This window comes from Asparagus officinalis, chromosome 8 (genome assembly GCF_001876935.1).
Source record: "Asparagus officinalis chromosome 8, Aspof.V1, whole genome shotgun sequence".
Classification (NCBI taxonomy): Eukaryota; Viridiplantae; Streptophyta; class Magnoliopsida; order Asparagales; family Asparagaceae; genus Asparagus; species Asparagus officinalis.
In genome coordinates this window covers 45,532,628-45,604,716 of record NC_033801.1, presented here as the reverse complement: position 1 = coordinate 45,604,716, position 72,089 = coordinate 45,532,628, and the positions used below count along the sequence as shown (strand labels likewise).

General features: G+C 39.2%; 1 protein-coding gene and 1 pseudogene across 3 annotated transcripts; one reads left to right on the top strand and one right to left on the bottom strand.

Moving 5' to 3' along the window:
• Nucleotides 21,481–26,473, top strand: LOC109821196 (annotated as a pseudogene).
• LOC109820152 (adenine phosphoribosyltransferase 5-like) lies at nt 34,615–50,823 on the bottom strand. Of its 3 annotated transcripts, XM_020386250.1 has the most exons (7): nt 50,609–50,823; nt 50,408–50,518; nt 46,742–46,834; nt 45,540–45,689; nt 44,397–44,455; nt 35,049–35,119; nt 34,615–34,706 (listed from the first exon to the last, which is right to left on the bottom strand). In XM_020386250.1, the coding sequence occupies exons 1-6, from the start codon at nt 50,691–50,693 to the stop codon at nt 35,063–35,065; spliced, it is 555 nt and encodes a 184-aa protein (XP_020241839.1). In that variant the 5' UTR covers nt 50,694–50,823; the 3' UTR covers nt 34,615–34,706; nt 35,049–35,062. The 3 variants fall into 3 exon arrangements, with proteins under 3 accessions (XP_020241839.1, XP_020241840.1, XP_020241841.1); XM_020386251.1 differs by lacking the exon at nt 35,049–35,119 and having other exon boundaries at nt 34,616–34,706; XM_020386252.1 differs by lacking the exon at nt 34,615–34,706 and having other exon boundaries at nt 35,058–35,114.

Genomic DNA, 72,089 nt, shown 5'->3' with positions numbered 1-72,089 from the left:
AATATAATGCATATTTATATCAAAAATACAACTTACTTAAACAATGTTTGAATATGCTTACCAGATGATGGATCTTCTCGATCCCGAGGAAAAGATAGTCTCCTAATTCTTTGGCTCATCTGCAACTTAAATTATTAATCTAACATAATTGAAGAATTTCATAAATGCATACAAGATATCAAGTCGAATTTACATAAGGATCTTTGTATTCAATCTCCTACATTTCAGATATCAAGTCGAATTTGCATAAGGATCTTTGTATTCAATCTCCTACATTATATATATCAAGTCGAATTTGTAAAGTATACATATTAAAATTGACATTATGAGGGTATGAGTAATTAAGAAAAATTTCTCCTTCCGCCTCATTTGGGTCATCAGCATCGTCCGAGTTTTCATCAAGAGCAAGTTGAACAAGAGTCCTCGGCTCCTTATACAATACGACCCAGACATTCGTCTTCCTCAGATCTTTGACGTAAAAGCACTGAGTAGCCTGATTTGCAAACATAAACTTCATATCACGATATATCTCCTTATCTAGTTTTACAAGATGAAAACCATATGCTTTCCTAGTACTGTCTGCATGACACTAACGAACCTTAAACATCACATAACTACGTACATTTTTTGTACCGTACGCATAGAATATCTCCATAATATCTTCTACTTGTTCGTAATAAATTACATCACCAAGTATCGGATTTTGTTCAGTTGAGCTTGAATAACATTCTTGAGAAAATGCAGCCATGACCCCACTATTTTGGGTAACCCTCTCCTCCTCAAGCCCTACCCGTTAAAATAAACACTCATTTACATGATATCCGCTACATTGTTTAACTGTGTTGTGCGATCCATGTGAGTGAATACTTATCTCTCCTGACACTGGCAAGCTAGCACATATTTGTCTTTCTACCTAATTGCACATCCAACAAAAATTAGCGTTAAATAGTTAGCCTTGTTTATTCCCAAAATTAATGTAAAATAAAATACACTTAACTTACTTCAGCTATGACCCACTCGGCAAAATGTTTTTCATGAATTTTAGCAATTTGATTTCGTGCTGACACACCAATTATTTTTAAATGCAACTCCTCCAAATGTCGTCTGTTGATACAAAAAATTAGAGTTCTACTATTGATATAATTCAAAAAAAATTATATTTGTTAAAGTTAATTTCTTACTTGCGGTAATCTTCAAAGATTTGTAGGTTCTGCAATAAGAAGGTATGAGCCTGATTCAAGTCAATTCTGGAATAGTCTTTGTTCATCTTGGTACTTCCATGAAAGGTGACATCTGTATTACTATTTATCTCCTTATTTTTTGTATGTATACCTTGTATATACCGAGAGGTAAACATCATGCATTCATTTACCACGTAACGATCAGCAATTGAACCTTTAGGATGAGCCCGATTTCGCATTATGTGTTTCAAGAAACCTAAATATCTAAAGACAACATTAATATGAGTTGTTAATATAAAGCAGTTACATGTAATGTAAATAGACTTAGTTGAATTTTGACTAACCTCTCCATGGGATACATCCAACGATAGTTAACTGGTCCTCCGAGTAATGCCTCATCTACAAGATGATGTATGAGATGGACTATGATCATAAAAATGATGGAGGGAAGAATATCTCAATTTTGCAGAGGGTTTCATTCATTTCTGCTTTTAGTGCCTTAAATTTATCAATATTGATAACATTTGAGCATAACTTTTTAAAAAATCCACAGAATTCAATTATAACGTTTGCTACTTCTTCATCGGTCATGCTGTTACGAAGTGCTATCGGAAGCAATTGGTGAAGAAGGATATGATAATCATGAGTCTTAAGTCCTAAAAGTTTTCGCTCTTTCACTTGTATATTATTTGAAATATTAGAGCAGTAGCCATCTGGTGACTTCACTGACTTAAGAACCTCACAGAATCTCTGCATCTCAACTTTTGACATTGTAATACGAGCTGAAGGCAACTCAAAATTTTCATTGGCGAATTCTTGTGCTTGCAGATCATGTCGGATGTTCAACGCATTCAAGTCTTGTCGAGCCCTTAAATCATCCTTTGATTTCTTACCATCTTGTAGGAGTATGAACAATAAGTTATCATATATATTCTTTTCAATATGCATTACATCTAAATTGTGTCGGAGTTTGAGCTTGTGCCAGTAAGCAACTAAAAGAATATACTAAATTTTGTCCATCCTGTCGGCAAATCCTCAGCATGTGTGACATTTAAACTTCGCACTTGCCTCTTTCGTTTAGGTTCCCTCTTCATGATGGAAGTGCGTCTTGGAGCAAGAATTTCCTCTTTTGTAAATCGGCTCTTCTGAACTTGAATTTAGGATATCCCTCAAACAAGTTCACAATTTCATCTCTAGTCATTTCACACGGCTCCCCTCTTTTCTCTTCTTGGCCATCAAACTTATTTGCCCATTTTTTCCCCCTGGATTTATGTCCTTTTCGTAACCATCTTCTATTAAATCAATAACACATTTGGACTGCAGCCTTATGTGAAACCAGAGGCGTCACACTAACAAGAAATTTGTTATTAGGAAGACCTCTAATGTCCCACACAAAAAGTAAATATATGAGAACGTAACATTTTCTCCAAACTTTTAGCTTAAATATTCTTTCCATCATTCACAGAGAACATAATATAATTGGCAAATGTATAACATTCAACATCCAAGAAATCAAAAAAGCCAAAACAACTGAAGAGATCTGAATAAATATTCTCTTGGACCATAAGCATCATTTCTTCTTGAACAAAATGAATCATTTCCTCATTTTCATGGATTGGAGTTTAACCTTTATCACATTGATCAACATAAATGTTCTGGCCTCGGCCTCTACCAAAATTACTAACAAACTTAGGATTTCTAGCAATTGAAAACCCCAAACTTTTTTCTCTCTTGAAGGATGATAATCATATTTTTATTATAATTTTATATTCTCATTATCTATTTTACATGAATAAATATACCATTAATAACTGTTGTTAGATTAGTTTGCACATAATTGAATGAAAATATAAATAAATATTATTAAATATAAAAACCCCTCAAAAATCTCTCTTCTCTATTTTGTAGCATTTTTGAAGCCCAAAATGAATGAAGCCCATCAAGCAAAGATGGCCCAAAGGAAAAAGAAAATAAAACAAAGCACATTTCCACATCATGCACCAAGAATAGGATCTTCATTTTTTTCAGGTGAATTTTGAAGGCCCAAAGCCCATCAACAAATACACCCATGAGCTCTCATTTGATTGCTGCAGAAATGTGAATTGGACTAGAGAGTTGAATTTTCATCAATTGGGCCAGACCAAAGACTTGCTGCTCTTCATTTTCTAAAAATCAAGGGAAGCTCCAATGGGCCAAAGACTTGCTGCTCTTCATTTTCTAAAAAATCAAGGGAAACTCCAATGGGCCAAGAACCTGCTGCATGAATAAGAGACTGGACTTTCATTTTTGTTTTGAACTCAAAGACCGGACATAATTTTCATCAAATGAAGCAAATGGACCGGACTACTGCAATTGGATTTTGATTTTCATTCGAAAATCAAATAAATCATATGGGCCTCCTATGTTGGGCTAGAGAAGAACAAAAAGCAAATTCAAAGGTGATGATTGTTTTGCTTGGGGCTCAAGACAAATCCAATGGCTCATATTCATTAATGATTACTATAAATAGGGGTAGAGAGTGAGGGGTTAAGGGTGTGAAAATTTTTGTAACTCCTTTTGGAGAGGAGGGCTACTCTAAATTGAGAAGGCCTTCCAAAATTATAACTTTAGTTGCAATTAATAATAATAATTTTTTCACCACTTTAAATTTTTCTCTTCTTCTCTTTGTTGGAAGATGAAGATGAAGATGAAGATGGAGAATTATTTGAAGGTTTGCATTTCTTTTCTTTTTCTCTTTTATTGCTTATTAGTTTAGATTTATTTCTATGCTTGTAGTTAGATTTTATTTTCTTATTAAATAGCCAAGAGGCTAGAACTCTATTGCCTTAGATTTATTTTATGCTTATAGAGTAGATTTATTTTCTTGCATTTAATTCTTGTAATTTTATTTTGTAGTTTATATTTTGTAATTTATTTTGTAGTTAGATTTTAATTTCTTATACTATTCACCTTGAGGCTAGAACCCTCTTGGGTTTAGTTTTTCTTTTTGTTTATTTTTATTTTGTTTGATTCGCCTTTAGGCTAGAACCCTCTAGGGAATCACCCTTTTCTAAGAAGTGAGTTCAATTTTAGATTACCCATATCTATAATTGAATCCACCATCTTTAATTTCTTGTATTTTCTTTTATTCTAGAATTTTGTTTTTCATTCTTGATTTTTTATTTATTTCTTGATTTTATTCATTTTTCCTTCTCACCTTATTGATCATACTCATTCTTTTTCAAATCCACTCTCACTTACACTTTGCACCTATTTACACACCATTTTTACTATCTTAATCTCTTCACAATCACATTCACTCATCAATCTTATTTGTCACGCACACAACATAAGAACCGATTTTATATTTTCTCCTACAAAACACCTTCCTCGTGGGATCGATATCTTAAATACTATAACTTGACACGGTTGTGCACTTGCAACCTTTTTGGTACATGTTTATGCCGCATCAAAGGACCCCAAGATCGATGTCATCCTTGATCGTGTTGCTAAAAATAAACTAGAGATTGAGATCATTACCATTTCCCCTCCCTCATCTTAGGCTTTCAGTATGCAATCTTTCACTTCATGATCACTTTCTTGACTTTAGAACGAGCGCCTCAATCTGTCGTAAGATCTCACCATGTCACTAGTGGAAAAACAGGCATCGTTGACGGGCATTCCCGTCAGGAATGCTTAAAATATGCCTGAAAATATGCCTTTATCTTTTTTGCTGTATACGTTGTTTAGCCTACAAGTACAATGGTTATATATATTTCTTTCTTTAGTTTCAGACCTTTTGAGAGGAAAAAGCTAGCATTGGCGTGATCTTTCCTCTTTTCTTTTTGACAAAATGGGTGTCTTCGCAAATTATTAACTAAGAGAGTTACTCAAGAGACATGAATATAATTATTGAAAATGCATAACAAAATTGATCTCATGTAAGAATTGAAGTTATATATTTCTTGAACTTTTAACAAGAACAATAAATAGATGCATTTTAGGGGCTGTTTGATTTAACTCAAAAATAGCTTGAAAATTATTCCTACCAAATTAGTTAGAATACTATTGTAAATGAATCCTACCAAATTAGTTAGAATACTATTGTAAATGAATGAGACCCCCTGCCTAATTCCTCTGTCCGAGTCTATAAGTTCCTACTGGCTTTAAATAAGTTTGCATACATTAAAACCCATCAATTAATATCCAATTTTCAACTGAAAAATCAAACAAGAACAAAAATTACCGCTTGGATCTCCTGCAATCCAAGAAAATGTAAGCCTCTCTTGGACCTCCTGCAATGCAATCTTAGAAATCAAATCTCAGATTAGAAACAACAACAAAACCTAAAATCACAACAAAAAAATTATAAAAATTTTGAAAAAAAACAAGGAATCATACGCGACTCGAGAGAATATGACAGAGCTCAGGCGAACCCTCTGTTCGAGTCAGCGCGGGGGTGGTGCAGCGGTCGATGGTGAGCTCGGTTCCACGGCCGGTGGAGTCGAAGAGGGGGAGGGGAAGGTGATGGCTCGGGCAAGGCCGGCCTCGAGGGCGAGGAGATCGCCGGCGCCGAGTTGAAAAACTGAGAGTGGGGAAGTCGTTCGCTGAGCTGAGCGGCGGCGATGAAAACTGCTTAGGGTTTTTCTCCGATGAAAATTACAACGCGACATTTATATAACTCACATCGCTGATGGGAATCCCGTCAGCGATGTTTTAACCCGTCAGCGATGTTTTCATCGCTGACGGCAGAGAAGAAACGCTGACCGCAACATCATTGACGGGAATTCCTGTCAGTGATATAAACAACGCTGATGGGAATTTCCCGTCAGCGATGTTGCCGTCAGCAATAGTCCTATTTCCACTAGTGTGTTGACTATCAGATCCACAACAATAGCATAGTCGATAACTAAGAACTTCTTCAATCAAGAGGGGTGGTCTTGAATTTTGCTTCATAGAAATCTTAGCCCAATTTTATGTTACAAATATGATATATAACAAGGTGGAATATACATATCGTGACTACTAATTGAAATTAATCAAAGTTTAAAAGAATACCTAAAATGCTTTCCAAAGTTCTTCAATATTCTGTCCTAAGATCAAAGCAAAATAGATTCTTCATGAAAAAAATCCTCCAATTGAAATTCATTTGTCACCGAAGATGAGCAATACTGAGACATAAGTTCTTAAATTTCTTATTCTTTTCTGTTATTCTCTTATTCTCATAAGGCTACATGTGAATCCTATATATAGGATTAAACTTGCATTATAGATTTTAAGTTAAAATAATTCTCAATTGTTCAAAACTCTTTTCCATAACAATTAAAGATAAAGTATTCTTTCCATAACATTTAAAAATAAAATATTCTTTCTATAATAATTAAAGATAGAATACTCCTTCTGTAATAACTAAGGATAGAAATAGAATTATATTACATGTATATCTCTTGTAATAACATTAGTGAGACCAATTGAGTCCCATATCGAGAATTAATAATTGATCAAATTAATAATTTTAATTTAACAATCAAATCCCTATCTAACCAACTGTTCATAAAAGTTCTTCCATAATGAGATTAATTATTTATAAATAATATCTTACATTCGGTCCCCTCCAATATCATTTATTTTAGGCAACTCTTTTGAGCAAGACAATTCGCTTATTTGCTCGTGCCATTGTAATTCCCATGAACATGGATAAAATTAATTTTAAAACATCAAAATATTTTATTTTTATAAGAAAATAAATTTTGAAAAATATTTTGTAAAACCACCTGCTAGCAGGAATTTAATAGCTTCATGGGAATGTATAATAAAGTAACTCATCATAATGAGCATACATGATCCTATCTAGATATCCATCATTGCTTTTAATAAAATTTAGCAACTCAAAGTTTCAGGTTGTGTGGCGCTTGCTAAACAAGTTTAACCATAACATCAAAGCATACTAACTTATCAAATCGGAAATGACAATATTATCAAGTCAAAGGGAACATGTAGCAATTTAAATTATCTATCTCTTAGGTTACTCGTCCTAGAGAATTTAAATATGATCTAGTGCTACACACATCACAATGTGTGTTTATGACATACACCTATGGAATCCCCATTCTCGGTGGTTGAGACCTACCACTACATCTCACTTATCGGTGTTATGTATAATAACCTATTATAACAAAGATATCCCTTAGTAGTTAAAGGTGAAACACAAGTTTAAGAAATTTCTAAGTTAAATCACATCCCCAACAAATGACCATCACAATGCATGATCTAACAAAATAACTTTTATTGATACTAGAACAATTATGGAAATGATACCCAAATTATATGTGCACCAATAATATCTTTATTAATATTTAAAAATATTACATAAACTTATATTGGATAATCAAATGCATATTATCACTACTCTAGCGATCTCCCACTTGTCCTAACATCCAATCAGATATAATTCTAACTGCCATTTGTCAAAATATTTTATGACAAAGGTTTTATAAAAGGATATTAAATGCTATATGTTTAGTCATCTTTTAAATACAATATATTTCCTTTTGTTAACCTTTAACAAGATAATATTTCTTTCTAACTTTTTGTAACAGCTCCACTATTATCAAATAACAGTGAGAAAGAAATACATTAAGGAATAATATTAAGTTTATGGAGAAACTGATTTATCCATGTTCCTTCTTTAATGGCTTCAAGTACACTATATGTTCTGCTATTATTATTGATGATATAAATATAACTCGAAATAGATTTTCTATTATTAGTGTTGGATTGAAAACTACTTACAAGATCAATTATTCTAAAATGCTCAATCTTCTTTTGGACACATTTCCTTAAACAGTGAATATTTATGTCTTCTACAAATCATTCCTTTCTTAGAATCTTGTTAAGTTGAACCTTCTATGAATCTTATCCATATAAGTATATTAAGACAATCCTATGTATCTCTTTCTCTATCTATGTAGAGTTTGAGATCCAAGATATAGAATGTTTAAAGAAAATCTTTTGTAAAGAACTTATTGAAAAGCCATACTTTTAATCATGATATTAAAATACTTTTTTAATGAATAATATGTCACCAACATGCAACGGTAGGAATATAATAGAATTATTTCATTGTTTTTAATACACACAAGTTTGCCTTTGAAGGATTTGATCAAAATCAATTTCCTTAATCGTTTCATTAAAATGAATATTTCAATTATTAGATGATAGTTTAAGTTCATAACTTGATTTATTCAATCAATCAATCTTATCTTCTTGAATTTTACATACTTAATTCTATAATCTCTATATGTAAATAACTTCTTTAAGATATGCATTCAAAAGATTATTTTGAAATCCATTTGTCAATATCTCATATTCATAACATGCTGAAATAGCTAAATGGATCCTTGTGAACTATAGTATTACAATTGTAGAAAAGGTTTCTTCAAAATTAATAATCATTTTTCATCAAATATATATAACGTCAACTCACTTACAATAAATTATGTCCAACATGACCTTTATAAAAGTTTTAGGATTTTTATTCTCCTTATTTCTTTCCATCAAATATGTTTTTAATATGGTTATCGTACTATATAGGTGGATAAAAATCCTATTTGGTCTTTTAACTATTATTAGTGTATTAAATAATAAATTTAGTAAGTAAATCTACATTTACTTTATTACTTGAGCTCCCACTGAATTCATAGAATCTTCAACTCATTTAAAGTTTCTTCCATTAGATTAAATAAGTCTCTCACTAAAGAAAATAAGTTTTCTTCTATAGTTATATCGATCTTTGATCAACAAATTTGATTTTATAAAAGAACACATTTCTAATATCAATTATTGTTTGAAAACTATACTAAGATTATCAATATAATACATAGTATTTTTTTTCGGATAACCTGCTAATGGCTATTATTTATCTTAGATTCCAATTTACTCATATTTTATTCTCTAACAAGAATGTGACAACTCCAAATCTCTAAATATCATACACTTAATTTTCTTCATATCGATATCTAATATGGAGTGGAAGAAAAAAAATTGGTAGGAATTCTCTATAATAAATAATTTGCAATCTCCAATGCGTAACCCATAAGAAAGTAGGAGTAAGTAAATGCCTAAGCATAAGTCCAACCATATCAAATGAGGATACTCTGTAACCACCAGGGCACCCTTGGACACCTTCCAGCTTCTCTTCTCGAAGGATACTCTGTAACCGGAGTCAGTCAGTTGCCCGACTGATATAAGATTTCGCCTGAGATCTGGTACATGCCGAACATCATTCAGCGTCAAGGTGGTCCCGCCCTCCATCTTGAGGGTACAATTTCCCTTTCCGGAAACCTTACAAGGTTGATCGTCGCCAAGTTAGACTGTCCCCAAGTCCTTCTTCACGAACGATGAAAGCAGCTTTTGTTGTGAGGTTGCATGAAAAGATGCGCCAGAGTCGATGACCCACGCATCACTTTTGTCTTCTAGGGATAGGAGAAGTGCATCCGAATCCGTCTCGTGCATGAGATTGGCTGCACTGTCAGCCCGATCATCCCCTGCTGATGCTTGAACAGTAACTCTGCAGTCCCGTGCAAAGTGGCCCTTCTTACCGCATCTGAAGCACTTCCCTTCACCGTAATCATTCGGGTTAGACCCTTTAGACTTCCCTCTGGATTTTGATTGGCCTCGTCGTCCCCTACCCTTCTTCTGTGCACACCCTCGTGCCTCAACATGCAGAGCACTCCCACTGCTAGAGGCCTCAGCTCCTGAGACTTTGCGGCGAGATTCTTCATCCAGAATTGCCCCAACCACTGTGTCGAGATTCATCTTGTCATTGCCATTAGCGTTGCTCATCGCCATTACCATATTCTCCCATGAATCTGGTAGACAAGAAAGTAGCAGAAGAGCTTGGATCTCGTTGTCGAACTTTAGATCTACTGCAGCAAGCTGTTGCACCACAGCCTGAAATTCGTTCAAGAAGTCCGCCACGCGAGCTCCTTGCTGCATCTTGAGATTGAATAGCTTCTTCATCAGGTACACCTTATTTGAAGCAGACAGCTTCTCATACAGCGCCTCCAAGGCCTCCATCAACTCCTTGGTGGTGGTCGCATGCGAGACGTTGTAAGTCACATTCTGGTGAAGGTTGAGCCTGATGGTGGAAAGTGCTTTACGATCGATCACCTTCCACTTATCGTCGTCCATCTTCTCAGGTTTCCCCGCCTCTCCTTGGAGGGGTAGGAAGAGATCCTTCTGGTACAAATAGTCTTCTATTTGCATCCTTCAATACCTGAAATTTTGGCCGCCGAACTTCTCAATTCGAAGTCTGTTGTCTTCAACTGTAGATCCCATGGCGAAAGATTACGTCTTTCCCGTATTTGTGAATAGTACCGTATCCGTGAATAGTATCGTATCCGCGAATAGTACCGTATCCATGAATAGTACTATATCCGTGAATAGTACCGTACACGTGAATAGTGCCGTACACGTGAATAGTATCGTACACGTGAATACTGCTCAATGCCTTAAAAGAGTAAATATTAATCTAACTTATTTTTTGATGTGGAGGATCCACTTTTAGTGGCAGCCACAGAGCATACGATAAGCAGATATATATATTCTAAGTCAGGCTCTGATACCAGTTTGTTAGGATTCACCCCAATAATAAAGCCTCGAACGGAGACTTAATCACAAAATAAAGGCACAAAATTCAACACAAAGTACTCACAGATATACGTGGTTCACTCCTTCGGAGCTACTCCACGGTGCAATGACGACGCCAAATTCTTTTATATCCCAAAAGAATTGATCCAAGAGAACACCCTCTCTTGATCAGATACACTCCAAGAACTCTCACAAACTCTCTCTTTATTTTCTCTTACTCTTCTATAAGAGGAGTTGTTTCTGGGATGAGATTTCCTTAAGAGTTTAGGGCCCTATTTATAGTGTTTGAGAAATACTATGCACAAATAAAATATTATTAGTGGGACCCGCCACTAATAATAAATAATTGTGGGACCCGCTACCTTTTCTCATTTTTCAAACAAAGTTGGCCACCAACTTTGATTTGTCAAAATAGGTGGGCTGTGCTTTCGGCTAACAGCCTCTCCCAATACTATCCCAAGAACCAATCTTGTCCATGATGCAGGTTCTCTTTTCTTTTAATTTCTGGAGTTTAAGCTTATTGAGATTGAAGAATAGGAATATATCTGGAACTAAATTTTAAGTGTGCTCTAGGAATTCATTACTTGCATTTTCACCATCTGTCATCTAGTATTTTGCATAAAGGTTAAATTTGTAAATCGATATGGGTGGTTGGCTTTTGTTCATTTTTTTTTCAGTTTTGAGCCTTTTGGCATTCAAAATATGAAGATATCATTCGATCCGTCCATTTCTAAGTAAACTTTTGCGTATTCTTTGAGTTTAAGGATTGCCCATCCTATCTTTGATAGTTTCTCAGCGTTATAGAAGCTGTAGAATTATCTTTTTGGGAAATTGGGTTTTCTTCATTTTAAGATTAGGTTTCTCTAAATTGTGGATTTTGGATTAATGGGTTCACTTTTATGGTTTAGAGTTTGAATTCAGTTATTGTGTATTCTACCATTCATATTGTGTCTATGTGACACATTAACTTGTGGGAATATTTGTCTGAAAATTGGTTCTCTTTAGCTCCGATAAAGTTTAAGTTTGATCTATTGCTTTGAAGTTAATTGATACCTACCACCTTTTCCTTTTGATCTTCCTTCTTTAATGGATTGAATACCTTGTCCTAGATTTATTTGCATTGTAAATATATAACTAGCAAATTAAGTAAGTAATCTTGTTATATTTTGTCAATTTGGTGTATCCCTTTGTACAATTTCTTCACCTTAGATCCAACTCCAAAAACCATATTAGAAGTTAACTTTATATTTCCTTAATTCTGAAGTAAATTTTGAAGTGACTGTAGAACCCCCAATGAGTTCATGAAGCTGCAACTTCCACATGCGCCAGCTATATGGCTTCAATGCTTGTTGTATATGCCTCTTTCAAACATTGCACTACAAAGCCTTATAGAAGAGCAACTAGCGTGCACCCCATGCAAAGCACAATCCCATGTTTTTTAAGCACTGCATTTTGAACTTGCCTTCCTCTAAGTTTTAACACATTTGATTTAATTATTGTACGCTTAAAATTAGAAATCATATCTACTCCTATATACTTAAAGAATGATCTAAGTTTTAACTTAAAATTAGAAATCATATCTACTCCTATATACTTAAAGAATGATCTAAGTTTTAATACATTTGATTTATAAATCATATCCACTCCTCTATACTTGAATATACTTAAAGAATGATCTAAGTTTTAATACATTTGATTTATAAATCATATCCACTCCTCTATACTTGAAAAAGAATCCACGTTTTAATACATTTAATTTGATTTACTATTTATAATATAATAAATTACTATAGAATGAATAACAACTTTAAGTATAGAGGCTCAAATCTGATTCACTGCTTATGATACAGTAAATTACTGTAGCATAAATAGCATCTTCGAGTGGCGAGGGCCAGATTTGGTTTACTGTTCATACTACAGGAACTCACTGTAGTATGAACAGTGATTCTTTGGATCATCTTATAAGTATAGAAGAGTAGATAAGCCTTATGGAAGAGCAACCGATAGTGTATCCATGACAGATCCTTCAATGAAATGCTTTCCGGGTTCATCATTGATCACGATGATTGCAATCTGAAGGTAATTGACTGCATTTAACCACCATGATCTTATCCAGCCTTCATCAATATTGTCATGGTTTTGTTTCATTAATCCCCTGCATCCACCACTCTGTTGATACGCAGATCAATCACTCTGATGTTGATGATCTTTCCTTGATGGCATATTTACCAACGCAATGGCATATCTCGTCCTAATAGATCCATCAATTACCGTAATGATATCAACATCCTACAATTCTGAACTGCCGCATCTTTTAATAGTATTTTCTTCTTCTTCTTTTACTGACTTTGCTTTATGTGTTTTACTCTTTGATTCAATCTGCTATTCTGATACCAATTTGTTGTGGCCCAAACATGCAATGAAAGACCTTAACAGATCTCCTTAGACACATCTACACACTTACAACACAGAAGAAGACATCAAACTTATGTGGCTCAGCCGATTGTGGCTGAGGAAAATAGAGAAAACCCTAGATCTTATTATGAAACCTCTTGGGCTTATATAGGCCCCTACAAACATAACTTACAAATAAACCCCTAAAGATTATCAATATGTCAACACTCCTCCTCAAGATGGGCGAAAGATATCTACTAAGTCCATCTTGTCACATCCTCTAATCATATCTACTGAGCTAAGTCTCTTAGTTAGACAGTCTGCTGTCTAGTCCTTAGTTGGGACATGACTTAACTCCAGTAGTCCACTGTTCAACTTCTCTTTGATGAAGAACCTATCGATCTCGATGTGTTTGGTTCTATCATGTTGCACTGGGTTGTTGGCTATACTGATGGCTGACTTGTTATCACACCACAGCTTCATCTTGGCTCCCTGATCCAGCTTCAGTTCCACCAGTATATTTTTCAACCATAACAATTCTGTAACTCCTAATGTCATAGCTCTATACTCTGTTTCAGCTGTTGATCTTGTCACCACTGACTGCTTCTTGCTCTTCCACGAGACCAAGTTGCCTCCTATAATGATACAATATCCTGAGGTGGACCTCCTGTCATCAGCACAGCTTGCCCAATCAGAGTCACAGTAACCTTCAATACTCACATGTTCATTCTTCCTGAATATCAGCCCTTTTTCTGAAGCACTCTTCAAATACCTTAGAATTTGGTATACTGCGTACATATGACCCTTTCTAGGATCATGCATGTAGCGGCTCACCATGCTCACTGCAAAAGAAATATCGGGACGTGTGTGACTCAAATAGATCAACCTGCCCACCTGCCTCTGGTATCTGTCACGATCAACTGGTTCTCCAGCCTCAGCACCCAGCTTGAACTTCTGATCGATCTGTGTAGTTGCAGGTTGCATCCTAACATCCCTGTCTCCTTGAGAAGATCCAGTGCATACTTCCTTTGGGAGAGGACAATCTCTTCCGCTCCTCGAGCTATCTCTATTCCAAGAAAGTATCGAAGCAAGCTAAGATCTTTCACCTCGAATTCCTTCCGCTCCTCGAGCTATCTCTATTCCAAGAAAGTATCGAAGCAAGCTAAGATCTTTCACCTCGAATTCTTTTCCCAGTCTCACTTTGAGTTGGGCAATCTTCTTCTCACCATCCCCTGTAATAATCATATCATCCACATATACCGTAAGCATGGTAATGTGGCCTTCACTCCGTCGAAAGAACACGGTATGATCGGCATTAATTTGATGGTACCCCATACCTATCATAGCCCTCCTGAATCTGTTGAACCAAGCACGGGGAGACTGCTTCAGCCCATAGAGAGACTTCTTCAATCTGCAGACCTTGCCCATTGTCTGATCTGTGTCAAATCCTGGTGGTATCTCCATGTATACCTCTTCTACTAGATCTTCATGAAGAAATGTATTCTTCACATCTAGTTGGTGTAGCTTCCATCCACCATTTACTGCCAGAGAGATAAAGGTCCTAACAGTGTTCATCTTCGCCACTAGTGCAAAGGTCTTATCATAGTCGATGTCATATGTCTAACTGTACCCTTTTGCCACCAGACGAGCCTTGTAGCGCTCAACCTATCCATCTGGATTCTATTTCACAGTAAAGACCCACTTACATCCAACTACTCTCTTCCCTTCTGGTAGTTTTACTAACTCCCAAGTGCGGTTCTTCTCGAGAGCCCCTAGCTCTTCGTGCATAGTCGCTTTCCACTTTGGGTCCTTCTTAGCAACCTGCCAGCTGTTAGGTACAGTAATAGAGTCTAATAATGTAATGAATGCTCCATGTGTAGGATGGATGTTAGAATATGATACAAACTGGGCAAGATCCCAACCATATCTATCGGGAGGATTTCCCGCGTTGCTGCAAGTAGTCCTCCGTACTGACATTGGTGTAGGAGGAGTAATAGGAGGAGTAAGTAGAGGAATGATATCACCTTGGGAGGAATCTGGTGGTGGTGTAGGTGTCTCAGGAATCAGGGCAGGCGTTGGCAAGGGACTTGGCATCAGTGGCACTGTAGGTACTGTTCCCGTAATTTGTTTGCCCTTCCTAGTATAGATAAGTAGCTCCCCCTGAGCCGTGGGCCTAACACCTCTTGTCTCATTCTCATCTTCTTCTTCATTCTCCTGCTCCTCCTCAACCAATTCTCCCTCCCAAGAAATTGATACAGAAATTGATTTCTCCACATTGTTCACCGATCTCTCACCATTCTCCTCCTCTCGCCTCATACTTCCAGTATTGGGCGAGTTACCAACGGATGAAGTTACCTTCCGGGTGTAATATGGCTCGAGTTCTTGAAAGTACACATCCATGCTCTCAAATAACCTTTTTTCCACTGGGCTCCAGCAAACATATCCCTTCTGAGTAGCAGAATATCCCACAAATATGCACTTCACCGCTCTAGAGGCAAGCTTCCCGACGGATGACCTGTTGTCCTTCACAAAGCACACACAGCCAAACACTTTAAGTGAAAGAATCCCACCATTATCTCCCTTCAACGTCTCACACGGAGACATCCAATCCATCACTCTCGAGGGCATTCTGTTGATCAGCGCTGTTGCGGTCAACACTGCTTGCCCCCACAATGTTTCTGAGACATTCATGGAGATCATCATGCTTCTAGCAACCTCTAAAAGATATCTTTTCTTCCTTTTCGCTACCTCGTTCTGAGCTGGTGTGTATGTACATGTTGTCTGGTGCTGTATTCCCTGAGCTGACAAATATTCTTCAAGCGCTCTGTTGGTATACTCTGTCCTATTATCCAACCTTAATACCTTTACCACTGTTCCGTATTGAGTATGAACATTCCTATGAAAGTTTTGGAAGCAACCAAACACTTCACTCTTATTTTTCATCAGGTATAACCAAGTAACACGAGAGAAACAATCAATAAAGGTAACAAAATACTTGTATCCATTCATAGAACTTGTGGAACAAGACCCCCAAACATCTGAATGTATCAGGTCAAATGCATGAGAACTTCTATGACCAGAACTAACATAAGAGCTTCTAGTAAGCTTTCCAAACTCACATGCATCACACACAAGTTTCTGTTTATTTGCTTTCTCAAATAAAGATGGATACAATCTACTGTTTATTTGCTTTCTCAAATAAAGATGGATACAATCTACTTAAAACACTAAAGGATGAGTGTCCCAAACGTTGGTGATGAAGCATCAATACACTCTCAGCACTCATCTCAGATCCTACTCCTGCTCTCTCTACGATTAATACCAACGCTGAATCCAGCCCTTCACGATCCAAGTACCACAGTCCACTACTCCACGTGCCAGTCCCAAGTCTCCGTCCTGTCCCCTTCTCCTGGAAGATCACCTTAGGAATGTTAAAAGAAACAATGTATTTTAGTTGGAGAATGATAGCACTAATGGACAAAAGATTGACTAGAAAGAAAGGAGCATGCAAAACATTAGACAACATTACAGAACCTATACAATTGACTGTACCCTTACCAACCACTGACTGAAATATACCATTAGTTGTTTGGATACTATCAGCCGATGTTAGGTGAGTGTATGATAAGAACTCACTAGCATTACCTGTCACATGTCGAGACGCACCGGAGTCGACTATCCATTTTGATGATCTATCGGGAGATATAGAAGCAAGAGCATATATGTCATCAGTACCTTTGGTCGGATGAGCATAAGTAGCGGTGTTACCTTTGGCAAAGAACGAAGTGGATGCTTCCTCAGTCCCACTCCTACTGTCTCCATCTCCTGCTACTTTCTACTTCCTCCTGAGTATCTCCAGGAGAGCATGATCCTCCTCAGTAAAGACCACCTCAGCTGCTTCCTCTCCCTCTGCTACCATCAAATTCGCCCGGTTACCTGTTCCTCTTCCACCTCGTCGACCCCCACGGCCACGACCACGACCTCTGAACTGTCCACGTCCATCTGATTCTCCTTCCTTGGGTGTCTTGGTGTAAGCATGTCTTAGATGACCCACTTCACTACAATTGTAGCACTGCCGAGTTTCCCCCTTGGATCTAGTGTTGTTAGAGGCCGCCAGTGCTGACTTCACCACAGGAAGTCCACCTGTCCCTGCCTGTAGCCTAATGCATGTCTCCTCCTGAATCATGGCTGAGACTGCCTCCTCAAGTGTGGGAATCTTTGGTTGAGCTAGCAGCAATGCAGTCCTCTGAGCAAACTCCGATGCCAGCTCCTTGATGAACACCATAGTCCTTTCCTGTAGGAAGGCCTCTCGCTCCTTACATTCTGGGTCCTTGCAGCTCGCTCGAGGTAAAAAATGATCATAATCTATCCACAGACGCTCCAACTCTGTGGCATACTCCTATACAATCCTCTCACCCTGGACTGTGGCATCAATCTCTCCCTTGATCTGGAACACCCTCAGATTATTCCCCACCCTATCATAGGTCCTCCTCAACTTCTCCCAGACATCCTTCACCTTCCCGATGCCATCTACTGTGGCGGCGATGGACTGGACCAAAGAGTTGAGGAGCCAGATGTACACCAACATATGAGTGGACTTCAACTCATCTCTTCTCGTCGAGCCCGCAGCCGGCTCTGTTTTCTCTCCTGTCAAATATCCCTCTAGGTTCCTCCCTGCATGGGTGTATCTCACCCGCCGTGACCAACTCAGGTAAGTAGCGAGTCCATCAAGCTTCAGATCGATGGTTGGAAGCTCCAACTTTGCCGGTGGCCTTGTCGCGTTCTCACCAGCCGACAACTTCATCAGCTACATCAAAGTTGAGACCTCCGCAGGATTCAACTTCTTGATGATATCCTCCATTGATCAAGCTTTAGATTAAAAACATGTTCTCCTTTCTTCTCTTCAAACCCTTGTTGTGTGCAGTAAAAATTTCGGCAGCACTTCTGCCGCACAACAAGAGGAAGATCTCAACTAAATCCTTGTTTCTCAAAGAAAACAAGAATTGAAAGTGATATATCTCAACAACGTGGGATATACACTCTTCCTCTCATCAGCTCTAAGACTGATATGTCGAGGGAATCTAACAAGCCACACATCCTCTCATCAATTCCATGACTGATATGTCGAGGGAATCCAACAAGCTACACATCAACGGTTGAGGCAGCAACATAACAATGGAGGCTTAGAGGGTAGAGGGTAGCGGGGGGGATGGGTAGGTGCTCACTCCTCAAGATGGGGCGAAAGATATCTAGCTAAGTCCATCTTGTCACATCCTCTAATCATAATGCTACGTCGAGCTAGTCTCTTAGTTAGACGGGTGAGTCTGCTGTCTAGTCCTTAGTTTGGGACATTGACTTACTCCAGTAGTCACTGATTCAACTTCTCTTTGATGAAGAACTATCGATCTCGATGTGTTTGTTCTATCATGTTGCACTGGGTTTGTTGCTATACTGATGGCTGACTTGTTTCACCACCACAGCTCATCTTGGCTCCTGATCCAGCTTCAGTTCGGCCGCAGTATATTTTTGCAACCATAACAATTCTGTAAGCTCCTAAATGTCATAGCTCTATACTTGTTTCGCTTGGTTGATTACTTGTCACAACTGACTGCTTTCTTGCTCTTCCAACGAGACCAAGTGCCCTGCGCTATAGATACTACATATCCTGAGGTGGGACCTCTGTCAATCAGGCAGAGCTTGCCCAATCAGAGTCACAGTAACCATTCAAGTACTCACATGCTTCATTCTTCCTTGAAATAATATCACCGCCTTTTTCTGAAGCTACTCTTCAAATACGGTTAGAATTTGTATACTGCGTAGCATAGTGACCTTTCTAGTCATGCGATGTAGCGGCTGCACCATGCTACGGTGGAGAAATATGCGGGACGTGTGTGACTGCAAAATAGTCAAACCTGCCACCTGCCTTGGTATGCGTGTCACGATCAGACTGTTCTCGTCAGCTTCAGCAGCCCAGCTTTGAACTTCTGATCGGATCTGTGTAAGTTCCAGGTGCATCCAAATCCCTGTCTCACGTTGAGAAGATCAGTGCATACTTCCTTTGGGAGACGGAACAACTTCTCCGCTCCTCGGAGCTATCCTATTCCAAGAAAGTATGAAGGCAAGCTACAGATCTTTCACGCTCGAAATTCTTGCCAGTCTGCACTTTTGAGTGGGCAATCTTCTTCTCACCATCCCTGTAATAATGCATATGCATCCAACATATACGTAAGGCAGTGGTAAGTGTGGCCTCCTCCGTTCGAAAAGAACACGTATGTAATCGCATTAAATGTTTGTGGACGCATACCTATCATAGAGCCCTCCTGAATTGTTGAAGGCAGAGGCACGGGGGACTGCTTCAGCCGCATAAGAGAGACTTCTTCAATGCTGCAGACCTTGCCGCATTCTGATCTGTGTCAAATCTGGTGGTAATCTCCATGTATACCTTCGTTGCTAGCTAGATCTTCATGAAGAAATGTATTCTTCACATCTAGTTGGTGTAGCTCCATCACACATTACTGCCAGAGAGATAGAAGGTCGCTAACAGTGTTCATCTCGGCCACTAGTGCAAAGGTCTTTATCATAGTCGATGTTATGTCTAAACTGTACCCTGTGCCACCAGAGCGAGCTTGTAGCGCTCACACTATCCAACTGGATCTATGTTTTCAACAGTAAAGCCAGTTACATCCAACTACTCTCTTCCTTCTGGTACGTTTTGCTAAGCTCCCAGTGCGGTTCTTCTCGAGAGCCCCTAGCTCTCGTGCAAGTCGCTTTCCCGCTTTGGTCCTTCCTTTAGCACACGTGGCGGCAGCTGTTAGGTAAGGTAATAGAGTCTAATAAATGTATGAATGTCCATGTGTAAAGGAATGGATGTTAGAATTATGATACAAACTGGGAACACATGATCTATCGGCAGGATTTCCCGCGTTGCTGGCCAAGTAGTCCTCGTAGAATTGGTTGGTAGGTAGGAGTAATAGGAGAGTAAGTAGAGGGAATGAATATACCTTGGAAGGAATGCTGGTGGTGGGGGTAGGGTCTCAGGAATAGGCAGGCGTTTGGCAAGGGTTGGCATCAAGTTGGCAGCTGTGAAGAGGTGCTGTTCCCTAATTTGTGCCCTTCCTAGTAGATATGATAAGTAGCGTCCCCTGAGCGCCGTTGGGCCCTAAACAAGTCTTGTCTCATTGCTCATCTCTCTTCATTCTGCCTGCTCCTCCTCAACGGCAATTCGTCCCTGCCCAAGAAATTGAATTAGCAGAAATTTGATTTCTCCAGCATTGTTCACGTCGACTCTTACCATATCTCCTCCTCTCGCGCTCATACTTCCAGTATATGTGGGCGAGAGTTACCAACGATGAAGTTAACCTTCCGGTGTAATATGGCTCGAGTTCTTTTGAAGAAGTACACCCATCCATGCCTCAATAACCTTTTTTCCACTGGCTCCATCGCGCCCCGCCCAACATATGCCTTCTGAGTAGCAGAATATCCCACAAATAGCACTTACCCGGTCTATGAGGGCAGCTCCCAACGGAATGACCTGTTGTCCTTCACAAGCACACACAGCCAAAACCTTTAAGTGAAAGAATCCACGCATTATCTCCCTTCAAACGTCTCACACGGGAGACAATCCATCATCACCTCGAGGGATTCTGTTGATCAGCGCTGTTGCGCGTCAACACTGCTTGCCCACAGATGTTTCTGAGACATTCATGGAGATCATTCATGCTTCTAGCAACCTCTAGGAAAATAGAGAAAACCCTAGATCTTATTATGAAACCTCTTGGGCTTATATAGGCCCCTACAAACATAACTTACAAATAAACCCTTAAAGATTATCAATATGTCAACAGTGGCTACGTCCACGAAGAGAGGCAGAGAGAGATTTCATTACTACAATACAAAGTACAAACTATTTATGAACACCTCATGTTCGTCAAGTTTCCGGTGAAATTCTTATGTCGATGATATCAATCCTTGCTATCTAGAGAAGAAATCCACAAGCACACTTTACTGAAGAGAAACCTCTCTTTAACTATCTTATTGGTATTTGTGGTGTCTGATAGAAGGCTTCTCTTCAGCATACTCCTTCGTCGCCATGGAAGATCTTATAGAAGTCTATCTCAGTCCTTCAATTTCTTCTAGAGATCCTAGATTAGAATACAGCCTTTCATATGCCTTAAATTGATCTTCGACCACTGGACCTCAAATTCTAAATGAACCTTTAATCTTAACATTCATGGCATCCTCCAAATCTTTTTCCCTTCAAATAATGAAGCTATCTATGGATAAGAAGCACAGAAGCCTGAAACCAGATGCTCTCCAGGGTCACCAAGAGTGGGTGGTAAGGACGTTTACCGGTAAACTTTATTTAGGGTTAATTGAGCATATCCCCCTGTACTATTGCCAAATTGAACTTAATGCCCCTGTAATTCAATTGTTGCGGATAAACCCCATGAGTGAAATTTTTTTGAACCTTTTCACGGGGTCTATCTGCAACAGTAGATTCCATCTACAACAACAGAACTCTTTCAATGGGTCTATCTGCAATAATAGCACTACAGGGTCCTAAGTTCAATTTGGCAGTAGTACAGGGGGCCTATTTGCAATTAACCTTTTTTCTTTTACTTTCAACATTTCCCTCTTTTAGCGTAGAGACAGGCAGCTGATTACCTTTATTTCCGGGCTGAAGTTAACTTCCTTGGGGAGCTGCATCATCCAAACCTTGTTAAGCTCATAGGGTACTGCATTGAAGATGACCAAAGGATGCTTGTCTATGAATTTGTGGCACGCGGGAGTCTTGAAAACCACCTCTTCCGAAGTGAGTATGAGCTAATGCTGAATTAGTTTTACTTTGTAAAGAATATTCTTTATGCAGAATTGTGGACAACTTTTGATTTATACTTCTGTTTAGCTGTTCAAATAATATTGGCCATTGGATGTGCATGAGGCATAAAATAGAATCTGCTAAAGAGTTCTTAGTCAATTATTGAAACCAACCTTATCAAAAAACAACTATTAATAAAGAAAACTGGTTTGAAGTAATTTTTTCATGAATATATACTAGTATTCTAAAGAGGTGGTAGGCAAATTTAAAAATACCTAAAATTTGGAGGGTATATATCTAAATAATCCAAAAGAATTGCGAGCATAGCCTTAAACAATTTGCGAGGTCTTCCAAGTACTTCTGCCAGTTATTTTTTGGAAAATACTTTTACTGATATTGTGATGCTTGAAGCGACTTTACCTCTTCCATGGTCGAGCAGGATAAAGATTGCTGTTGGTGCTGCTAGGGCTTGGCCTTTCTCCATGGAGCGGGAGAACCAGTTATCTATAGGGATTTTAAGGCATCAAACATTCTTCTTGATTCTGTATGTTCTGCAAATATATTAAATTTCCTGAATTTGCGAGTCCATATGATTTGTTATTTGACACTCTCAACTATTTCGTAGGAGTATAATGCAAATTTTCAGATTTTGGGTTGGCGACAGCTGGACTCCAAGGAGATAAAGCACATGTTTCTACTAGAGTTGTGGGTACTTATGGCTATGCAGCACCAGAATATGTTATGACAGGTATGCACTAAAAATGGTCCACTTCTATTTTTCGTAGAAGGTTACTTCTTTTGGCGATAAGGTCCTAGCTATTTTTATCGTTAAGTCTCATATTTTTTATTAGAAGATGTTATTTTTTAGGTGGATTATTTTTAAGCTGCTATCCATTTCATAATCTTGGAGATACTTCTGTGAATAATTTCTAGCAACCGCAAACATATGCAAGGTTTTCGATGGCCGATAGCGTTGCGTAGCGGTGAGGCATCGCTATTTAGGGCTATTGCAGCAAAATAGCGGTAAAAAGCGTAAAGTCAAATAACATTCTAATCTAGATATGTATAAATATTCAAAAGTATAAGAAAAATCAAAGAAAAATCTAGAAAATTTAAAAGTGCATATTTGATGATTTAAAGAGATCCTAAACATAAAATATATACGTAACCGTTACATAATACCGAAGACGACTGGAGGGGGAGCCAAAGAGGCCTCCTCGAGAAGAGGAGCTGAATTACGAGAGGACTGCGGTAGGAGGAGCTCACAGCGAAGGTGGTGAGAAGAAGTATCGAGGGAGGTGCCGAAGGCTATGGAAGGTGGCAGGAATTCGCTAGAAATCACGGGTGACTGTGGGATGCAGTGGTTGCAGATTTTGCCTGCAATTGCCCTCTATTCACCGCTATGGCGCGCTATTGGCCGTTTTTGCACGCGGAAAGTGCATATTCTGCAATATGTTACCGATATTGGGCGATAGCATTGTAGGCTGTCTAAAAATCACAATGAATAGCTGACCCCTATCAAGCTCCGACAAGGGAAGTCACAATCAGACGACTTTCTAATCACTGCATCCGCAACTCCACAATCGCCACAAACACGACCTCATTTCTGAGATGATTGATCTTGATGGCTGCGACAACAACACGACTAATATTATATTAGCAATTATTGGAGATGCTGATGAGCAGTGTAATGATTTTAGAAATGAAAGGTTGGACTTAGTTGGTGAGTTGCTTGGTAGAGAGCTGTGGGCAAATATCCATCTAAAGACACTATGGATGTTGATTCCCGTCAAGTTCCTACAACGAAAGTTACAATCAAATAGCTTTCGCGCTGACAATCGAAAATTGGTGAGTTGCTTGGTAGAGAGCTGTGGGCAAATATTCATCTTCAAAACACTATGGATGTTGATTCCCGTCAAGCTCTCACAATGAAAGCTACAACCAAATAGCTTTCAGGTCGACAATCGAAAGCGGAAAATAGAGGACTTTTCACATAAGATCGAGAAGAGTTACAATTCAACAACACTTCCGATAACTGATGAAAACTCTATTCAGCAGTCTTCACAACATACGGTGAAAGTTACAATCTGACGACTTTCATACCCTACAACAGCTAAAGCCAGGATTACCGAACAACGGTCCTCGCAACGCTTCACAGAAGAAGTTACAAGTCAAAAAGCTCCTTCCGAAACGCGGATGTCATCCCCGCGTTACAACTTGGGAAGTGCAGGCCACCCCCGCGTCTCCAAGATACAAGCTGAACGTGAGCGACCCTCGCGTTCGTAGGGGTCCAGCCAACACCGACCCCCGCGTTTCCAAGCAGGCAGCAAGCCAAAACGCGAGCGACCCTCGCGTTCAACGATGTCCAGCTAACACCCAACCTCGCGTCTCAATTCTAAGAGGCGAAGTTGGGTGCTAAACGCCAGATTGGGCGTTTAACTCGTTCAAACACAAGTTGAACGGTTTCAGAACCGTTTATCCCACGATCTGAGGGATTTTCGCCCACGTAGGAGCGGATATAGGGGTCAGTTACAACCTCCTATCCCCCTATAAAAACTCAACAAACTCAACTGAGTAAAGGGGTTCGATTGGCTTGGCTCAGATCGACCACAGGAGACTGGCGGAGGGTTGGATTCTGAGGATCTCAACCACTCGGTTCGGTGATTCAACAGCAGCAGCATTAAAATCCCTGGAGATAGGATTTTTGAATCAAGTCAGAAGATCAAATCTGGGAGGATTCTGCTACAACAGAATAACAGCTTGATCATTAACCGAATTTTTGGTTCTAACAACTCTATTCACAGAGTTCAAACTCGTTCAGAGTTCTTAAACTCATTCAGAGTTATTTATCAAACTTTCCACAGAAGTTCATCATTCCCACGAGATAAGAGACGGTCGGATCGTCAACGGAGAACAAATTCGACGCGAGCAATCGAAGGAGGCATTCCATCGCTACCGAGAAGAACCCAGTTTTAAACAAAGGAGAGAATCAAACTCGTTTTCTTCTCTTTTGTAATCAAGTTGTAATCGGAATCAAAGAAATATAAATCAATTTTCTTTATTCGTTTCATTGCAATTTTTCCTACATACAAGTAGTGATTGTATTGCTGGGGACTAGCTTTTCCGATGAGGAAGTGGTGGCGCAGTCTGACGTCCACCTCATGGGGATTATTAGCAGTGTTATTTACCGCTATTATATTTATAACAGTGAGCATATGATTCACACTATGCATTTTCAACAATGTGATTTTATGCACTTCGACATATTTCAGAAATTTGGATAGTTGCAAGATTACCAATGTTTCACTAGGAATGTTGTGGTACCTGTATTATGGAATTTATTTTGTTTGACCAATCTATACAGGTGTTCTGAAAGTATAATTTTATATTATGCCTTGAGCACCTATAGTTATCGCATATTTTTGAATATATTTATTTCTTTTATTTTTTAGTTGTTCAGTCAGAAATTTTGCAATCAGATATTTTTCTAAGTCCTAGCTTAAACCTTAACAAGTTGGATCATATACTCGCATTTACTTTTCTAATTTGTTTGTATTAAGTTTGGATACCAGAACGTGAAGAGTGGAATTAGATTGATAATCATGAAAAGAAACTCAAAGCATGATGATTAAAGTGAACTAGGATTTGTTTAATCAAATCCAAACAGTTGAGACAAATTTTGATTTTATTCAGAATTTTCAGGTGTGGCATTCCAGTAAGACCAAGCTGAACTTTGAAACCTTTGCGATTTCCAATGAAATTAATAATTCTTTCTTATAAGCCCATATGATCAAGTTGACTTTGTAGAGCATAAATGTTATATATGCATACTTTTTGTATGATGAAAAACTGGCTGTCTTGCCCTTGTAGAACCGCTGAATTGGTAATATGTATACAATTCTTCCTTTCTATTTATTATAATCTCATCTAGAAAGAAAACTGTGTATCAGTACAGGTTCTTTGAAAAAGAACTAATTTCCTTCATTCATATCGATATTCCTTGTAACTCTCATATTCATCTTTTATTGTATCTGAAGAAAAAAATGCTACTCAGGGATCACTTGACATCTAAAAGTGATGTCTATATATAGCTTCGGTGTCGTGTTGCTTGAGATGTTAACAGGCCGAAGATCCATGGACAAGAAGCGACCCAATGGCGAGTAAAATCTAGTTGCATGGGCACGGCCTCTTTTAGGGGATCGCTGAAGGCTTTACCAACTAGTAGACCCTCGTCTTGAGTACAACTGTTTTGATCAAAGGAGCTCAGAAGGCTGCTCAGATATCCTACTACTGTCTTAGTAGGGATCCCAAGTCTCGCCCCTCAATGGATGAAGTCGTGAAGGCTCTAACACCACTTCAAGGTCTTAATGACTTAAACCATTTTATCATTTCGCTCACGTCCTGTACAGGGAGGTCTCTAAATACTGAAAATCTCGAATCTTGTACTTAACGTTGGGTAAATTTCACTTAACGCCCCTGAACTTTAGGGTGTTTTGCACATAACTCCCCTGAACTATATCTATTCCACTAATGCCCCTTGAACTTTGGGGTGTCTCACTTAATCCTCCGGGCTTTGATGTTTATTCGACACACCCCTCTAATTTCATTACCCATTCATGGTGAAATGACGAAAATAACCTTTTTGAAATGTTACCCCCAAAAACGAAAAAAGGAAATAGGGTCTTTTTTAGTAAACTTAGGGGAATATTCATCCTTTGTTGTCACGTGCTTGCCAGGGCACATGACTTGTTCAAAATTCACGGTGTTTGTTTCCGGAGTGGGGCCATGGGGCTGTTAAATGAGACAAGTTCGGCAGATTAAGTGGAAAGAAACAAAGTTCAGGAGGCTAAGTGGAATTTACTCGTTTACATTTGATGACCATGGCACATGTATATTAGCATGACATTTTTCATGGAATTTTGCTTACCTTTTTCTTTGTTATAGGTAAGTTGCGTCGCTGATGGTGATGTGCCTCCCTTGTGCCGCTTCCAATAAAAGTATAATGAATTGAGCACTAATGCCAACAGTAATTGCATTATATGAGGTTAAGATACGTTTGTATTATTTCTGAGGGTGATGCCCTTGTAGCACAGAAAACTGGCATCCTATTTGTGATGCAAGCCTGAGTATTCTTTTGCTTTGTCAGTCTTGATAGGATACTCTTATATTTTGATCCAAGTATTTCACTTTCACTTCAATACTGGTCTTTTTGGTTAACTGAACGTTAGAAGCAAGAAAATCTATAGTAGCTTAGAGATTTGCTGGGTACAATTGTCTTTAGCTGAACAATTACTTGTTGGAGTTGTAACTTAAAAACTTGGGTTTGTAGAGGAAAAGAGGAAAAGTTTAGTCCCACACTGGAAAAGAGATGGGAAGATAAGCTCTTTATAAGCCTTCCCTTTCTCTTCTATGCCTAGAAGAAAATAAAGGTTATGCTCCACACCACACGCGCGCGCGCCGGCCGGGCCGAGCTTGGGTTCGGGTCGGGTCGGGTGGCGTGCGCACACGACCTGCGGACACGAATGCAGCTCACACGACCTGCGGACACGAATGCAGCTCCGGATTAATGGGTTCTTAATCTGCTACATTTTTATTTTTGAACAATTAAAATGTAATATTTATTTTTGAACAATTAAAATGTGATAAACATTTTGTAACGGTTAGGATTAAATATTTTGTAACTGCTATAATTAAAATACCGTGGATTTATGGATCTAAATGACAGAAAACAGCTAACATTAATACATTAATGGGCGAGTAATTAAAATGTGTTAATTGCGGGATTTATGAATAACGGTTGTTTTAACCCTATAAAACGACCTAAACCCAAAGAGTTTTACACAGTGAAAACGCAAATTCTCCTCTTCTTCTCTGCTCTTTTCTTCCTCTTACGTTTACTTGCTATTACATTTTGCTGGTTCCCTGAAAGTCTAGAAGAGTTCGCAAAGCCTTCTTGAAGCTCGTGCCAACGAGAAGGAGGTCGCCTGACTGAGGGTCGTTGTATCTCCAGGAACTTTTGCCGCATAGCCCTGTACGAGAGGGGGCAATTAGATTTTTGGGACAGTGCGTTGCACGCCTCAACCATCAGGCCGTATTTCTAACTCTATTTTTTTTTTGAATTAATTTCATTTCTGAGTTATAATATTTATCTGATATTATCTGATTTAATTATCAACTGTTTCAAACTAAAGTTCGTGCTAATTATTGTCTAAACAGCTCATATTCCCAACAATCCAAGAATCTAAATGTGTGTTGTTTAGAATAGTAACATGATTAACATTCTGGTTTTTATGTTAATGCTGTCTGCGGTTCTAAAATACAAAATGTTACACTGCATGATAATTCTATTGTATGAATGTTTTATATATTTCTGTTGCATTATAATAACAAAACTATTTATTCATCATCAGATTATGGCTACAAGTGAAATTATGTCGGCTAAACCAGAGAAGTTTGATGGAAACAATTTCCGTCGTTGGCAAAACCAAATAAGATTTTGGTTAAGAACTCTAAATCTAATAAGTGTCATAGAACCAGACAACTCATCTTCATCTAGACCAGTTACTAGACAATCTTCCTCATCTTCCTCCACAGATTTCATTCCTATCCCGAGAACACCTCAAGAAATAGAGTATCATTGTCTACATAGAATCTTAGGAGCTTTATCTGATAGGTTATATGATATATATTATACTATTACTAATGCTAAAGTTCTGTGGGAAACACTAGAGAAAAAGTATGGTTTAGATGATACGGGAATTAAAAGATTTAAAGCTTCTGATTTTAACAAATTTAAAATGGTAGATTCTAAACCAATGAATGAGCAAATTCATGAATTTGAACATATAGTTCACCAATTAAAAGTGAATGGATCTATCTTAGATAAAACGTTTCAGACAGCCTGTCTTATAGACAAACTTCCCGAGTCCTGGTCAAATTTTGCCAAAAACCTTAACCATACCCAAGGAGATCTTACCCTATCGAAGGAGATCTTACCCTAGAGCAAGTGTTGAATTCCTTTAGAATTGAAGAGCAACATAGACTCAGGGAGAAAAATGTGACAAAATCCGAACCCAAAGAACCCAAAGTAAACAATGTTGAATCCAAACCCTTTCCCCAACACAAGAAACGTTCCTTCCACCAAAATCAAAATAAAACATTTAAGAAGAAATCATTTCATCAAAATAATAACCCTGTCCACTTTCAAAAGAAGGAATGAGCTGAACGTCGAGCCTGTTTCCTTTGTGGACGAACCAACCACCTTGCTAAGGACTGCTTTTACAAGAAGACAGAACCACCCAAGCCTAGGAAGGGAGGACCTCCACCTAATAAGTCACAAATAAACATGGTGACTTCCAGTTCAGCTGAGATTGCTTTCAGGTCTGTTCTCTTCACCCCTGAAGTAAACATGACCTTTCAAGCAAATGATTGGTGGATTGACACTGGAGCTAATATTCACGTTTGCTCTAATCAATCTTTGTTTTCCACCTATCAGGTCTCAAGTAGAGGAACTATGACAATGAGAAATAATAATGTGGCTCATGTATCTGGAATAGGTCGGATCAACCTAAAGCTGACTTCGGATAAGACTTTGATCCTGCAGGATGTCCATCATGTACCAGACATTAGGAGAAATTTAATTAGCGGATCTTTATTAGTGCAACAAGGTTACAAACATATTTTTGAATCAAATAAAGTTGTAATAACTAGTGTTTGGTAACCAAAGTGTTTCTTTTTGTAGTGTTTTTTTAAAAAACATCACACCATGGTGTTTATTTTTCAAACGTGTTTTCAAAACACCATTTATAGTTATTATTTATATAGCGACGGCGGCGGAAGGCGCGGCGGCCCGCCGGCGGGCGACGACTCAGCGACGACCGACGACGACTTACGGCCGACGAGCGGCGGGACAGACGACCACTCGAGCGGTGCTCGCGGCGTTGTCGCGACCGGCGGCGACGATGGCCCGGCGACGGCAGGCGGCGGCGGCGGACGGCCGACCGGCAGCCGGCAGGCGGCGACGGCGGCGGCGCGGGCGGGCGGCGACAGAGCGCCGCGGCGGCAGGCGGCGGGGCAGCGCGACCGACGACGGCAGCAGTGGCAGCGACCACGCGGCGGCTAGCGGTGGCGGCGAGGCGGGTGGCAGCAATGGCGGCCGGGTGGTGACGGGCGGAACAAGCGGACGACCGACAGCTGCGTCGGCGGGCGGCGAAACGCCAGCGAGCGCAGCGGCGGGCGCGGCGGGACGGCGACGGGCAGCCCGGCTTAGATGAAAAAACGGAGCAGCGGACGGCGGACGACGACCGAACGGGGCACCGCGGGAGAGCGACGGCGACGGACGCGGAGGGCGCGCAGCGGCGGGTGGTGCGGTGGGCCGGCGAAAGCCGACGCAGCAGCCAGTGGCTCGAGACGGGCGGCGTCGACGGCGGTGGCTTTCAAATGAAAAAACAGAATCTCAAAATACCTTTTTGGTGTTTTAAGAAAAGTATTTTTTTTTTGGATTTTGTAAAGGGTCAAGACAAAAAATCGCCCCTGTTGCCAAACAAGTTTCATTGTTTTTTAAAAAACAAAAACGAAACTGGCAAAGGTTTTTTATGTGATGGTCTTTTTAAATTGAATGTTATGAATTCTACTCTTGCATCTCCAATAGCTTTGAATATCGAACCTTCTATCACTTTGCATCAAAGATTAGGACATGTGAATTATAATTTAATTAAAAGATTGATGCATCTCAATATAATTCCAAAGCTTAATATAAAAGATGATGAAAAATGTGAAATATGTGTAGAAGCCAAACTTCCTAAGAAACCATTTAAAACTATTGATAGAGATTCTGAGATATTAGATGGAATTTTTATTGGCTATGCTTCTGATAGTAATGCAAATAGATTTTTAATAATCAACTCTGACATTAATGAGATAGCCAACAACACCATAATTGAAGCTAGGGATGCACATTACTTTAAAAACATTTTTCCTTACAAGACCAGAGTAAACAACACAGACCCTAGCTCTAGTAATTCAGACTTTAGTTCTAACCAAGGTGAAACTAGTTCTAAACAAATTAGGCCACTGGAATGTCCAGAGGAGCCTAGGAGAAGTAAAAGAACTAGAATAGAAAAGGTCCATGAAGATTTCTATGCATTACTTGTAGAAGATTCTCCAATTACATTTGAGGATGCAATGAAATCAGTAGATGCTCCATTTTGGAAGGAAGCTATAAATAATGAGATTCAATCTATAGTTCAAAATCATACTTGGGAACTCACTGATCTTCCTCCAGGATGTAAAACTATAGAATGTAAATGGGTGTTTAAGAAGAAACTTAGACCTGATGGAAAAATAGATAAATATAAAGCCAGATTAGTAGCTAAAGGATATACCCAAAAGTCTGGTATTGATTATTTTGATGTCTATTCTCCAGTAGCTAGGATTACTACCATTAGAGTCCTCATAGCTCTAGCATCCATACACAAATTAATAATACATCAAATGGATGTTAAAACTGCATTTTTAAATGGAGACTTAGATGAAGAAATCTATATGGATCAACCTGAGGGATTTATAGCTTCTGGACAAGAAAAGAAAGTATGCAAGCTTATTAGATCACTATATGGTCTCAAACAAGCCCCAAAACAATGGCATATGAAATTTGATGAAATTATACTATCTTATGGATTTGTAATTAATCAAACAGATGAGTGTGTATATCATAAAATAGATAAAAACAACAAAATTGTGATATTATGCCTATATGTTGATGACATTCTTATTTTTGGTTCTGACATACAAATCATAAATGATATCAAACACTTTTTATCACAAAATTTTGACATGAAAGATTTAGGTCAAGCTGACCTAATTCTTAATACTAAAATCATGAAAAATGAGAATGGATATGTGCTATCACAATCACACTACATAGAGAAAATCCTTAAGAATTTTTATGATCCAAACTGTCAACCTGTTTCCACTCCATATGATCCTAATGTACATCTAAAGAAAAATACAGGTCATCCTCAATTACAAAGAGAATATGCACAAATAATTGGATCATTAGGATTTCTAACAAACTACACAAGACCTGACATTGCTTATGCAGTAAATAGACTTAGTAGATATACATCAAATCCTGATAAGGGTCATTAGGATGCTCTAGAAAGAGTTCTGAGATATCTAAAAGGAACTATGAATTATGGTTTACACTATAAAGGTTATCCATCTGTACTAGAAGGTTATTCAGATGCAAAATGGATTAGTGACTCAGTAGATGTAAAATCCACCACTGGTTTTGTGTTCCTTTTAGGAGGAGGGGCTATGTCCTGGAAATCTACTAAACAAACTGTAATGGCTAGAAGTACAATGGAATCAGAAATGATAGCTCTTGATACTACTAGTATAGAAGCTGAATGGTTGAAAGATTTACTAACTGAAATTCCACTAATGCAAAAACCATTACCAGCCATTTCTATTCATTGTGATTGCAGGTCAGCGATTGACAAATGCCATCAAGAGAATGCAAATGTGAAGATGAATCGACACTTGAAAGTGCGACATAAATCCTTGAGATATAAGATGAAAAACCATATAATAGCCTTAGATTTTGTAAGATCAGAGAAAAATCTTGCAGATCACTTAACTAAAGGCTTATCTAGGGCAGTGGTCCTAGAATCATCGAGGGGGATGGGGTTAAGCCCATAAGAAAAATCACTGTAGTGGCAACCCAACCTCGCAGAGGTTCAATGGGTAGAAACAATTTGAATGAGTGATTAATTGTGAGGAGCACTGAATTTATTTGCTCATATCCCTAGGGTTATCAGTGCTCATAAAAAGCAAGTAAAAGGTTGAGTTAAACTCTTAATGAATCCAAGACCCATGAGGCAGGATGCTTACTTGCTCGCATCCTTATTAGGATTCACCTATGTGTGTAGTTGTGAGGTCGCGATTATGGGATCAGGGCTGCTCCCTAGTAACACACATGAAAGATACCTGTGCAAGGCCGATAATAGCGTAACCCGTTTAGAAATCTTCAAAACTGTACTATGTGTGTTTTCTGTAGAAATCCGATAAATGGGACTGGTTCAAGGCGTAGTCCATCAAGCTCTCGCGGATCTATACAACTGTCACTAAGTGAAGGTTCAAACCGAAAGGTACCTCCACCTATTACATAGTATAAGGGAACCAGGAATCTTATTTATTTATTTTTATTTTACTCTTAGTTCTGAGTTATTTTAAGTTTTAAGTTATGTGGGGGATTGTTGGAGTTGTAACTTAAAACTTGGGTTTGTAGAGAAAAAGAGGAAAATTTTAGTCCCACATTGAAAAAAAGATGGGAAGATAAGCTCTTTATAAGCCTTCCCTTTCTCTTCTATGCCTAGAAGAAAATAAAGGTTATGCTCAACACCACACGCGCGCGCCGGCCGGGCCGGGCTCGGGCTTGGGTTCGGGTCGGGTGGCGCGCGCACACGACCTGCGGACACGAATGCAGCTCCGGATTAATGGGTTCTTAATCTGCTACATTTTTATTTTTGAACAATTAAAATGTGATAAATATTTTGTAACGGTTAGGATTAAATATTTTGTAACTGCTATAATTAAAATACCGCGGATTTATGGATCTAAATGACAGTAAACGGCTAACATTAATACATTAATGGGCGAGTAATTAAAACGTGTTAATTGTGGGATTTATGAATAACGGCTATTTAACCCTATAAAAGGACCTAAACCCAAAGAGTTTTACACAATGAAAACGCAAATTCTCCTCTTCTTCTCTGTTCTTTTCTTCCTCTTACGTTTACTTGCTATTACATTTTGTTGGTTCCTTGAAAGTCTTGAAGAGTTCGCAAAGCCTTCTTGAAGCTCGTGCCAACGAGAAGGAGGTCGCCTGACCGAGGATCGTTGTATCTCCAAGAACCTTTACCGCGTAACCCTGTACGAGAAGGGGCAATTAGATTCTTAGGACAGTACGTTGCACGCCTCGACCATCAGGCCGTATTTCTAACTCCATTTTTTTTGTTTGAATTAATTTCATTTCTGAATTATAATATTTCTCTGATATTATCTGATTTAATTATCAACTGTTTTAAACTAAAGTTCGTGCTAATTATTGTCTAAACAGCTCATATTCCCAACATTACTATGAAAACATCCTAGTATAAATGATGCAGACGATCAATTCTGAAGTTACTCAGCAAAAGTTTTTTCCCCTTCGTTATCTTTGCTTACAAGGAGTTGATCCAGAACTCAATTCGACCCACCATAGTCTGCATAATCATCTTTGTATTCTGAACCAACCCATGTTTTCCCAGAATTTTCGTGGTTTTGTTCTGCAACAGTTTAGTCCAATTTTGAGAGTACTGTTTGTGATATAGATAAAATTATTCGCAGAAAAGAATACTGACAAATGTCAACGCTATAGCATACTGCAAGACTGTAAAGATCACGTCACGCATTAAAGCTTCGCCCAAGGACTATAATTAAAAGAAAGAACAGGAACTAGTTATCAATGATCAGACATCGAAAGAAACCGTTTTGTTTATTCAGAATTAAAAGGTTGAATATGCATAGGCCTAAATTCTCCTGCTGACAAGGATCAAACTATTGTGCTCCCGTTTGCCTCAACAATGACCAGTTATTCCTTGCTACATCGGCTTCCAAATTTGACAGAACGTGATGGTTCCCTGCGTAGTAAAACCAATATATTGTTAGCATGAAAAATTGAAAGAGAATAACTAGTTTGGAGGTTAAAAATCAAGCTCTCTCTTGTTAATTCTAAAAACTAGTTCTCATGTGAGATCCATGACCGCATCACAATCAGCTATATTCACTATAACGTTTTGTTAAGAGTACTGTATATCATGATTCCTAAGATCTATTTAATTGATAAGTAGGACATGTATGTTTATTTGAATGAAAAGGCATATTGCGAAAAAAAAAATTATCTACACTGTCTAAAATGTAATCATCTCAAATAGATGTAAAATTTAGAGTACTAAATGACCTGCTGATATATTGATTAGTACCTGATTGTATTATTTTATCGACGGCATTCCACAAGTGTAAATACTGGCTTTCCATTGAGCCTACATCTACCCTATAAATAAGATACCAAACAAGTAATTAAAAATGCACAAAATGATTAATAAACATACAGAAAAGAAAACACAATAACTCTCTCAAAACAAAACAAAAAACATTATAACGGGTTTTGTATTATGAATGCATTTAAGAAATCAAAAAAACCATTAAACCCCTAGGAACTGTCCATATTAGTCATGAATACTTGAGAAGGCAAGAAACGTTACAACATGAGTTGTCATATGCATAACAGCGTCCACGACATACTAGATATGCAGACCATTACAAGAAACATGGATACGATAGCTGAGAAAGTTTGTTATGTTAGGATGAGTGTTAGAAATCACGCAAAGAGAACATAATTGCAAGAAGAGAGGCTTCAAGAGATGATATGCCAATGTAATCACCTAACTTCAATAATGCTTAACGAGAAAATTTATCACGAACGGGGAAATGATGATGTGAACTCTGCACGACAATGATATGGTATTTGATACTATCACCATAATGCCACAACCAATATTTTTAGATAAATTAGTATGACTTAGAAACAAACTAAGCCATGCCAAACAAGAAAAATAAAACCAATATTACGACACTTAAACAACTTAATCCAAGAACCAGGACATAAAAGATTATAATAATCAGCACAAACAGTAAGAAAACAAATAACACCAATTATATTGGCAGTTTCCGGGTTCATGGTTCTCATTCATATTTCTCTAGTATACTCCTAACTGTAGACGCAGCTTATAAATAGCTTTCTCAAAATTTATAAGCAATTCTTTTTCAATCCACATGCTGTGTTTTTTCCCTCTTGCGAATAAATCTACATAATCTTTCTAAATTTTCTAGGCCCCCACTTTGGGTTGGCATAGATGAGACTAAATATCACATCATGATTAAATCTGCGTTAAACTGGCAATTTGATGTAAGCAACTGACTACTGAAACTAGTTTTTGAACTGTAATTCTGCCATTGATGGTGGAATCTCAATAAAATGTTGAAGGAAGACAGAAAAATTAAAAGAAAAATATTATGAAAAAGTATAAAAATAAAGATATATTTTCACCCCACTTTTTCATAGCCTTTGTAGTAAGGAACTTAGAGAAACTAAATAATGAATATCATACTTACCGTTCAAGCAAAGGGGATCATACTCAGGAATTTGTGAAAGCTAACTTTTTCTCTTGATTGAGGTTCAAGTTTTTCAGTCCAAAACTAACTTGAGATTACAAGTGAAAAAAAAAACGTGTTTTGAAGTGGAAATTAAGAATGACAGACCATAGAGTAAATAGACGATGGTCCAGAAATCATTTAGATGAAGATTGGTGGGTACCAACTCAAACTCCAAGTCGGGTGCGAGTTTGAAGGCTAGACCTAATCCTAATAGTTTTCTTAGAGGCCAAGTTAAATTGGCAGGCAAGTCAGAGGTGTCTTTAAATAAAACGTCCTATTTAGGGTTTCAGAATAGAGAGAATGAGACAGACAATATTCTTGTAATCAGAGTTTTAGAGGTGTAACCGGCTTCAAGGGTATTATGAGAGAGGGGGTTTGGAAGTCCTTGTCTGTGCAGAAGATTGTAATTTGAAGGTGATAGTGGATTAATTTTGATCCCGTGGCTTTTCCCTATTAAGGATTTTTCACGTTAAATCTCGTGTGATTATATTTACTACGTTTAGTGATTTTTGGGGTTTTTGCGAGATCTAAAAATCCCAACAAGTGGTATCAGAACGGGGTTGGACAGTTCGTGGAGGTTTGACCGGTGTGCAATTGGTGAACGCATCAGCGGTCGAAGCGCGGTGATCAACATCGAGGGAATAAAAAAAAGTCACTGCAGCAGGGAATATTGTAGCGGCGGCGGGAACACTCTTCACGTGGGTGAGGGTTTGCTTACAAACGATTAAATCAAATCCGACAGTGCAGATTGATTTGTCTTTTGATCAATGATTTAAAGGCGGATTTTGGTGATCCAAGGGTCATTCCTAGGATTTTTCGACGTGCTGAGTTCGTTTTTAATGTTGGTTTTATCAAATTCAATCCCTGCAGTGACTGATTTGAATTTTGATTGTGCTTGAGGATGATGATTTTTTCGGGTTCGAAGTTTGATATTCCGCTATTCAATGACAAGACAAATTTTACAGTATGACAGTGTACGGTTCAAGATATTTTTATACAGTAGGGTGTTGATCAAGCTTTGGAGAAGAAACCTGAAGGATAGAATGATGTTGAATAAAGTTCCATACAAAAGAGGGCGGTTAGCACAATTCGTCTAGCACTCACCCCCGAGATTAAGTACAATGTTATGCAAGAGATCACACCAAGGGGCTGTGGGGAAGGCTCGAGAGGATTTATGAGTCGAAATCGATGACCAACCGATTATGTTTGAGGATGAAGCTTTATTTATTGAATATGGAAGAAGGTACTGTAACTCAAGACCACATCAATGTCTTTAATCAGCTAGTTTGCCAATTTATGAATATTGATGAGGAGATTAAAGAAGAAGAGCATACACTACTCCTATTGTCTTCCTTACCGAAGTCGTACAAGCCATTAGTTTAGATGATAATTATAGGAAAACAGACTTTGAAGTTTGACGATATGACAGTACTCCTACGTGAAAATGAAAGAATAATGGGAAAAAAGCACATCTAATAATGGTAAGAGTGCACTAGATTCTGAAGGTTTTAATAGAGGGAGGAATAAGGGGAGATGTGACAGTTATCGAGAAAGATCAAAATCTCGATCCCGAGACGACAAGCGAAAGGGAGTGCTATTATTGTGGAGAGAAGGGTCACATTCAGTTCAGATGTTTCCAGATGCGAGATGATTTAAAGAAAATTAGACAGATGAATCTTCAATAAAATGGAAAGAAGACGGACTCATCGGTGGTTGAGTGATAAAGACGTGGTGTTGTTGATGCAGAGTACAAATACTGATGCAAGTAACACTTGGGTGTTAGATTCTGTAACCTCTATGCACGTTTGTAACAACAAAAATTATTTTAACATATTGAAGACAGATGAATAATTTGACGACATGATTGTTGAAAACAACGAGAAGATGAAGGTTGAAGGCGTTGGAAGTGTTCACCTCAAGATTCACACTGAGAAAGTGGGAATTCTTCATCATGTGAGATATGTGCCGTCATGTGGTGCTAATTTAATTTCGTTGGGTGAGATGACATCGCATGGATACAAGTATGTGAGTAAAAGAGTGGTACAAAGTATATAAAGATGGTGATTGAATTTTACGAGGAAGGAATGTTGTGCGCCGCGGAAGCCCTAAATTGACAAATCGAAGGCACACACAAGATATACGTGGTTCGGCAATATGCCTACGTCCACGGGGCAAGGAGAGGGAAGCTTTACTATTCAAATCAAAGGGGAGTACAAGTTAGGGTTACAAATCTTACCCAAAAACCCTCAAATAAGACCAAAAGATCTCTCAAATAGACTCCAACAATAGAAGCCCTCAAATCTCCCTTTGCTCAGCTCAAAATCGCCCAAACTCTGACCCTAAAAACGAGTTTAGGGTATTTATACAACTCCCAAGCGAAACGGGTCTGGAAACCTGAACCAACTGAAACCCGCTTCGTCGGTCGACCGGGTCGGTCGACCGCGATCAATTCCGGTCGACCGACCCGGTCCCACCTCGGCGAACGTTTATCCCAAAACTGAGCCGACACCAAAACACCCCCAATCAACTTCAACCGGCTGCATCTGCAAGACTGCCTACGTATCCTCTTGCCCAAGGAATCAAGCCGAACGTAGTTCATCCAAATGGCCGCCAACGGCCTCAACAACGAAGAATGTTCAATAAATTCAAACAGTGACCAAACTTCACACCTGGTACAACTTTGGTCAACATATCAGCAGGGTTATCCTTAGTGTGGACCTTCTCCAACGTGACATCACCATCATCCAATACGTCACGTACAAAATGAAATCTGACATCAATGTGCTTCGTGCGAGCATGGTAGACTTGGTTCTTCGCCAAATAGATAGCTGACATACTATCACAATGTACCTGAATGGTCTCCTGTGCAATCCCCAAATCATCCAACAAGCCATGTAGCCACAAAGCCTCCTTCACTGCTTCAGTCACCGCCATATATTCCGCCTCCGTAGTAGAAAGCGCCACTGTAGACTGAAGAGTGCATCGCCAACACACCGGTGCACTAGCCAATGTAAAAACATAACCTGTAGTGGACCGACGCTTATCAAGATCTCCAGCATAGTCAGAATCCACGTAGCCAACACAATCCTGCCCTGTCTCATCATTCTTCGCAAATATCAACCCAACATCCACGGTACCCTTAATATACCGTAGAATCCACTTCACGGCCTCCCAATGCCCCTTCCCGGGGTTGTGCATGTACCTAGATACCATGCTCACAGCCTGTGACAAATCTGGCCTCGTACACACCATAGCATACATCAAGCTACCCACTGCGCTGGCGTATGGAACCTTGGACATGTAGTCCCTATCCTCCACTGAAACTGGTGACATCAAAGCTGAAAGCTTAAAGTGGGGAGCTAATGGAGTACTCACCACCTTGGTATTACCCTCAAAGCTGAATTTCTTCAGCATCTTTTGCAAGTAACTCCTCTGTGTAAGCTTTAATCTCCCCTTCACCCTGTCTCGCTCAATCTCCATACCAAGTATCTTCTTAGCCTCTCCCAGATCCTTCATCTCAAACTCAGATGACAACTCCTTTTTCAGTTTCCCAATAGCTGAAGTGTTCCTGGAAGCTATGAGCATATCATCAACATACAATAACAAATAAATATGCTCACCATCCTGTAGCTTGCGCATATAAACACACGGGTCATAAGGGCTCCTCGTGTATCCTCGGCCAATCATAAAGCTATCAAATCTCTTATACCACTGTCGCGGTGATTGCTTCAGTGTAGCTTGCGCATATAAACACACGGGTCATAAGGGCTCCTCGTGTATCCTCGGCCAATCATAAAGCTATCAAATCTCTTATACCACTGTCGCGGTGATTGCTTCAGTCCATACAGAGATTTTCTCAATTTGCACACCAAATCTTCTCTTCCTGCAGCTTTAAACCCCATTGGTTGTGTCATGTAGATCTCCTCATCTAAATCTCCATGTAGAAAGGCCGTCTTCACGTCCATTTGGACCAAATCTAAGTCCAGTTGTGCCACCAAAGCCAATAGTATCCGAATAGATGAATGTTTCACAACGGGTGAGAACACCTCGTTGTAATCAACACCCTCAAGCTGTGCATATCCCTTGGCAACCAATCTGGCCTTGAATCGAATGTCCCCAATAGAAGATCCCTCTTTCTTAGCATACACCCACTTGCAACCAATAGCTTTCTTACCCTTCGGTAGCTTTGCAAGTTTCCAAGTGTCGTTCTTCTGAAGAGATTGCATCTCCTCCTTCATAGCATTCCTCCACCTAATGGAATCAGGGCTGGACTCTGCCTCCCTGAATGTGGCAGGAATCAAATCATCAACGACCTCCACCGATAAAGCATATGCCACCATGACATCATCATATCTAGCTGGCCGACGAATCTCTCTCCTCGGTCTGTCTGCTGCAATAGACCCCTGAGCATGACCCTGCTCCTGAGTCTCACCATCCACTGTATCCTCCTCATGCCCGACTGTCATCTCATCTCCTTCATGTGTCACCTCTGTAGGAGTCTCAATAGGAACAGTGCTAACTGGAGTGGGTGGAGTCACATCATACTCCACCTGCTGCGATATCCTCTCTGTCTGATCTTCCTCCACCTGCTGAGGAACTCGAGGCTTCATCATGTATGCCTCATCGAATGTGACATCTCTGCTAATGATCATCTTCTTATCTTGTGGATCCCATAACTTGAAGCCTTTTACACCTTCTCTAAATCCCACAAAGATAGCCTTCCTCGCTCTCGGATTCAACTTCCCATCACTAACATGGAAATAAACTGGACACCCAAAAATCCGAAGAGTCTCATAATCACTAGCCACAGTACCAGACCAACGCTCCAAGGGAGTCTTCCCCTCTATCGCAGTGCACGGCAACCTGTTAATGAGATGGCTCGCATAAACTAACGCCTCGGCCCAAAAGGATCTAGCCAAACCACTCTGCGTCATCATACATCGCACCTTCTCCAGCAAGGTACGGTTCAGCCTCTCTGCCACCCCATTCTGTTGCGGTGTCTCTCTAACTGTGAAGTGTCTTCTAATGCCGTGATCCCGGCAAAACTGCAGAAATGGATCACTCTTATACTCTCCACCATTGTCTGAACGAAGAGTCTTCACCTTTCTACCTGTCTGCAGCTCCACTTTCTTCTTCCACTCCACAAATATATCCAGGACCTCATGTTTATGCTTCATGGTATATACCCAATTCCTTCTGGAATAATCATCAATGAAAGTGACGAAATAGTTTGCCCCACCAAGCGATGTGTGCTTAGAAGGGCCCCAAACATCTGTATGAATATAGTCTAATAAGGGCCCCAAACATCTGTGTGAATGTAGTCTAATATACCTTGGGTGTTGTGAATTGCGGTGCCAAACTTCACTTTAGTCTTCTTCCCAAGTATGCAATGCTCACACATATCCATCTTGCAGGTCTTTGCACCTTTCAATAGCCCCTGTTTTGCCAATGACTGAAGGGACTTTTCACCTGTGTGTCCAAGCCTCATGTGCCATAGTGTGGTAGTGTCCTCCTCTGTGGTAATAGAAACTGCCAGACCCCCTGTTACTGTCTTGCCCTTCAAGTAGTATAAGTTGTTTTCCCTGACACCTCGCATCACCACCATAGAACCCTTCATGACCTTCACACTAGCATCTTCTAGGATCACTCTATAACCGGATGCCTCCAAAGTCCCAAGAGAAATGAGGTTCTTCGTCAACTGTGGCACGAACCTCACATCTTTCAATTCCCTAGTCACCCCATCATGCATTCTGATTCTGACTGAGCCAATCCCACTAATAGGACAAACGTGATCGTTCCCCATGAGCACCACGTCTCCTCTCTTCAACTCCTCAAAGTTGGTAAACCAATCCCTCTTGGGGCAAATGTGAAATGTGGCTCCCGAATCAAGCATCCACTCCGAAGAGTCGGCATAACAAACTGACGGCAGTACGGGACAAGAATAACCGGAAGAATCTGAATCTGAAATGTCGCCAACAACCTTAGCAACATTAACCTCTGAAGCTTGTACAGCTTTCCCCCTTTGCTTCCCGGCTCTATCCTTCAACTTTGGGCACTCATTCTTCCAATGTCCCTCTTCTTTGCAAAAGGCACATTGATTTCTACCAACACTTTTATGGCCACCCCTATTCTTTGATTTTGAGCGGTTGAACTTTTGACGATTTGGACTACGGCCACGAACTGCTAATGCATCACCCGATGCCTTCTCAGAGGGCTCACCATCATTCTTCCTCAGCTCATAGTTCACCAATGCCGAGGTTACCTCCTTGTAGCTAACTGTAGTTCGCCCATTTATCATAGTGAGAACAAAAGTACTAAACTCATCATCCGGCAACGAACACAATAGTAACATCGCCTTATCTTCATCTTCCACCATGATATCAACATTGGCCATATCCGAAATAAGCTTTGTAAAGTTATTGACATGCTCCCGAATGGAAACCCCTCTCTTCATCTTGAATTGGTAGAACCTCTTCTTCAAATGAAGCCTATTCTCAATGCTCTTCGTCAAATATTTTTCATTGAGCGTTTCCCACAATCTCTTTGCCGACGTCTCATTCATCACATCATAAATGAGATCCGGCGTTAGGCATGATCGAATAACTCCACAAGCCCTACTGTTCATTTTCTTCCAAACCCTATCATCAATCTCCTCGGGTTTCTCTTGAAATTCAAGAGTCTCCTCCAAATTTTGTGCATCTAAGGCGTCCATTACTTGACACCTCCATAAACCGAAGTTGATCTTGCCGTCGAACTTTGGAACATCAATTTTGGTGTTATTGATGCTCAAATTTTGGATCGCCTTTGTCAAAGCCGACCCCGATGTACTAGTAGCACTTGAACTAGCATTGCTTGTATCACCCATATTGTAGATCTACTCTCCCAACAAGACTCCTATCGATTGCTTTGTATGTTTCGAAGTTTAATATACATTGGTGCTTTGCTTTATTTTTACCTCAAAAAATAAAGAAGCTAAATTGACAAATCGAAGGCACACACAAGACAATAGTAGACCACAAACCAATGCAAGCCAACCAATCACAGCACAAACACAAGATATACGTGGTTCGGCAATATGCCTACGTCCACGGGGCAAGGAGAGGGAAGCTTTACTATTCAAATCAAAGGGGAGTACAAGTTAGGGTTACAAATCTTACCCAAAACCCTCAAATAAGACCAAAAGATCTCTCAAATAGACTCCAACAATAGAAGCCCTCAAATCTCCCTTTGCTCAGCTCAAAATCGCCCAAACTCTAACCCTAAAAACGAGTTTAGGGTATTTATACAACTCCCAAGCGAAACGGGTCTGGAAACCTGAACCAACTGAAACCCGCTTCGTCGGTCGACCGGGTCGGTCGACCGCGATCAATTCCGGTCGACCGACCCGGTCGACCGACCACCTCCAGCAGAACCCCGAAAGAATCCAGAGAGCCGTCGGTTGACCGGTCCGGTCGACCGACCTCCTTGTGCACGAATCCGGTCGACCGGACCAGTCGACCGCCACCTGTTTTTCCTGATTCTGCTGCTGATGCTGAAATTCCTTCAAGGAAGAATAACAATCATATTTGCTATTTAGATGGGCGATCTGTTAATGGTGTAAATGACTCTTTTCATACTCATCCACAAGGGAGAGGTGAAGAACAAGAAGAAGTGAGTTTTTCTAAAACCGTTGAGACACTTGGAGATTTTTCGTCAAGAGAGTATGTTGGGTACCAACTCAAACTCCAAGTCGAATGCAGGCTTGAAAGCTAGGCCCAATCTTAGTAGTTTTCTTAGAGGCCAAGTTAACTTGGCGGGCAAATCATTGGTGTCTTTAAATAAGGTGTCATATTCTAGGGTTTTAGAATAGAGAGAAAGAAAGAGGCAATATTTTTGTAATCTGGGTTTTAGATGGTGTAACCGGGTTCAAGGGTATTGTGAGAGAGAGAGTTCGATAGTCTTTGTCCATACAAAAGATTGTAATTTGGAGATGACAGTGGATTGATTTTGATCCCGTGGTTTTTCCCTATTGAGGATTTTCCACGTTAAATCTCGTGTGATTCTATTTGCTGCATTTGGCGATTTTTACGATTTTTGCGAGATCTAAAAATCCTAACAAAGATTTCCAGAATTACCTTAAACTTAGGTACCCCAATGAGACAAGCACACTCAACCACTTCAGCACCAGCACGCTCTACACCATGAAACAAACAAAAATAACAAATATTAGAGGGGGAAATACATAACGACAGTAAGCGTAACGGAAAAACCATAGAAAAACAATTGAAAGATATTAACTTAAAATCTTGGGAAAAAGCAGTAGAAAACAGAAGGAAAATATGTTTTCTTATGCAAATTTCTAATGCTTAATGGTGGATTCCTGTGAAGATACATACATTATTTTAAATATGCCCGACATGGCCCGATATATCCCCCGATATATTCTTTTGCAGGGCTTGCCGCAACCGATATGGTCTTTAAATATCATTTACCGCTTGTTGGCTATTTTGAGTGATAAATCCCTGATATGACCGATATATTAACCGATATGTGGACTAATATATCTTTTTATATAGCTTATTGTAAAATAATATACCGTGTTTGGAATTTTTGGGCGAGATATCAAGATTTCCCTATTATATCAAATGACATTGCGCCCTAAAAAGCAGATCGAATATTGCAACGTTACTTTGCACTTTTGTTTGTTTTAGAAGGTTGATTAGTGATCCTAAACATATATTATTCATATTTTGTATGCTTAAATTTTATTACATATGTTAAGATTACATTTTAATGCATTATACTATGTATGCAAACATTCATTATGGCATTCCGATATTTACCACATAACCCCGATATTTCCCCGATATTCGTAATCCGATATGAATTTTGGTCATCCGATATTTCCCCGATATCCGATATTTAAAACCTTGGATACATAAGACATGCAATTTGCCCACTCCATGGCAAGAATGTGTTGTTAGCTCTAGGGCAGCTTATTTTATCTATCAAGAACATTCATGTAATTAACTTCAAGCAGGACAGCAATATCTTGGGTGAGGAGAAATCAGACCTCCTAGGAGTTAAACGAGACCAAGCTTATGGGTATTCATCCCTATTTTCTATTTAAGTTCATTACTCTCTAAAGTAAACAAAACATATGGTAGAAAGGAATAATTGTCGAAGTTATCCAACAATTCCAGAGTAAACAAAACATATGGTAGAAAGGAATAAGAACAAATATTCTTATTTCATAAAAAACAACAAAGCGAACTCACCTAGAAGTCTCATTGCAGCACATAGTGTTCCCCCAGTAGCCACCAAATCATCTACAACTATTACGCGTTCTTGAGGTTCGATGGCTCCCACATGCATTTCCAAACAATCAGTGCCGTATTCGAGCTCATAAGCTTCTGAAATAACTTCACCTGTATGTTCTTTTGAATTGTTAGTTGCTAAACAACTAAAGGATGACGCTGCTATGGATAAAGAAATACACGTTTCTGAGAAAATAAAATGACTACAAGGATGACGCTGCTATGGATAAAGAAATACACGTTTCTGAGAAAATAAAATGACTACATCTTTGATATTGCACAATTCCAAGATAATTCGACCTATGTCTTTTTTAAATAATTTTGCACAGGATCTATATACCAAAAAATGAAATTTTGCACCTTTTCCCATGAAGTGATGATAGTTCACTTTATTATCCTGATATCTTTGTTTGATAATTTTATAAAACTAAATCTGACAACAGAATTTTACAATAACCATTTTCATCCCTTCCATCTACTACTAATTTCCAGCAAGTCTTCCATTATTAGTTCTCTCTGATAACTTCCATCAATCCAAATCAGTTATTGAGTTCGCTCATATGGAACTGCAGATGAGCCACATAGTTTAGGTATGGGTCAAGAGAAGTTTTAAAGCAACAGAAGTTAGCGACAAACCATTACAGATACCGTATGAATAATGTTTACAAACTATTCCAATATGAGCTGACCCTACAAACTTTTCCCCCTATTAAAATAGTAACTAATGATATAGAGAAAAGTACAAACCAAGAAATCAAGATATCAAAGTTATTAAAAAATTGTCTTATGATCTGGTCAGGAGTAACATAATTTATCATGAAGAAAAAAATATGATCCTGAAATGAAGAAAGACTATCATCAGGTACATTAAGGTCAAAAGTCGCCGCTTTAAAATCAGCTTAGTTAACCGTCCTTAGAGTCTAGGTAAACTATGAAGTGGCAAACAAGATGCTAGGAAAGTTATCAAAAAAACGTCTCTTCCAAAAGAAATATAGCGAATTCCTAATGTCACTAAGGTCAGATATTAGTACTTTAAACCCACATAGCTACAGTGGACATAATCATAGAAACATGATGGATATGGTAAGATAATAAAAGCAAACAGAAAATTAAAATTACTTCCATCAGAAGATAGTGAACCCATTAGTTTGAAAAATTCATACCTGGCAATTTTCTAGGCTTGCGTAGCGGTAAAAACTTTGCACCAATAGCTAAAGCAATTGGAGGGCCAAATATGAATCCTCTTGCTTCGATACCTGATATGAATCAATCGAGTACATTAATAGCTTAAACAACAAATAGAAAGTTTAAAAATGAGCTTCAGCTTCAAAATAGCTAATTGGCAGAAACAAACTGATTCCTCAAGAACTTGAAAGACATAAATATACTGGACCACCTCTTATCCCTCTTGGAATTCGACAGCACTTAATAAATCAGTTTCACATAGTTCTAGCGAAAAGGATGTGTTTCTACTAGTAAAATGTGGCTCTCTTCCAACAGATTAAAGTGAGTATGCTACAGTGTAAGCACTAACTTGGGGGAGAACAAAATCAAACTAGAGACAACAAAATCAACAAAGAGAAAAAACAACGGAAAACAAAATCAAGATCCTCTATCTTCATTCCTCAGTCAAAAGAGAATTCATTAAAGCATGTAAAATCAGTCAGTTATGTTCCCCAACAGAATAAAATTATGCATGTCCCACAATATATACACACCTATTCAGTGGTTATGGCTACAGATACAAATGCTAAAGAAAGGTATGATAATGCGGTATAGAGTGTGTAACAGAAGTCAATTTACTTTATTTATAGTAAGAGAATAAAGAATAGATGGAAATCTTACAACCTAGTAAGAATCTACATCGGGTACAGATATCTGAATGCAAACTCTACTTTAGATCATCAACTGTTACCTACTACGTTTCAACCCCATGTCTGAATCCTTTGCTGATGTCAACCCAACCAAACCGACCCGTTATTAACATGTACGGGTTGAGATATATGGGTTCAGCTTGCATATGGGTCGACGCAAACTACCCATTTATTCATCAGGTTAATTCTAGTCAACAATAAATGACCCGTTTAACCCATTAAAGAACCCATTTGATCTTAAATGGGTAACCCTAGCATTGATTCTTTCCCATTCCCTTTAGTATGTTTTACTTGCTTTCTCTTGAGGAACTCAAAGGAGCTCCTTCATTATGACTCGTTGAGATAACTTAAGGGAAAAGTTGATGACTGCAGCTGTGACGAGTAGTAGTGAAGCGTGAGGGCTTTCAAGCTGGTGATTAACCAAGAATCTCCATTGAAGGAGCTCAAACTAAAGAATAGAAGATAGGAATTCTAGGAAAAGTTCTCTCCTTTTCATATGGGGTACTCACTATTCGGTGGTTTGAGAATGAGGTTCGATCTGGATTTGTTAGGATATAAACCTTTAACCCTCAAGCCTCACAATAACATCAGAATTCTAGTGTAGTGGCAGGGTTTTTAAGATGGTAACACTAACTACATATTTAATATGAATTTAAAAAAAAATTATACTAATACCTAGAGTTCAGGTTCCAACCCATAAAAAGGACACTCAACCTATTGGAGCATGTTAGAATATAAAACTATAAGCCTCAACCTTTACCATAACTTTGGAGTTTTATTCTAGTGGTGAGGTTTGAGGGTTATAGTTTAACATGATTATTTAGGTCTGAAATTGCAGAGGATAACCGCTAAGCCACTGTTGAAGACGAGCTTCTTTATTCAATACAAGCTTCATGTTGATTTACATAAGAGTAATGCAATAGAAAGCTCGCTTTGTTTAGCTTAACATCGTGATTATTGAGCCATTCTCCCTCATTGACTAAATTTTCTTGCATTTATATTTGATTAGATTTGCTTAGCATAAAGATGAAACAGTAATCATGTGGTAAGATTCTGCATTAGCACTTGTTTCTCTTCTTTTATTCTTTTGGCAGTTTGTGAGTTTTACTCCCTTGGGTCTAAATTATGTTTAGAGTTTTTCCACAAATATGACTTCAGAATTGATGACATGCTTAGAAGCATACAAATTTGCAGTAATTACAATTGGTATCATCACATTACACGATTCACACAGATCAGGTGAAGGTAACCTATTTAATAAGTGGGTCGAGTCATCCAACCTGCTTATTAAATGGGTTGGGTCAAGCTTACATGGATCAATCAACTTTGACCCCAACGGAGTTTGGCCTGACCTGCCCATTTGACACCCCTATTGTACTGTTATATGAATTTTCTTTTCTTATCTCATGTGCATCGTTGATTTAGAAAGCTACTTAACCACTTAGAATAATTCCTTACCAGGTTGATTGAGGATGTTCATCTGTTTCATGCGTGCACTTTGTCATATGCATTATTTCTTTTTCCTCGGTAGCTTCATCTATAATTCTATACACGTTGTTCAATACTGAGTATTATCCAATATCTTTCCTGATATGTTCTGCCTCAGACACCAAGCCCAATCCTATTTGATTTGAGGAGCCACTTAAATTAGAAAGCTAATATTATTTGGTTGCCTATTTCAGTTGGATTCTAATTTAAGAGAAAGAAATAAGAAGAAACGGATTATGGGGAAAAAACAATGAAGGTGCAAGAGTTGTACATATCTGTGAGCAAAGGGTTTACTTCTCTCTCTTAAATCATGTTCCCTACTGAGAAATTCAGTATCATTTACGAGGTTCTTGTGCATAAGACTTGGGGAAGCATATAATTCGAATTTGAAAATTGTTACCTTTGTACTTTTCACAATTATACTGGTGAAAAAAATCTACCCCGGTGCTCAGGAACCTTGGTGGTTTTCCATAACAACGGCGGCTCATGTTCTTATTTGCCTCATAACATTTATTCTAGAACAATTTTGGATCTACTTCTTGAAACATACGAATGAAATCTACGAGTCACAAGGGGAAGAATTTAGAGCATACGGCGAAAAAAGGATCAAGCGGTCGGGAGCTGCTAACCACATTCAATTCGTGCAGAAGAATCCGGCGAAGTTTGAAGGAATGACGTGATTGTTTAACACCGAACAATTATCAAAACATCATAGCAGAGCACATGATCAAGTACTAAAAGAGAACGCTCATCGTACGTTGTTGAATGTAGGCATGGAAAAGGGATTTTGTGGGTGGGGGCATTGAGATTTTTCGAGACTACAGTTTGAAATTGTCCGCATCTATGGTCATGCTTCATGGTATAACCTTTTGGTACTTACTGCAACACCTCCATCATAATAATTATGCCTCGTCACCATCCAAACCCCCCAAGTTCTTCCTTCTTTATGAATTCTGTCGTTACTCGCCCACTTCACTCCACATCATTAACCTATTTTCTCATACAAGATCAAAGGTGAGATGCACTTACTCACCTTTTAGTTCTAATATATAACCCATATATTTCTTTTCACAGTTCACTCGCTACATCTTATAAAGGCTAGATAGAAATTATGGAATTAAATTAATAAAATGATGCAACCAACCATCTATTAGTGCATTTATTTATTTAAGAAAAAAACAACCATAAAAGAAGAAAATAGCTAAACGTAATTAGCTTTACAAAATCAATGAGTTCTGACCCAAATCAGTTAGTCAATGGAAAAAGCTGCGTTCTGCACTCTGGGCTCGAGAATCTAAGGCAGCAACAGCTGGACAACACTTTTAACACTTTTTCTCATCTCAAGATTCTACTAAAAATCATTCATAAAATCCAAAACGAAATATACCTCAATGGCGCACTTTCCAAAAAAGCCCATTTTAAAAGGTAATTAATTACTAGGAATTAAACTAAGTAAGGATTATCTACCTGCAACAGCTGAGATGCCCATGTCTTTGTATCGATCAACAAATATTTCCACTGCATCCTTGAATGCTTTTGGGTGGAGCAACAAAGTGGTTATATCATTAAACATGATACCTGAAAATCAGCAAAATTAAGAAAAATAAATGAAAACCAAAATTCAAAAAAGAAAAAAAATAAACTCCAAGAGAAAGAGCCAAAGGTTACCTTGTTTTGGGAAGTCTGGAACAACTCTGATGGCAGCTGAGATAGCTTGCAGCCTTGGGTCTACTCCATTTTCCTCTTCCAACATTTTTTCCCCTCTTTTTTATTTTTTTAATTTTTTCCTTTTAATTTTCTTTTGTTGGGGATTATTTGAGTTTTGAGTGTGGAGATAGGTGCATATATATATAAGGTATGGGTACCTGTCAATTGGTCTACTAGCCTACCTGCTCTGTTTTTGGTGGAGAAGAGTGTTTTGGTAATTTCCAATGACTTTTTCCCCCCTTTTTATTATTATCATTATTATTATTTATTACTATTACTATTATTTTTTTAATGACAAGTTTGTAAATTAGTGCTGGAGGCAGATACCGGGCGACGCTGGTCCCGACGCCCGAGTGAAGCTTTTGATGAGGGCATGGGAAAGGAGGTGTTTAAATTCTGCTTCTGATCTTGGTTCTTGCTTTGCCTTTTTTGTTCCTCTGTTTACTACTGCTGTTGTCGTTGTAATCCGTGCTTGTGCGTCTGCAGTGGTCAGAAGAGGAGGGCATTGATTGAGCAAATGAGAAAACAGAGATATGAATGGACCTTTCGGGGGCGGCAGAGGATTCGGGAGATCAGAAGTGAGATCCCTCGGATTTGAGACTGGGACCCACTTGTACCCTTCCCCCTGCGGTAAATGCATGTAGTTATAGTTGTGATGTATGCTTGCTTTTGAAGTAGCTTCCTCTGTGGCTGTAAATGACTTTTCTTTGCGGAAGGAATTTTTAAAATAGTCTCAAACTAAATTTTTTTTTAAATCCGGCTCTCGTACGTTTTTATTACAAAAATAGACTTATTTTCTGATTATGTCAGTATCGTGGTCGAAAAGTAGGTCTATTTTTTTAAACGTCTTTCTAATTAGTCGGAGTTGTCAACCCGACTAATTTGGCTGGGAAATTGTAAGTCTAAATTAGTCGAGGTTGACAACCCCGACTAATTAGGAAGTCGTTTAAAAATAATAGACCCACTTTTTGATCACGATGCTGACGTGACCAAAAAGTGATCCGATCCCCTAAAAAATCTCATCCTTTTACTCGGTTGAGTTGATTGGATATTTATAGGAGGATAAGAGGGTGTAACTGACCCCTTAATCCGCTCCTAAGTGGACGAGAATCCCTCAATACGTGGGGAAACGGTTTTGAAGCCGTTCAGCTCATGTTTGAACGAGTCAAACGCCTCAAGCTGGCGTTCTGGAACCAAACTCTGCATCTCAGAATTGAGACGCAGAGTTAGGCATCTGCCTAATGCTAAAACGCAATGACCACATTGCGTTTTGAAGCTGAAACGCAGAGGTCGCTTCTGTGTTTTGAAGCTGAAACGCAGAGGTCGCTTCTGTGTTTATCGAAGAGATTGTAGGTTTGTAACCTCCCCTGTTAAAGCGTTGCAAAGACCATTGTTCTGTAATCTTTGCTTTAGCTATTTTTGAGATGAGAGCTGTCAGATTGTAACTCTCGATGTTGATTGTGAAGCCTATTGAATCAGAGCTTTTCATTGATTGTCGTGCATGTCGTTGAATTGTAATATTTCTCGATCTACGTGAAAATTCTCCAATTGTAGCTTTCGTTTATTGACGTGAATGTCGTCTGATTGTAACTTTCATTATCGAGATGATGCTGTAGAAGTCGTCAAATTGTAACTTCCATCATTGAACTTTGGTAGGGATCGGTTATCTGTTGTGATTTTTAGACAGCCTACAGAATCCCCTCCAAAGTTTTCGAAAGTTCGTGGTTGACTGGGATGAGTTTTCGAAATATTTTGGATCCCAAATTTTTTGGAATGATTGTTCACTCCATCTGTTTTGAGGACATTGTGAATTTGGTTGTCGGAATTTGCTGTACGTTGCAATTCTGCTTCCTGTATTGGCGATTCCTTGCAATCTCTTTTGGTAACGGTTAACCTCATACTCCCGATGAACGTGTAGAAGTAGTTAAGGTAATTCTGATCATCTTAAACCAAACAAGATAACTTTTATGTCTTGATGACAATGAACTTAGTCAAACAAGTAAAGTCCAAGTCATCATCGTTAGATCCATTAGTAGGATTAACTTTTTCCTCTTCTTTGGTAGCAGGAATAACAACATTCTCAGCCGATGCAACAGAAGCGAAAGTAATAGCGAATTTGCTTGGATCTTTGATATACTCCTTCAACTCATATGAAGGTGTATTCATTATCAAAAACACCAGCAAAAAAGATTCTTATAGGTATTTATGAACACCCAACGCGTAGCTGCAGAAGTTAAGTAAAAGAGAGCCGATGATAGCGAAGCCACTATAGAAAAACCAGCTACAAACTTGTTAACGAGGTCTTCTTCGGTGAGGTTAAGCACCTTTGGGCTTTGTTAATCTTGGTTGGAATGTTAAGCCATTTGGAAGGATGAGTTGCGCGACGGATCAAGTTCGATAGTATCAGCATTATTGATTATAACATGTATGTACTCATCCAAGAGGCTGCATAGATTTTTGTCATAGGCTAGTTTCTTCTCGGCTTTCGTCACCTTGATGGCCATTGTTAGCTTCTTTCTAATGATTTGAAGTTGTACGACAGCCCTGTTCGTCGAAATGTTTGTATTGTGGCGTTGAAATGCACAAGTGAATCATGTGCTTGAGATTTGGGATGCAGAGGTGAACTTTGCGTCAGAAGTTCAACCAACTCCAACGCGGACGTAGAGGTCGCGTTTAGGTGGGATTCTTATCTAAAATCTCTTTCCGATTTGACAGCTCATAGTTATCTATAAATAGATCGTTATGGTCAAATCAAGAGTCATTCGACTCTTCTCCGTTCTTCCCTGAACCGTTTAACGAACAACTCTTCGTTTTAACCTTCGATGAATCCTGTTCACCTTCTCCGATCATCCTCATCAATGGCTCCCATGAAGAAGATTGTCTCCCGACCTAGGCCCGCTATCACCACGACTCAAAGTTTGTCGTCGGCTTCGGTTGTTGGCAGCGCTACGGATCAGGCAGATGTGTCGCTATCACAGTTCCCTTTCGTCGGTGGTAAGTATGGACTTTGTGGTTGTAAAACTTACTTCGGCAAGTTCTGAACTTTGAATAACGAGAAAACTCGTTTTAATGATATAACGCAGAGTTGGGACTCTGTCGTTTGGAATTTGAAGCCTGGGGGTTTAACCTCTGCGCTTGAATTTTGTAACGCAGGGCTTGGACTCTGCGTTTGCCTTTTACAATGCAGGATCTGACCTCTACTTTTGAATGTTTTAACGCAGAGTCTGACCTATGCATTTGAATATTACAATGCAGGGTCTGGCCTTTGCGTTTGAATGTTTTAACATAGGGTCTGACCTATATATTTGAATGTTACAACGCAGGGTCTAGCCTCTGCGTTTAAATGGTTTAACATAATATTGGTGTGAAAATTGATATCTTCATTGAGGTATTCATTACAACTTCAATCGTTATAATGAAAATAAAAGATAATCTTTTTATAAGACTCTTACACAATGAAAATGAAAAATTACAACTCTCGTCAAAACAAACACAACGGACGTTTATCACCCGCTGTTTGCGTGAGATCTTTACCTATGCCGGGGACGTTAATATCTATGGACTACCAAGCAATCAGATTAATCCGGAGTTTCTATGATTCACGAAGGAATCAAGAAACCAAAGTAATTATCTCAGCAACAACAAGATAACCACTCTTCTCGAGATCACAGCTAGGTACGATCTCAAGGGAAGAAACCGGGCTATAGATCCGACGAACTCCTCTTCTTTATGTCGAAGAACTCGATCCGATATCCTCCTCCTCTCTAAAATTCATGGCTTTTCAGTCTCTAATTTAGTAGGGCTTCACCAAGGCTCGAGAATTCAAGGTCTGTGCAAATGAAGACCCTAGGGCTGTATTTATAAGCTTCGGGACCTCCATTTTCGGATAAGAACGATCGATTCAATCTTATCCTCAATCATAACTACTTTATCACGTTCTTTGATAATATTAGATTAGTTGGAACAAATCCAAATAGTTAACTATTGAAAACGGCTCAAAACTGCGTTTTTGGGTCTGCGGACACCCGTAATGTCTCCACCAAGGCCTGGGCACCGTTCAGGCGTGCCCTGGTCAAAATCGCTGTATCTTTATCGTCCGAACTTGGAATTATGCGATTTAAAGTTGTGAAAGGGCCTGTAGTCAGCTTCGATCTTTGACTTCTTCGATTTTCAGTCTATTCAATACTTTGATTAATAGTTGAAGTTCTTCCGACACTACGTTTATCGTCTGGCTATCGTCGAAGCCTCGAATCAAAATTGGTGAGTTGGTTTAGGCTCGTATCATTGAGTTGACTTTGAACTGATTATCTCCGTCGTAATGCGTTAACTGGCATTGACCTAGGGCTACGCGTTGACCGCGTTGACCTTAGGGCTTTGCATCGATTGGTGTTGACTGGCGTTGACCTAGGGCTATGCGTTGATCGGCGTTGACCTTAAGGTTTTGCATCGATCGACGTTAATTGGCGTTGACCTAGGGCTACGTGTTGACCGATGTTGACCTTAGGGTTTCACATCGATCAGCGTTGACTTTCATCACAACACGTTGACTGATGTTGACCTAAGGCTATGCGTTGACCGGCGTTGACTTTAGGGTTTCACATCGATCGGCGTTGACTTTCATTGTAACGCGTTGACTGGCATTGACCTCGGGCTACGTGTTGACCGACGTTGACCTTAGGGTTTCGTATCGATCGGCATTGACTAGCCTAGGGCTACACATTGACCTGTGTTAACCTTAGGATTTCACATTGATCGGCATTGAATTTCATCACAACGTGTTGACTGGCGTTGACCTAGGGCTACGCGTTGACCAGCGTTGACCTTAGGGTTACACATCGATCGATGTTGACTTTCATCGTAAGGTGTTGACCTAGGGCTACGCGTCGACCGACGTTGACCTTAGGGTTTCACATCGATCGGTGTTGACTTTCACCGCAACGCGTTGACTGACGCTGACCTAGGGCTACGCATTGACCGGGGTTGACCTTAGGGCTTCGTATCGATTGGCGTTCACTTTTATCGCAACACGTTGACTGGAGTTGACCTAGGGCTACGTGTTGACCATTATTAACCTAAGGGTTATGCATCGATTGATATTGACTTTCATCACAATGCGTTGACCGGCGTTGACTTTCGTCGCAACGCGTTGATCGGTGTCTATACAGTTTATGCTCTTAAGGTGTAGAAGCGTGGTGGTCCAAAATGTTGGGGATTCAAGACCAACTGTTAAAGCTGATTCATTTGCATGAATGGATCTTATCCTGAAGTTGTCGAATCCTTGAGTCACGAGACCAATTAATGGAGCTGGTGCATCAATGACTATCGCATTTATAAAATTTTTGGTAAATTCTCAGCCATCAACGGGTTTTATTAGCCTTTACCTACTACCGTTTGAGTCGGGCTAGCATGTAGATTGTTCAAATTCGTTCTGCACGTAACGTTGTGCTAAAAGAGTTAACTCTTTTAGTGCTACGATATTGAATACGTAGACTTCATCTTTCTCTCGTAAAAAGACTAAACGACAATGTGTATTAGACGTAGACTTAGGATTTTTAGCAAATCCTTAGCCTTTAACGGATTTGGCTTGCCTTTACCGATTACCGTTTGAATCGGGCTTGCATGCGGATTGTTTAAGTCTGTTCTGCATGTGACGTTGTGCTAAGAGAGTTAACTCTCTTAGTGCTACGATATTGAATACGTAGACTTCGTCTTTCTCATGGAAATAGACTACTCGACAACGCGTGTTAGGCATTGACTTATCCCTACTTAGGTTTTGGGATAAAAATCCCAGACATGGATTCTGGTGTCCTGTTCAATCAGTGAAAGACTAAACCGGTAACACATGTTAGGCGCTGACTTATCCCTACTTAGGATTCAGGATAAAATTCACCACGCGTGTAAGGCATGGATTTTTTGAGTTAAAAAGTAGTGTCTTCTCTTAGGGTAAAGACGAACCCGATGCTAGAGAGGAAGAATTTTATATTCTATCTCTAATTATAAAGAAAACTCAAAGTATGATCTCCACTTCGAGAATCTGAAGAGTGAAACTAAAAGTGGGATCTCCACTCAGAGAATCAAAAAGATTCAGATAATCCTAACGGTCGGAAGGTTTGATTACCGAACTAAAGCTAAATTTCTCGTTTATTGAGAGTGAATTGTGGTTTGGCTCTAGCTGTAGGAAGGTTTGACCAAGTAGGAGTTTGAGGTGACCCTAACTGTAGGAAGATTTGATCACTCGATTTAAAAGTGGACCTTTTGTTCATGGAAGGAATCAAGAGAAGATTTTGGCTTTGGCCCTAACTGTAGGAATGTTTGACCAAATGAGGGGTTTGAGCGATCCTAACTGTTTAAAGGTTTTATCGTTCAATTTGCGAACCTCTCGTTCATGGAAAGAATCGAGAGGGGATTTTGGTTGTGGTCCTATCTGTTTAAAGCTTTGACTAAGTGGGAGTAAACGTATAAATCATTGTGGGAGTGTTGACTTGTACGAATCACTCAGTAAGGGTTTTCGATGTCAAATGATGAGATCTTAACACGAAGGGGATTCGACAATCGCAATAGACCATTCGAATTAAAATTCCCAGTTCTATGTCAGGACTTTAACAGTGGGAGTTTAGTGTTTATCACTTTGTTTGTAATGACCGGGTTATCCCTAAGAATATTACATGTAACATTCTTTTGAGAATTTCCCATTACATGAATTATCCACTCCTAGCTTTCTTTGCCAAACTAGGTCCAATGAGGAGCACATTGTCCTCAGTCACATGTTCGGGTTATCCTTAAGAATATAAGATTCTCTAGGAACTTTTCGTCAAAGGTAGGAAACAATTTAGACTCATATACCTATTGGAGTATGCAGAGAGTAGTTTAACCTCATACACCTGTTAGAGGATTGAGAAGTAGTTTGTACTCGTATACTCTTCGGAGTATTGATATGGATTAATTTAGCATTATGACGCTAGCTTCAACCAAGATTTGGATGCTATTCTTGAGGGCAAAACAAGCATTGGTGGGATGAATGATCCTCTTGTGGTACGCACAGTACTTTAGATCCGAAATATTATCAGCTTCCTCTTGATTTGTGATAGGTGGAAGCTTAATCTTGTTATTTTTGAGGAGGGATTCAAAAATGGCTGGAATGTCTTCGTCCTTGAAGGAGTACTCCTTTTGGAGTCTCATATCCAAAGTCTTTTGCTGTCTTCGGGATTACTGCTGTGACGTCTGATTAACATCAACAGCTGGTGCAGGTGCCTTCCCATTTCCACGGGAGGTGAAGTTTGATTTTGGAGGGTTAGTCGTTGGTTGGCTTCTCTTGGTTTTTTTCCTTCTGAGGAAGCGTTCGGCCTGCTATCCGTGCACCTTCAACTCTCTCCAAGTCTTGGACGGCTATCTGTGAACCTTCAACTCTCTCCAAGTCTTGGACGGTGCTACTCTAATAACTTCCAAGATATCAACGTACATGTTGTTATGACATGTTTGGAGGATGAAGTCCTCTGTGACTGGATCTCGACAATTCATCGCTTTATTTCGGAAGCGCTTGACGAAGTCGTCGACCGTCTCTTCATCTTCATGTTTCTCCTCAAAGAGCATACTGATTGATACATTGGTGTCATCATCAAAGAAATTGCCAAGAAATAAGCTTTCCATATCATCTCAGCCGTTGATGCTTCCAGGTTTGGAACAGTGGTACCAATCGAAGGCAGCCCTGCGAAGGGTGTCCACGAATGACCAAACCATCAAGGCTTCATTGCCAGAAATCATGCCCAAGTGGGACTTGAAGTAGATCAAGTGTTGAGTGGGGGAACCCTTCCTGTCGAACAGCGTAAAGTTGATCAGGTTGAACTTCGCTGAATACGGGATCGGCTCCCACTCTCTTGGATAGGAACATAGAATACCGGTCTTCTTCACCTTCTGAATGGACATCAAGGCATTGATTTCTCCCTCAAGGTCCTTCATCTTCTCATCCTCGCTCGTATCCTTCCATAGTCGATTTTGAGGAGGAACATCACGGCCACCCCCGGCATTATCATCATCGGTGGGACCACCCCTAGTGTCGTTATCTTTAGTGGGGCCACCCACAGCATTTTGGTCAATGGGAGGGTTATTTGCATTGAGGTGTTCATCCACGTCTAAATCGCCACCTGCCCGATAGGTATTGTTGTGATGATTAGATTCGCCAATCTGATTAGACAAAGCCGAAATCTGTTGGTTATGCGTTTCCCTCATCTGCTGCATAGCCATTTCCATTTCGAACTTGAAGTTCTCCTTCTGCTTAGCCAAAGAATCTTTAAGAATCTTGGACATTTGCTCGGTGTTGATTAAATGCCTCGCGGGATTATCCTGGGCTGGATACCATATTGTCAGAAGCGACTGCAAAGTTAGCATCTCATACTTCATCATCCGAGGATAATACTCTATTCATCTTCTGATAGTCCCTACGTCTAGTAGTCCCTGTGTGTAGCAGAGTTAGGCGATGCGATATGAGGGGTCTGAACTGGAAGGTCGGGTCGACTTTCCCTTATCAGCCATGTTAATCGTGATTGCGGATTGTTTAGGTCTGACAGCTTCTAGCTGGAGTCGAGACATTAGTTGGGCTATTCCCAAATTGACTCTTCTTCCTAGAAAAAAGTCAGGGCTAGAACCACTTAAAACAATCGGAGACTTTCCCTTATTGACCATGTTGATGGTAACTTCTGGGAGTTCGTCATCTCGAACGACAGATCCTCTTTTGTAGAAACGTCTTGATTTGGGCTTCGATGCTTTTGTGTAGATCATTTTGAATACCGAGACTCTCTGTGGAGCAGTCTTGGGGCAACTACATTCTGATAACACTGCTCTGATTAACCTCTCACAAGGGCAGTGAGAGTCCATTTCTGGGGTATTTCTCTTTCGAGACTTACCACCAGCCTGATAGTACAACTCATCAGTATTGTGGTCGGATCAACCTATTGGCTATTTATCATGTATAATGTCGTCTTCTTTCAGACATATTTTCTTCAAAATAAGCAATGCCTTGTTGGTGTTTGTAGGAGTCATACATTTGGAATCACACCTTTGTGAGGGTGAAACCCTAACGGGCTCCTGACCACGCACTACCAAGCGGGCGGTTACAGGAACAATATTGTTGGGAGATCGTGTATGACCCCCAGCCTGAAGAGTCACTTGGGATTTGTTCACCGGTCCTAAGCGTTCTTTGACAGGAGTTTTGCCTCGATTTTCATGTAGAGGACCCAGGCGATCATTCAATGGAATTCTGAATTTGGAGAGACCCACGTTGCCGTAGGGCTTCGCCGGATGTGCGGGAGTAGAAGGAGAAGGATCTGAAGTTGACGAATGCTGAATAGTAACTTCGTCTGCTTTTGTCTTAGGCGTTGATTTAACCTTTTGCATCCAAACCCGTTTGTACTTGGGTGATTTCTTAATCTTCTCTTCTTTCTGCATTTCTTGTGCTTTTCGTACAAGGATCCAGGCGTGTGCAAGAAGTGTGCGATGCTTCTGAATGCGCTCCTCCAGAGTAGAATGGGTCCATTTGACACGAATCCATTCATTAGTAGGTGATTTGGAGAAGAATCCCGAAGCTTGTTGTGATGATGGTTTAGCCACTTGGCGTCTCCTAGACTTCTAATCCACTTGGTAGCGGAGCCCATCCACTTGCTCCAAAGACTTAGTAAATTAGCTAGCGAGACGTTGGCGGCGCCTCTGACGAGCTCTCTTCGATAAAGTTGGCACGCCTTCAGTAGTCAACTCCTTAATGGATGCGGTGTCTAGATCTACGTCTTTGGCTTCATCGGACGCCGGCGGATCATTGCGAGGTACAACTGTAGCAGCGGTAGTGGGGAGATCACCTTCTTGGGTCTTCAAATCTGAAGACCAACGGATCTTCTGGGAGGAGGAGACCTTCCTGCACTTGCGAGGAGAGGCGGATCTAGAGGAGGAGGAGGAGGAGTAGGTGATTTGGAGAAGAATCCCGAAGCTTGTTGTGATGATGGTTTAGCCACTTGGCGTCTCCTAGACTTCTAATCCACTTGGTAGCGGAGCCCATCCACTTGCTCCAAAGACTTAGTAAATTAGCTAGCGAGACGTTGGCGGCGCCTCTGACGAGCTCTCTTCGATAAAGTTGGCACGCCTTCAGTAGTCAACTCCTTAATGGATGCGGTGTCTAGATCTACGTCTTTGGCTTCATCGGACGCCGGCGGATCATTGCGAGGTACAACTGTAGCAGCGGTAGTGGGGAGATCACCTTCTTGGGTCTTCAAATCTGAAGACCAACGGATCTTCTGGGAGGAGGAGACCTTCCTGCACTTGCGAGGAGAGGCGGATCTAGAGGAGGAGGAGGAGGAGCCGTACTCCTCAAACTTTTGTTGGTCAAACTTGTATTCGACCTCTTCAGCCACGAAAATCTTAATCGTTGATTGCGGCACGACAGCCTTGGCAGTAAGGTTGTTGGCTCCCACTATGGTCATCAGCTTGTTTGGTGTGAAAGTTGACATCTTCATTGAGGTATTCATTACAACTTCAATCGTTATAATAAAAATAAAAAGATAATCTTTTTACAAGACTCTTACATAATGAAAATGAAAAATTACAACTCTCGTTAAAACAAACACAACAGACGTTTATCACCTGCTATTTACGTGAGATCTTTACCTGTACCAGGGACATTAATATCCATGGACTATCAAGCAATCAGATCAATCCGGAGTTTCGTTGATTGGCGAAGGAATCAAGAAACCGAAGCAATTATCTCGGCAACAGCGAGATAACAACTCTTCTCAAGATCACAGCTAGGTACGATCTCAAGGGAAGGAACCGGGTTATAGATCTGATGAACTCCTCTTCCTTATGTTGAAAAACTTGATTCGATCTCTTCCTCCTCTTTGAAATTTGTGGCTTTTCAGCCTCTGATTCAGCAGTGCTTCGCCAAGGCTCGAGAATTCTAGGTCTGTGCAAATAAAGGCCATAGGGCTATATTTATAGGCTTCGGGACCTACGTTTTCAAATAAGAATGACCGATCCTCAATCATAACCACTTTATCATATTCTTGGATAATATTAGATCAATTGGAACAAATCCAGACAGTTAACGGTTGAAAACGACTCAAAACTACCGCTTTTTAGCGGTCTAGCTGTACACCTCGTATCTGCTCTCGGCCCACAGACGACGGCACACTTTCGTGTTCTAGCCCATGAACCCGAGACACCATGCCGGCTGTCTCAGCCCACATGGACCAAGACACCATGAAGTGTTTCTCGGCCTTGGCCAAGACACACGTAGTGTCTCCACCAAGGCCTGGGCACCGTTCAGGCGTGCCCTGGTCAAAATCACTGTATATTTGTCGTCCGAACTCAGAATTACACGATTCAAAGTGCGTAAGAAAGCTGATGAAGAGATCTATGAGCTCCCATGGTTGAATCATGCATGGATTATATGAGATATGAGGGGTGCTTCATCTTTCATAGGTGAAGCGTAACTCCCGATCAGTTTGTATCTTCGTTATTCTGCAGCTCTGCTGCTTCATACGGTTCATCGACTCACTTCATGTGCTTGTCAATGTCAATTAAGCTTCTATGAATTGAATAGTGATTTTTATCATCTTCTCTTTGCTTTGAGCTGTGTACGAGAGCCCGTAGGTAATTTTTGATACCTACAGCAAGGTCTGACCTCTGCATTTGAATGTTTTAATGCAGGGTCTGACCTCTGCGTTTGAATGTTTTAACGCAGGGTTTGACCTATGTGTTTTAATGTTACAACACAAGGTTTGACCTCTGCATTTGATTGTTTTAACGTAGGGTCTGACCTCTGCGTTTGAATGTTCTAACAAGGGGTTCGACCTCTGCAGTTGAGTTAGGTCTGATTGCTATTTTCTTTTGCGGTGCCTTATGCCAATGAACCCCTCACTTTTCGCCATCACTTTGGTCATGAAGATGGTGTAGGCTTAAATATGCAATTCAATCTGTGTCAAGAACTTCTAATTTTTTAAGACACTGATAGGGAATGTGCCACTTTGATCACCCAAGCTGAAACTTTAGAAAATGCTAGAGGTGTACCGTCAACTTAGCATAAATCAGAAATTCTCTTCATTATCTCTTAGAATAACATTAGAAAATTTCTATCGTCAGAGGTGTAATGTTAACTTGACATTATACAAACTGAGGAAGGTGTGACATGGTTTATTATTCTCTATTCAAATGAATTCTGAATAATCAACCCCCAGTCTAAATAAAATAGATGTTTTATTTTAGACTTTGCTGGGGAAAGTGACATGAATAATCAACCCCCAGCCTTAGGAAAGTTAATTCATTATCTCAGACTTGACTTAGGATTATGAAAGGGCACTTCATGGCTTACAGATAATATTTCTTGAGAAATTTCTCATCAATAGGTATCATGAATCTGTCGCCTTTTTGGTTGATAAGACGGTATGCCCCATTCGAAAAGATTGATTCTATTACGAAGGGTCCTTCCCACATGGGATTAAATTTCCCCTTAGTCTTGTGTGTCATCACCATAGGTCGTCTGATAGCTAAAATCAAATCGTCCTTCTTGAAGATTCGCTCTTTGACCTTCTTGTTGTAGGCTTTGGAGATTCGAGCCTGATACAACCCGATCTGTTGTTGAGCTTGAAGTCGCCTGTCATCTAATACTTCAAGTTCTTAAAGACACAATCGATGTTGTTCTTCATTTGTCATCCCGATCGCAAGGGCACTCTCAGAGATGGGATTTGGATTTTTAATGGTAATACAGCTTCACAGCCATAAACAAAAGAGAATGGGGTGGCTTTTGTAGGGGTCTTCATCGTTGTGCGGTAGGCCCACAAACATTTGCCAAGCTTTTCATCCTAATCATGTCTGCTCTTGGATACGAACTTCTTGAGGAGCTTCACGCTGGTTTTGTTGAATGCTTCTGTGAGGCTATTGGCTGGCGGGTAGTATGTCATTGATTTGACGCTTTGGATCCTGAACTTATCGTAGAATCTCTGAAAATCGTGACCAGCGAATTGAGTTCCTTTGTCATGGACTATTCGTCTCGGTACACCAAAGCGGTAGATGACGTGATGTTTGATAAATTTTATCACGTTTGAAGCTTTGACTTCTTTTAGTGGAATTGCCTCCTCCTATTTGGAAAAGTAATCGGTCACTGTCAAGATGAACCGATATCCTTTGGCTATTGGCAAAGTGATGGGTCCGACGATGTCCATACCCCACATCTCGAATGACCAAGAGGCAGATGTCGGATGTAGGTTCCCTGGTGGCTGATGAACGAAGTCACTATGGATTTGGCATGCGTGACAACGTTTTGTTGGCCTTCTTGTTTTGATGATGTTTAACAAACAATTTACCACTAATGTTATTTGTCTAGTATTTGTGTTTTCGTATTTATTGTAGACAAACAACGTAGTTGGAGGATGGATGGATTGCGCTTCAACGATCATATCCAAAGGAGGTTGGCGGAATGTCGGTGAAGCCTATGCAATTCAAGTTAAAGATCAAGTTCAAGCTTCATCCGCAAATATATCAAGTCAAGCCTATTGAAGATCAAGATCTAGCTTGGGTAACATAGTATAGGTTTTATATTATGTGTGTTAAGTACCTTAAGCTCAATATCATATACACACACGTATTTGGTTTTTATGTATATATATAGTTATATATATACATGCATGTTTTTGAGTTTTCATGTTTTGGACACACTTGCAAAATAATGAGATTTCACAATTGGAAAATGCAAATTAGAAAATTCTTTTTGTAACATGTTTAAAATATTATTTTCAAATATTTCTCAAAGTTTCATCAAGTTTGGAAATGATTTGTTATGTTTAAAGGAATTTACAAATTCACATTTTCGTTCGTGCATATGTTCGTGCATGTTTTACAAAACTGATGAGTTTTCACAAATGGGAAGTGATATTTGAAAAATTCTTTCTCTGACATGTTTATATACATGTTTAGAAACTTTCCTCAAAATTTTACTATTTTTGAAGTTGATTTACTATGCCTACTTGATTTTACAAAATCGTGTATCACAGCAGATTTTCAGAAACTGTATTTTTGTGTTCAAACATTTATTTCTATCAACTGGAAAATTATTTTTCAGAAATTCTTTTTCTGACATGTTATTCTACATGTATAGAACATTCTCACAAAATTTCATAATTTTTGGACTTCATTTACTATTTTTAATTGATTTTACAAGACAGATGCGCACTGCTACAGTACCGCCGGTCGACCGAAATTTCCGCCGGGCGACCGACGGACTCTCTGGACGTCTCCTGCGATTCTGACCTTGTTTCCGGTCGACCGCGATTTTCATCGGTCGACCGCTGGAGTCCCAACGGCTCTTTTTAGAGCCGTTGCAGGTGGTTTTTTGGTCTTTTTGTAAGGGGTTTTGGTCTGAGGTTTTGGAGGCTATAAAAACCCTCTTTGATCTCAGTTTTCACTCTCTCTAAGAAGTTTTTAACAAGGGTTTTAAAAAGGAGTTTAAGCTTGTTTAAGCTTGTTTAAGGGTTTGGTTTAAAGCAATTTTAGCTTTCACAAGTGGAGGGGATTATCTTATTGTTTGGGCCTCAAATCTCCATCTCTCCATCTTGATCTTGAGAAGTTTTCTAAACTCAAACTCTAGCTTTTATATTGAGAAGTTTTCTAAACTCTATTTCTAGCTTTTTTATATATTTGATTATCATTGTTATTAAGCTAGAACTACATTGAGTTTAGTTTTGATTTATATCTCTTTGTTCACACACAACCTATTGAGCTTATTGTATTTACATTCATAGTATAATTTAGGGTTGTGGGTTTGTGATATTGAGAGTGAGCTTAATTGAGTTCTCATCTTGTTAGAGAGAACAATCATTTGTTATATTGTGCTTATTGTGAGAATCACTTTGTAATACACTTGTACACCGAGTGAGGAGTGTGTGGTGAGAGTCGGGGATCGTCCCAAGAGGAGTGGCGTCGGTTGACGTGCCTAGGGAGAGGTTGTAACCGAGCACTTGAGGGAGACACGGCTAGGTCCAACACTTAGTGGGTGTAGAGTGTGATTGCAAGAGTGTGAGTTGTAGAGTTTTCGGTTAGCTAGAAAACCGAGTGTGTAGAAGAAGTTCCGGCTTCCAAACCGGATTGTGTTAGTGGATTTCTCCCCGGGAGTGGGGAGCGGAGACGTAGGACGGAAGGTCCGAACTCCGTGATCATATTGTGTGTTTGAATGTGCTTTGGCGTTTATTCTTATTTATGCTCATTGCTCATTTCGCCATTGTCTCATTATTTATATGATCCACTATCTAGTTCATATTGTTTACCCCTTGTGTTAGTTTATATATCCTTGCATATATATATATTTCATCATATAGGATATATCTCATTGTTTACATTGCTTATCCTAGCTCATAATTCTTGTGGTATTTCATACTTGCTAGGATAACTTGTTAATTAATTTTAATTGGTATATAATCGGATTAGATTAGCATAAGACCCTAATCACCCCCCCTCTAGGGTCTAACAATTGGTATCAGAGCTTGGTGCTCTTTGATTTAAGGTCTAATCGCCTTGAGTTAAAGATCCAAGTTAGCTTATTGTGCTAATCTAATTTTGAGCTTTTATTTGTATCTTGCTTGCCTTTTATATTATGGATATGCATGGTTTAGGTTATGCCATTAATATTGCTCCTAGGTTTGATAATTTCCCTTATGCCCAATGGTGTGTTAGATTTAAACTTTTTGTTCAATCTAAACACTTTGATTTATGGGAAATTATAGATGATGCCTATATTGTGCCCACTATGGAGAAATCCAAGTGGAATAAAAATGATCATCGTATGTTTACTATGAACAACATTTTGTTAGAATATTTGCTAAATGCTTTTAACTCATCTATGTCTAACAAGTTTGTTCATGTTGATAGTGCTTACACCTTATGGAAATTAATTGAAGCACATCAAGGGGACTTGGAGGCGATCCAACAAGTTTTGGCGGATCCGGTTTCAAGTTCATGTGGAGCGTCATGCACACGTGCACTAGGCGATAGCCCTAGTGAGGTTTGCGAGTTCGAAACCATAAATGATTTACCTAATGATGAACTTGCTTGTGCATATGATAGGTTAATGCATGCCTACACTAAGTTGCATAATAATTTCATTGATCTTAAAAGCAAGCATGTTAATTTAAAATCCGATCATGAATTGCTAGCATCAAAATTTGATACTATTGCTAAAGATAATGTGATCCTTAAAGAAAATAATGAAAAATTAAAATTGGATCATATTACCTTGAGTTCCAATGTTGCTAGCTTAATTCATGAGAAGAATGATGCCATGTTAGAAGTAGAGTCTATTAGAAGTAAATTTACATCATTTAAAAATGATCATATTTGCTCTACTTCTATTGACAATGCTTCTATGCCTAATGATGAGTTGAACAATATTAAAAATCGCATTTCATCTTTAGATTCAACTCTTAACACATGCATTGTTAATAACAAGAAACTTATGGACTTATGTGCAAAGTCTCGTGCTAACTCTTCAAAACCAAGCACTCACTATGCACATATGTATAGCAAAGTTTACAAATGCTCAATTTGCGGTCGTAAAGGCCACATTGCTAAATTTTGCTATGATGCACACAAATCTTCTAAGATTAATGCTTCTTGTGCATCTCATAAGGCTTCTTCATCACACACACATGCACATGCATCTATTTCTCATCATAAGCATGCTAATGTGTATAAATGTGATCTATGTGGTCGGTTTGGCCATTTGGCAAAGTTTTGCTTTGATATGAAAAGGAATTATAGTTTGCCAAATGTTTTTCATAGACCACATGTGTTTAAGTGTGATATTTGTGGTAGATTTGGCCATTTGGCAAAGTTTTGTTATGATTTAAAAAATTATTCAAACTTGCCAAATTTCTCAAGTAGACCACATTTGTTTAATGATGTTTCTCATTTGCAAAATAATTCTAAAAGATCCCGTGCACAACCGTTTGGTCAACATAAGCAAATGCTTCCTTTCCATTGTACATATTGCAATCGGAAGGGTCATTTGAGTAATTATTGCTATGACCGATCCCGTGCACCATATATGTCCAAGAGGGTTCATAACCCTAGGACTTTGAGCTTTAATGATAGGGGTCATGTCCCTAAACAAACCGGCACCAAGAATACTTGGGTGCCAAAATAATTTTTAAAGCCAAGAATTTTAGTATTTTTTCTTTTTCTTGGTTTCGAAAAATGAATTTTAAACTTTTATGAAAACAATTCCTTTTATTGGTTAAAATCTTTTGTTTTCATGATTATTTGATTTGCTTCCATAAGAGGACTACGGGTTTACCGGATGCTAAAATGTTCATATTGGTTAATACTAGCTCAAGAGCTAGATAGAGTTGCCTCTCTTGATTTTTAAAATTCAATGATGATTTGGTTTCATGATTTAAACTTTGATTTATGATTTCAATTGGTTGATTTGTTTTCATTTGAAAACTTTTTACATGAATCTCATGTTCGTCTTCTTTTGATTTCATAAATCTATTCTTTTATATGGTTTTTATATTTTTTTTGCTAATGAGACACTTCTCTCATATTAACATATTTATATGTGTTCTCATTGTCCTTTTGTATGTGAGTGGTGTTTAGCATATTTTTTATCTATGCTTGCTCACATATGTTTGCCATGATCTTCATTTCACATATTCTATATGGCATTTTGATAGGGGGAGCAATCCCTATACCTTTTATGTTTGATACTCACCCGTGCTTATTGATAGGGGGGGCTTTCGCTCTCTTATTCTTTTGTCCCCTTTTTGATGTTGTCAAAGGGGGAGAAATATTGTGAGTATATTCTTTCTTGTTTATATGCATGATATATTATACATTGTATGTTTATTTCCTTTCATGCATATATCCTTTTTGTAAATTGTTTGTCATCATCAAAAAGGGGGAGATTGTTGGCCTTCTTGTTTTGATGATGTTTAATAAACAATTTACCACTAATGTTGTTTGTCTAGTATTTGTGTTTTCGTATTTATTGTAGACAAACAACGTAGTTAGAGGATGGATGGATTGCGCTTCAACGATCATATCCAAAGGAGGTTTGGCGGAATGTCGGTGAAGCCTTGCTATTCAGGAGGTTGGCGGAATGTCGGGTTGAAGCCTTGCAATTCAAAGTTAAAGATCAAGTTCAAGCTTCATCCGCAAAGTGTACCAAGTCAAGCTTATTGAAGATCAAGATCGGCTTGGGTAATCTAGTTTAGGTTTTATATTATGTGTGTTAAGTACCTTAAGCTCAATATCATATACACACACGTATTTGGTTTCTATGTATATATATAGTTATATATATACATGCATGGTTTTGGGTTTTTATGTTTTGAACACTTTTGCAAAATAATGAGATTTCATAATTGGGAAATGCAAATTGGAAAATTCTTTTTGTAACATGTTCAAAATATCATTTGCAAACATTTCTCAAAGTTTCATCAAGTTTGGAATTGATTTGTTATGTTTAATGGAATTTACAAATTCACGTTTTCGTTCGTGCACATGTTCGTGCATGTTTTACAAAACTGATGAGTTTTCACAAATGGGAAGTGATATTTGAAAAATTCTTTCTCTGACATGTTTATCTACATGTTTAGAAACTTTTCTCAAAATTTTACTATTTTTGAAGTTGATTTACTATGCCTACTTGATTTTACAAAATCGTGTATCACAGCAGATTTTCAGAAACTGTATTTTTGTGTTCAAACATTTATTTATCTCAACTGGGAATTTTTTTTTTCAGAAATTCTTTTTCTGACATGTTATTATACATGTCTAGAACATTCTCACAAAATTTCATAATTTTTGGACTTCATTTACTATTTTAAATTGATTTTACAAGACAGATGCGCACTGCTACAGTACCGCCGGTCGACCGAAATTTTCGCCGGTCGACCGACGGACTCTCTGGACGTCTCCTGCGATTCTGACCTTGTTTCCGGTCGACCGCGATTTTCATCGGTCGACCGCTGGAGTCCCAACGGATCTTTTTAGAGCTGTTGCAAGTGGTTTTTTTTTGTCTTTTTGTAAGGGGTTTTGGTCTGATGTTTTGGAGGCTATAAAAACCCTCTTTGATCTCAGTTTTCAATTAATCTAAGAGAGTTTTTAAAAACAAGTTTAAGAGAGTTTTTGATTAAGGGTTTAGTGTTTGTTTAAAAAGCTTTTAAGCATTTACAAGAGTTTGAGTTTGTGAATTCAAATTTCACAAGAGCAAGTGGAGATCATCCTTGGTGTTTGAGCATTCATTCTTCTCCCTCTCTCTTGTCATCTATAGAGAAGTTTCCTTAAACTCAATTCTAGCATTTTATAAGTTTGTTCTTAATTTCATAAGCTAGATTTCATATTGAGTTTATATTGTTTTATCTCTTTGTTCACACACAACCTATTGAGCTTATTGTATTTACATTCATAGTATAATTTATGGTTGTGGGTTTGTGACATTGAGAGTGAGCTTAATTGAGTTCTCATCTTGTTAGAGAGAACAATCATTTATTATATTGTGCTTATTATGAGAATCACTTTGTAATACACTTGTACACCGAGTGAGGAGTGTGTGGTGAGAGTCGGGGATCGTCCCAAGAGGAGTGGCGTCGGTTGACGTGCCTAGGGAGAGGTTGTAACCGAGCACTTGAGGGAGACACGGCTAGGTCCAACACTTAGTGGGTGTAGAGTGTGATTGCAAGAGTATGAGTTGTAGAGTTTTCGGTTAGCTAGAAAACCGAGTGTGTAGAAGAAGTTCCAGCTTCCAAACCGGATTGTGTTAGTGGATTTCTCCCCGGGAGTGGGGAGCGGAGACGTAGGACGGAAGGTCCGAACTCCGTGATCATATTGCTTGTTTGAGTGTGCTTTGGCGTTCATTTATATTTATGTTCATATCTTATATCGCCATTGTCCATAGCTTATTATTTATATGATCCACTATCTTGTTTATGTTTATATCACCCTTAGTTACATATCCTTGCATATATCATATTGTATATCTCTTTGGTAGGATATATCACATTGTGTTAGTTTTATATCCTTGCATATACATTGCCTATATCTCTTGTTAGGATATATCTTGTTGTTCACATTGCTTATCCTAGCTCACATATCTTGTTGTATTTCATATTGCTAGGATAACTTGTTAATTAATTTTAATTGGCATTTAATCGGATTAGATTAGCATAAGACCCTAATCACCCCCCTCTAGGGTCTAACACGTTTAGCGTAGTCAACGGCATCCGAGAACATCTTTGGACAATAATATCCAATTCCTTGAAGACGATCTCCTAACTTAGCTTCGGGTTGATGAGCTCCACACATCCCGTTATGAGCTTTCTTGAGAGCCTCTTTAGCTTCTTTCCTAGAAAGGCACCAAAGTAAAACTCCATCATATGATTTATGGTATAACGTTTGAGAATCCGCGTCGTAATAGAATCGGGGGGCCTTCCGTTTGATAGTGGTCGCTTCCTTGAGATTATCGGGCAAAATTCCATGTAAAACATAATCGATATACGAGAATCACCAATCCCTGGGTTCAAGATCTATTGAGGTTGTGTAGACATCTTCTGCCGTCGTCTTGCCTAAGTGTTCATCTAAAGAAAGCTTGGGGTGATACAATTCGCGTCCTATAACATAATCGATATATCCAATAAAGAAGCATTCGAACTTCCGAGCTTGCTCTAGCACTTCGAAGTGGTATGGGAGTAGGTCTTCATTGCGCACTTCATATTCTCCTCGGACTTGATTTACGATGAGTTGAGAGTCATAGTAAGCCTCGAGATATCGAACGTTAAGCTCTTCGACAAATTGTAATCCTAATAGCAAAGCATTATACTCAGCTACGTTGTTGGTACATAGTTTGATTAAGGAGAATCATCTGGGGATCACATGACCCTTCGGGGAAATGATTACCACCCCTACTCTGGCCGAAATTGCTCCGCGGGGTTTTTGCTCTGGATGTATGATCAAAGAATAATTTTCACACTTGTATACCCTCTTGGGTTACACAAGCTTCAACAACTTCATCATGCAAATCTTCATACAACTTAGACGGTCTTGATACTAGGTGATCGGCTAGGAAATTTGCTAAGGATTGACCTTTGACAGCCTTCTGGGACATAAACTACATGTTATATTGTGACAGGAGGATAACCTATTTCGCTAGTCGACAATTTAGGGAGGATGGTTTCGTCATAAGGACTCTCAAAGAATTTACCATAGAAATGACATGAATTATTTGTCCAACTTGATAATGTCGCATCTTTTGGACGGTGAATACCAGGGTGAAACATTCTTTTTCTACCAGATTATACTGGTGTTCGGCTCCTATCATGGTCCTGCTTAGGTAATAGATTGCCGGCTCTTATCCTTGGTCATTGTTCAGGGATAATAAAGCTCCAAGAGAATGATCCATGGCTCTCATATATAGTAG

Excerpts from the sequence above, each read along its gene's own strand:
- LOC109820152 (XM_020386250.1), bottom strand. The coding sequence starts at position 50,693 with ATGTTGGAAGAGGAAAATGGAGTAGACCCAAGGCTGCAAGCTATCTCA. Across the intron at positions 50,519-50,608 it reads TCCAGACTTCCCAAAACAAG|GTATCATGTTTAATGATATA; the intron begins GTAACCTTTGGC and ends GCTGATTTTCAG. Across the intron at positions 45,690-46,741 it reads CAAGCCTAGAAAATTGCCAG|GTGAAGTTATTTCAGAAGCT; the intron begins GTATGAATTTTT and ends AAGAACATACAG.